Raw genomic sequence first — 60,948 nt, forward strand, 5'->3', positions numbered from 1 at the left:
TGTGGTGTACTGTGTGGTGAGGTAATGATGATGATGATAAACCGTATATTTTGAACTGAATATTTTTTTTCTTTCTTCAATTAATTTAACTGAACAAATCTACGGAACGGAATAAATCTTATTACCTACCAGTTCAACGCCAAACACGTTATTACAAACACATCTACTCGCACGGAACTACACGTTTATACGAAACTCCCTGCAAACAGCGTTTAGGGCTGTTATTTCCACTGTAAAATTACCCCAGTGTTTGTTCTGGAAACGTCTTTGCTTGAGATCTAGATTGTATTTACTGCTTGTCTGTGAATATAAACTGACTAGATTTCTCTGACGTTCATTTGCGACATTGATTGTCACTTGAAACAAATGAATCTTATATTGTAGTAGTCCTAGGCTGTCTCCCGTTGTTTATTAATTTGTCAACAGTGACAAACAAAAATATGGCGATGCTTATAGAGTATTCAAATACTTGGAGAAAGCTACAAACACTAACGGAATGTTTTAAAGATGAACTAAGGCTGAGTTGCACCACCTAACTTTAACCGTAACTATAACGATAACCGGTGCCTATTGTATGTAATAAAAGAGAAAAGCGCTAAATAATAAATACGGGCCTTTACATCAACTTATTATAATATAAAGAAGTTCTTTATTGAATTTCTAAGTTATTGTCTGCACGAAAAAGTTCAAACGGCTATTTTTCATTTTAGGTGTTGCTTTTTTGTAACTTATACCTGCTTATTCTATACAAACTCCTCCCCAGCTTCGCGTAAACAATTTGTATCAGCATAATTTGATTCGATTATCATGGACATTGCCTTGTTACTCGCACTTATTCCCAATCTTATCTCGCAAACGAAAGTCAGTTGACGCGATTTCTTTGTGCCACTAATTGCGGTGAGTCGCCGAGTGTTCTGCAAACGTTTGCCGGCGCGCGAACATTGTTCTCGAGTCGAGAGCGCTCGCTGCGAATGTTTTAAGAGACAAATTGCTTGCGTTGACTCGAGTGGTTGGTTTTGTCGAAAAAACAAATAGTGTGATTATCTATTAAGAGTAAGAATCTCGGTGCATACTTGAAGATAAATCTGTGTTATTTTGTAATTAATAATTGTTACTAAATACCTATAAATAGGAAACCTCGCCTGTCCTCAGTTTTTGTGGGTATAGGGTGAAAAAATTATCCACGTTCATTACTTTTTACCCGACTGCGCCAGAAGGTTTATGTTTATGTTTTTCGAGTGTATGTAGGTTTGTCATACAATAGTAGGGCGCGTGTAGAGTTAGAACTACATGAGAACTGATAAATTTGATAATGCGAGTTTACATACTCGTAAAATGTTTATTGGATCTATTTATTTTATAGTTCATATTGCATAGTGAAGTGCTTAGATAATGAAATTAATCCTAATTCTCCTTCTCACCGCTGAGATTTGTGTTTAAAAAACCAAATCTAATAACTCAAAGGTGACTGACTGACTGACTGACATAGTGATCTATCAACGGACAGCCCAAACCACTGGACGGATCGGGCTGAAATTTGGCATGCAGGTAGATGTTATGACGTAAGCATCAGCTAGGAAAGGATTTTACGAAACTCCACCCCTAAGGGGGTAAAACGGGATCCACGCGTACGAAGTCGGCGGAAGCTAGTCAAAACAATAAATCATGCCGAATCATGCTACGAAAAAATAAATCCAAAATTATTTCTCTCAAGAAGATACTTAGATAATTATCTTGTAGAAAATGTATAAGCGCGTCCTCAATTTGAGGACAATGCGTGCGAACGTTTGCGATCCACTCTGCGACACTTGCACAATTAATCTGTTGACGGGCCCCGCTCGCCGCCGGCGCTACAGAGCTCTGATATAGGTCGCTTTGCATTTGGAAAATTATTACTTACTTTTACACTAAATTATCATAATTGCAATTTCTTAAATTTTCATTTTTATGCTTAAATATTGCTATGCTTAAATGTGCGTGGCAGCTCCAACAGTCTCCTGCAGAGTATAGCGGCAAGGTTTGACGTGGACAGTGCTATTATGCAGCACTGGACACGCGTCCATCTTACTAAAGACACCAAATTGTCGTTATTTAATTATGTGTAGGTTATTGTGTGATTTACTAGCATACTTTCTAAGAACTTTGTTACTAACACCTTTATGAGCTATGCCTGAATTAAATACCTTTTATTTTATTTTATTTATCTAAACATTATTGACGATATTTATCTACATCATCGTTCGTTTCAGCCAAATGACGCCCATTGCTAGATAAAGTCCTCCTTCAAAAAGTTACCTACACCATCGTTAGATACATTAGTAGGTACTAAATCTAATCAGTATTCAATGAAGTACTACTTTACTTGACCGCTCTAATTAGTTTATACTTGTAGGTGGTTCTAATACTTTGAGAAATAATTCAAATAGTTTATTCAGTACATAAGCCCTTTCCAGGGCACTTATATACGTCCCAAATATAGCTTGCCCTACCACCACTTTGATACAACATATGGACTGGTGCTGAGAAGAAGTGGCGGAAAAAACTCAGTCACCTTTGTCAGCATCTTTTTCAATCCAAAACAGTTGTTTATAGCTTACATCACGGGCCGAGGGGGCCTCATTATTCGGGGACCTTGAGGTAAACACACTGATGGAGTGGAGTGGAACTCTATTTGAGGAGGTTGCAATTAAAAGAACGGCTTAATAACTGGAGGGGGTGGTTTTGACTAGCATTATCCTAAATTAAAACATTGTTAGTCGAACTAGTTACAACTTAATTGTGTTGCTTTGTGTTTATTATTTTGTACTCAAAATTGTTCTGGAATACGGCTAGATAAACGACTTACCTACATTATATCTAAGCAAGTAGGCAAAAATAAAGCGAGACATGATTTTATCGAGTTCAGTAGGCCTAGGATGCGCGCCGCGATAAGCAGTTATCTTGCCATTTTATTGGTTTTGCCCATTAATTTTGACGTCGATAAATTATATCACGGCGTGCATCCTAGCCCGGCAGGACAGGTTTCCGTACAAAAAACGAATTGCTGAAAACCGCAATCAAAAAGCAGACGCTAACAGCGCTTCAGAACTTAAGTATACCTATTATAATGCTATGCATGTATTTTAAATACACGTCATTTGCACGCATTTTCTGTAAATAAATTGAACTCGCATGTATTAGCAAGCTGAAGTGGCAATGGGCAGGGCACATAGAACGCAGAACTGACGGCCGTTGGGGCAGTAAGGTTTTGGAGTGGAGGCCACGTAAAGCGCAGCGTAGGGCGTCCACACACAAGGTGGATCGACGACCTCATAAAGGTAGCAGGAAGACGCTGGATGCAGGTCGCCACCAACCGGCCATTGTGGAAACCATCGGGGGAGACCTATGTTCAGCAGTGGACGTCCTATGGCTGAAATGATGATGATGATGATGAAATGAAATTCATGAAATGTTTCATTCAACCACAACACAATACCATAGAAATCAGAGACAGTTTAATATATTCGCCGTCATAGATTCGGTGCGTTAAACACACCTAACTATTAACTGCTGGCCCGAACTTTAAGTTAATATTGGACTTGGCAGTTGTATTAAACAATATTACTAAGGAATGCCATTCGCCAGGGGCCCGGCCTTAATTTGATATTATGACATCCCACTAAGGGTATTTACTTTGGATGTATAATCCACTCCGAACGTATCGGGGTGACGCCCGGAATTTATGGGGGAGTTTTAGTATGTCGTTGGGGTGAAACATTTTCCAATTTGAGTGCTGTAGACTCTACAGTGTTTCAATTGAGAGGAAAAAAAAGAAGTTTTCAATGAGTTCGATTCAATTTCACTAACGGCAATGAGCCGGGAGATCTATAAACTGCAGAATGACAAAAAAGGGTCATGAATGAAGTAGTTTTCTATAGGCTAATAGCGTCATTTCTTTTAGTGACTGTTGATTTATTTGATACCATTTTTATTTTTATTCGTAGTAATGTTACATTGTGGCTGTTAAGCTCTTCTAAAAATTGCTAAGTACCTACTTACAAAGTATAAGCTCGAGCATTTGATAACACATTTTCACGCTTTGATCGTTAAAAAGAGGATAACAGAAACATTCGCTTTTTGAAGCATTCGTTGCCTGAATATTTTTACGAGTTGCAGAATACATAAATATAACACTAAGTAGAGGTCATCAAATTTTCACAAAACCATGCAGTGAATACCCCCTTAAAAGAAAACATCGTGACTTTAAAATTAAGTGTTAAGAAAATCAGAAAACTTAGTATAAAGCGTTGAATTTTCACGTCATTATTAATAATGTAATAACCTGGCGTTTGTGAAAATCAACATAATCATAACTTTTATTGCTCATGAAAAATCTAAATCAAATCCACCCAATTTGGATCTCTCAAATCTGAATTAATGCAATAAAAATCTCGAGACAGCACTCAGGGAATAAAGCAGTTACTTCATAATAGAATGGCTATGCTAGTAGCCTCACTCTTTAGCTATAATAGTACTTATAAAGTGTAGCGCCTTCGTTGACCTTGGAGAAAAGGATTTATGCCGACTTAGGCTGAGTTGCACCACCTAACTTTGACAGTAACTATAACGATAAACGGTGTTTTTTGTATGGAGTTTGACAGATTTTGGACGTTTGTTAAAGTAAGTAAAGTAAGGAGGACGTTTGTGAAGCAAGATGGTGAAACACAGCCTTACACTTGCCGGGGAGTATTTTGGGAGTCAGAATTTTTTAGGAACAACAATGTGTCAATATAGAATTCGTAAATCAATCCAGCGTACATTTTTGTCAGCATTTCAGATAGCTCTACATTTTTTACACAATAAAGCACCTGGCCACTAATTTAATTGTGACAAAAATGTTAAAATCTTTATATTATGTTTTAACATAAATGAGTATAGTTGACTACAACTGGAGTACCGTCATTAAAGAGAAGAACGCTCTGAAAATTACTTAGTAAAAAGTAAGGTAGATAACACCTTTACCCCCAAATAGTTATTAATTGCTTACTAAATGAGATTTATAGTAAAATTAATTATTTCTTTGATCTTGTATGTCCGTGTGAAACTACTGCACCAATTTCTATAACCGAGGTACACTTCCCCAATATCAGGGCCGCCCTCCGGCCCTCCCAAATTAACTTAATTACGGCAACTTCTGGAGCCGTCAGTAGTGAGGATTGTCGCCGATTGATTGAGTGTTGGCATTGTGTTGGCAAACAGTTTGACTCCACGTTTAGTTACACGTGGAGTGACAGGCTGACTTGAGTTAACACCACAAGTCCACAACTTTTAATTATCATTTACTAGCGACTCGCCCCTGCTTCGCACAGGTACAATGTATTCTACTTATTCATAAGGTAGGTTACCTTATGAATCACTTCATCGCTTAAAAAAAATCAAAATCCGTTGCGTAGTTTTAACCCGCCGANGTGCCCCCAGATTTACAGGCAATTTAAATTTAGCGGTCCGTGAATAGTGTGTTAAAATAGACAGCTTCTTGTACGTTTTACTGTGGTTTTACCTGCAGTTAGTAAAGTTTTCTCTTTTTTCTTAACCTTTATCTTGGCACTTCAATCTCTTATAAATAGCATAACTTTATTTGCCCTAAGTAAAATTTCAAGCAAGCCCAGCAAACAACGATACGAACTAATTGTGTTTAACTCTCTAAGGTTACATAATTAATGTTCATTAACGAATACTTTCGATGGAGTTCGATTTAATGTTGACTTAGCGAAGTGGCTGAAATTTTCCACGAACGGGCTTAGGGCGGCCGCAAGTCTGCGACTTGATTGATTACCTTTGTTCGGCTAATGATGCTTTGCAAATATTGCCCGTGCTCGAATCCCATCAAAAAATGTATATCCCATCAAAAACAATACTTGTCAAAAAAACCAAGTCTCGCAACTCAGTTGTTCTACGGTAAAAAGTTGTGAGATCCATGTAATACCAAGTCCAGGCCAGGAAATCTTTAACGTTTTACATAAAATATTGACTTGGCATCGCACATTTCTTTTTGTATTTTGTAGACAGCAGTTATGTATCTAGAAAACTGGACCGAAATTGAAAAATTTTACTCGACTTGGCGGTTGCACTACCGTGCCCCCAAATATTTTAGTTTTTCCTTGATTCATACACCAAACACTACTTATATTCCAAATTTGAAGCTTCTAGGTCTGCTAGAAGTGCCTTAGAGTTTTGATGATCGGTGAGTCAGTCAGTGAGTCAGTCAGTGAGTCAGTGAGTGACAAAATTAAGTAACTTTGACCCGTTATAATTCTTAAACTACTGGTTCAAATTGAATGAAATTTTAAATATACCGTGTCTTTACAATTCCTGCATAGCTAATGAAAATTCAGCCTTCTAGTTTTATCCACAACGAAGTTACAGGCGGTCGAAAATGGCCTGAATTGCTTCGAGAAAAGGATGGTACGGCCGTGCCGCTTTTTTGCTCGACTTGGTGGGGGCACTGCCGTGCCCCCAGACCTATCCAAAGTTATTTCGTAATTTATGGACTTAACGGCCTTCATACTTCGAAGGAGCTTTTGTTTTGGTAGTATAAAGCGTATTTCAAGGTGTCAAAAAATTGATGCGTACGAGTTGTTTCACTTTATAAGTTACAATTTATTTTCTTTCTTCTCTATTAAGAAATAAATGTTGACACGTTTTCTTGTACAACATAAGTTTAGGATTCAGTAAAATGTATGACGACTGGAGTTTAGCTGCTACATACCATACAATTTAAGAACAAGAAGGTATGAAAAGACAATTTCATAAGTGCATTGCCATAGCAATGTTACTTACCTATTATTGTTCAGCACGTAAACCTAGCAGTCACAAGAGCTGATTGAGTTAATAAGTTGGAACAACAAAGTATCTAGATAATTAAAGATAATAAGGAAATTAAAACGCCAATAATAATTGCGACTTACTTTATCAAGTGCAGCGACAAATCGCAAATGTGCGTGCGCCCTCGCTCCAGTAAATCGAGTAAACTGGAATTTGGACAATTTATTAGCGTAACTGGATTGTTATCGGGAAGCATTTTTTAACTAAACTATGCAATAACTTAGTGAAAACGTTATTCGATAGCCAAGATAAAGAATATCTACACCCTCCTATGGCGGACATAAATCTACTCTTACTACTCTTCGCACTCTGTAATAAGCGAACGGTTTTATTTTACTTGGAGATAACTTGGCTTGAATAACTTAATGTAAATCTAGTTTAAGTACCCGTTTCATTTTTATTCTAGAAACCTGTTTAATATTCTCTCTCAAATCACTCTATCTTGAATTATTATCATTTAAGGTAAGTCAAACTTCAAACGATTTTCTTTAAGATAAAATAAGTGTATACATCAGTCACTATCGTTTAATTACCATACCTATTAGTTTAGGTACCAGTATTTCATAGAATTTACTTCGATGTGTTTTTTGGTTATTATACACAAGCAGTGCATTTTTCAAATCTATTTTCCACTTTTCAGACACCATTCATATTATTCCATTGTAAATGCATGAACTCTTAACGTTTAAAAGTGTAAAAAAAATATGAAAAATGTTGCAATAACTTTTGATAGCTGAAGTTCTTTATCAAAAATAACATTTCATTTTATTTGAAACGGGAACATGCGGATTTTGCCAAAAAAGAACGACGTATGAGTTGAACGGAATTTCGAGTAGTGTCTTCTCTTTTTTATAGTGCTGTTTTTTATTGTTTTGTTTCGTGCCAATGCGAAACATCACTACTAAAGATCGCTATATTTTTTTTAATTCTTCTGTTTTGGCCTAACATGGTTTAATTTCATAATGTAAACTGATTACAGTTCTTGCAACTCACGAAGGCGAGTGAGCTTTACTTGTGTGTGTACGTGCACATGCACATGAAGAATAATGTCTATCAAAACTTTTGAAAAACGAACAGTAGCGAGCCACCACACATCATGTAAGGCTCACTCGCCTTCGTGAATTGCAACAACTATACATGTAGCTGGAGTATTTATTTATTTATTATTACATATATTTAGCCGTTACATCTTTGATTTAAATAGTGTCTTAAATCCTTATGTACATTATGTACATTTGAATGTAGGTACCTATAATGATTCCTAAGCTAAAGAGCAACTTACTGGAAGCAGTCCAGAATAAACAAGATCGAAACATTATCTCTTGTAGATCAATATTATTATTAATCAGAAAACTATGTTTTACTAGTTCGAAACTAAACCCATTTGTAAATTTAAATCCGAATAATATCAGGCCTCGATTTAAAGTTAATTTGAACTGCGGTCGCTTTGTGTTTTAGAGCCAAATTAATGTGTTTCCTTGGGTCGGGCCGCGATCAAATATTCAATTTGGAGCTAGACTCTGGATAACGAACAAAGCGTAGACAAAAAAAATGCTATTCCTGATAGATTTCGGGATTTACGTATGTAACGAGTTCGTTCGTTCGTTCCTTCGTTTCAACCGAAAGAAGTCCACTGCTGGACAAAGGCCTCCCCCAAGGATTTCCACATAAACCGGTCCTGTGCCGCTCGCATCCAGGTACCTCCTGCGATCTTCACCAGATCGTCGGTCCACTTAGTGGGAGGCCTACCCACGCTACGTTTTCCGGTTCGTGGTCGCCACTCAAGAACTTTCCTGCCCCATGTAACGAGTATTGAGCTACAAATAAAAAATATTTCTTTTGAAACAAAGCGCTATTTTTGAAAGACGATAGTGGCTTTTTCATGTTTCTTGTAGTATTCATAACATAGTGAAGCGATCACGATTTTTGATTGTATATTAGATTGTTCACTGCCTCTTTAGGCACTGGTGGAGTTATCTGCACTATGGGTATTTGATCAGGTAGTAGCTTCTATGATTTATTTGTATTTCAGCCCCTTTTATTTATTTCCTTATTTAATACGGATTTATTTTTTAATTCGTCAAAAAGCCGGTGACTTATTATACAACTATGTATTTATTTCATTCTCAATCCAAGTTAACAAAGAATCGAAGTGTGAAGTGAAGATAGGCAGTTCTTCTTCTACGCTCTTTTCGTTGACCGCTAGACTGAAACGGGCAGATAAGAGCCAACAACAAAATAGACACTTTACGATATCACGGCGGCCTTTATGCAAATCGCAATTTTCATTGTTTACACTAATTGTAGATAACATGAGCCGCGATTTGAAAATGTTACATAGGCGTTATTTGCAAACAGGTAGAGATAATGTTTTATGTTGTATTTTTTATCGTTATAAAACTATGCAATTTATTTTTTGTACAAAAGAAATAGTTTTAAATGTCATGAAATTATATTGTACTAGCGGCCGCCCGCGACTTCGTACGAGTGGATCCCGTTTTACCCCCATAGGGGTAGAGTTTCGTAAAATCCTTTCTTAGCGGATGCCTGCGTTATAACATCTACCTGCATGCCTTTCAGCCCGATCCGTCCAGTGGTTTGGGCTGTGCGTTGATAGATCACTATGTCAGTCAGTCAGTCACCTTTGAGTTATGTATATTTAGATTGTCAAATCCGTCACAGTTAAATTAACAACAAAACATAATAGGTGCAATTAAATGAATTTTTAAATCAAAGCATTATGATGCTATATCTAATAAAATTGAAAGTCCTATTTTAATTAGTTCTAATTATGTAAATAAAGGTTTCATCGATAGGCAGAACTAAGAATAGTGCCCGTTTTCACCATCAATCCCTAATTTTTAAGTGACCCCTATGGTAATTTTGTTGTCATAGGGGTCACTTAAAAATTAGGGATTATTGGTAAAAACGGGCATTAGCCTCTCGTATTTCCATCTTTTCTTCGGAGTAATATCTTTAGTGAAGGCACTTTTTAAACTCTAACCTTTTGTACACAATAGATACTTTTATCAACTAAATTTCTCTGTTCATACAGACATCTCAGCCACTGAACCCCTTGGTAATACCCTCCATTATTACTAACGATTGTCTAAGTAAGATAAGACAAAAGATAAGTCTTCAAAATGCCGCGAAGTTTCTAAGTTAGGCGCGGGGCACACTGGGCGCATAAGGAACGACGTACTATAGGCGACGCGACTCAAAACAGTACAATAAATAACTTTCCACGTTGACCGGTTGGTAGCGGCCTGCATCCAGCGCCTTCCTGCTAACTTTATGAACGCGTTGCAGGCTACGCGACATAGAGCAGTAGGTATTACAATAAATAACATCATCATCATCATCACCATTTGAGCCACAGGAGGGCTACTGATTATTCCTCCCCCAATAATTTCCACATTAACAGGCTCTGAATTCAGCGCCTTCCTGCTACCTCTATAATGAGCTTTATCACCTTTAAATAAGTAACAAGCATATGGAGGTACCCGTTGGCTCTATATTAAGCAGTATTTGTAATGTGCACGCCTGCTCTGGTGAGTTGTGGACGAGACTACAATGATAGCTTCGGTTAGACAAGTTCAAAATGTCCTTATGTGTTGACCAGACCATTGGTTTAAAAATTGGAAAATAAAAAAAGATAAAATACCTCCCTCCTAAATCTCATCTTTCCGCCCTTAAGTTTACAAGATCGTATCCCACAGGGGACATAATATTGTACCTATGCTATCATGTTGATTAGAAGTACTCGTAGCTATTCATTATTTTAATCGGAATAAAGTATGTTTATCACTGTCTAGACACAAGCTAATAATTCGAAAGGACATTGTAGCCGCAGCTTTACAGAAAATGAATTAAATCCACCTCAGTATCAATTTGTCAAGTTTGCATTGTCTTAGTTCAACAAGCCATTCCGACCTTTATTATCAGCCGAGTAAAGGTCAAGAGGAAGGGTGGAGAGCCACGCTACAGTTATCATTGTATTATGCTAATAAAGTTCTATTATGCCTGTACCTTTGGCACGAAAAACTTTTGTCTTCGAATCCTTGGCCTATTCAACCTTCTCACTACAAAATTGACGGTGAAACAATATTCGCGCACCTGCGAATTCAACGATAACGTGACGATTCGATTGTCAAAATTAGTTTCGTGCTACCATTTCTCATATTAAGTTCACTTTACGTCACGTTTACTATTCTATCTCGATAGGAAAACAAATGTCACAGTTGTTCGTGCTATTGTTTTTCAGTTCTCGTGACGCCCGTAGGAGCGCTGTTTAAAACTCTTATAAAATGAAAACAAACAAAACTCATTTTATTTTGCAAGTAAGCTTTTAAAGAGTACCTTTACACGTTATTATTCATACTAATCTTTCGAGGGCGATTCGAATACGCCAACCATTCGAAGACGAAAGTTATTCGTGCTAGAGGTACAAATATCATTATCGTACGTCTCTGAGACGTTAGGGTTCATAATTGAAGTGTCGGTTTCAATTGCAAAGGATTTGATAGAGGCAGGTTTATGGGGGAGATTTGATGGTGCAGTATTTATTCTAATGTAAGAAAGAGAGAAAAGATTAAACCTCATTTTCTCGTCCACTAGCTTTGTTTCATTCCAAAATTAGGGATGACTCTTAAGCAAGCATTGTTTAATTATTATAACAAAAAAATCGAAGATTTTTCATTTTCATTTAACATAAAAAATTACTGAATTTCCAGCAAATTATGAAATCGTCATTCAAAAATAAATACGTAAAAATATGTGGCTAAATACAATTATTGATTGAAATTGGTATAAAAATTGTAACTGTCCGCACATTTTAATTGCACCTTCATGGACTTATTTAATGTCCTTTTTATACATTGATGTACAGGATGAAAGGTCCTGTAGCCGGAGCCCAAACACATAAACGGGTCATCTGTACATCGGAGGACGGATGTCCGCCCTTCCCTCAGATATTAATTGACTTAATTACTTGGCAATTAAATTACAAGACAGATCATCCCCAACTGATGGACACGTCAGTATAAGACTGGAATAAGAATGACTGGGACTTACGATCTAGTGATCTAAAAATCTAATCAAAATATTTTGTTTCAGACAATAGTGACTGAGTTTCTTGCGCTGCTTCTTCTCAGCACTGGCCCATTTATTGTCCTGAAGCAGTGGTAGGGTTAACATTGGGACGTGTAAAAGGGCTTTTTAAAAGCTTTTTTGTAAAAATAAATGAGTTTTATGAGTTTTTATGAGACATACTCAAGACATACTCATTTAAAAAAAAAAAAAATTAAAAAAATTTTAATGTGTAAAACATTATAATATTTCGTTCAAAATACTGATTAAAAAGGCATCCTGTTTACAGAAAGTTTAATTAATTTTACTGATTAGGTAAATTTTCATTTTTAGGATATCGTTTTTGTTCATGTAATAGAAGCTCTGCTTAATTTGAGTTAAATAAATTAACGTGAACGCCCTGTGAAGCTCGCAGAGCTGATGGCCGCTTGGGTAGAAAATGTTTTCGAGTGGCGACCACGAGCCGGCAGTCTAGGCCTCCCACTAGGTGGACCGACGAACTGGTGAAGGTCGCGGGATGTGCCTGGATGTGAGCGGCGCAGGACCGATCTTTGTAGAAATCCTTGGGGGAGGCCTTTGTCCAGCAGTGGACGTCAGGTTCGGCTGAAACGAACGCCCTATTCAATTTGAAAAGAGACTTGATTTTTAAATGATACCTTACACAGTACATAGCAAAACGGGCGTCAATATTATCTGCCAAATGGCCTTATTCACACTAATAATGACGATAGATTTGTGATTTTGTATTTGTAGGCTGTATTTGTAGGCTTCCAAACTACTGGTTCTACTACTATTGGCTGAAAAAGTCTCACCGTTTTAGAATTCTATATTATTTCTGATGAAAATAGGCATATTTCAGACGGTACGAAGTTCGCCGGGTCAGCTAGTAGTACCTAATAAAACTTCACAAGCTCTTCTGAACCTCGTTTATTAACAAAATAAATCGTTTACGAATTAATTTAGCAGCACACCTCAAATAAGGGACAGTTAGCGAGTCCGTGACGACGGTCGACGGCCGGACGGTTACATTGTACGATGTTACATTAAGGCCGAGACGTTCGTCAACGTCAGATTGTCTATGCTAACTTATATGGGCGAAGCTTGGGTCGTCTACTGCTTTTTTGTTGTCAGTCTGGTCGACATACTATGGAATGGAGAGTATGTGTGATTGTATACAGGGTGTTGATTTCAATACTCGCCATATTTAGGGAGTTGATTATGTAGCTTATTATGATCACGAATCAGTAAAAAAATTGAGTTAGAAATTTAAAACGAACTTTAACTTTAGTTAGAAAGAAAAATACTTATTTACACTGCCTACTTTATGTGGCTGCCTTCTGTAGCTATCCGACATGATAAGCGAGCAATTCGCGTAGCTCGATGGTGCCGCAGTGTAAACTTATCGCAGTATGCGAAGCACAGTACAGTTGATGTCGCACGAAAAATATTCACTAAAAATTCCACGTTCATTTGAAATTTTTTTTTGGTGGATAATGCGTTTATTTATGTCATAATAGATCATCTAAATAAATATGGCGAGGATTGAAATCAACACCCTGTATACGCGTTATTTAAATGAAAAGTAGATGCGCCAAGCAAAGTGTCTTCTTCTTCCTCAGTCACTGATGAGGATCGCGACCACAGATAGTGTTCCTCCACAGACTGCGGTCATAAGCTTTGTGGACCGCACGATGCAAACTCCCGCCCACCGTCTTCCTCACCGCGTCCGACCATCTCGTCGGTGCCCTGCCCCGAGCACGTCTGCCTTCCATTTGTCCCAAGATAATTTGTTTTCCAGACAATGCTTGTTTTTGTGGCAAAGTCACGGTATCATTACCCTCGACTACATATTAATAATTCGATAGAAAGTAATGGATACAGAAGGATAAGAAAGGTGAAATGGCAATAAACAAATAACAAAGCGTCACATAATAATATAATCGAATGAAACGTAATCCACACCTGAATATAGTCCCTAATAGCCTTTCACGAGCACTTGGCCTCTACGTAACTTGACCCTAGCGTTGTGAAGATGAACTATGCCACAGTGTAATAAGACAGAAATCAATCTTTGTTTAACGTGAATCATGTTTTTTACAAGTGGCAATAGGCAGGGCACATAGTACGCAGAACTGACGGCCGATGGGGCGGCAAGGTTCTGGAGTGAAGGCCACGCATGGACGTCCACCCACAAGGTGGACCAACCTCATAAAGGTAGCAGGAAGGCGCTGGGTGCAGGCCACTACCAACCGGGCCATGGAAAATCATTGGGGGAGGCCTAAGTTCAGCAGTGGACGTTTTATGGCTGAAATGATGATGATGACATTTACAAGAACAATGACATTAATGACACATACCTTGTGTAATTTTCGGAACTTTTCCTCCTTGATTCTATCAACTTTTGTTCAGATTTATACAAATGAAGGTTTTTTTTTTCATTCATAAGGTCTTTGATTTAAGCAATCAAAATTTTATATCTTGGCTTGGTATCCAAATAATATTACTGAAAAAGTTATAAGTATGAAAATTTAACAACAAAATTACACAGAAATTCTTGGTACACATAATGATAAAATTATCATATACTTTGCAGTATTAAATTCTTGACGTTTTATCTTCGGCATTTAAGTTTTACAAGCGCATAATTTCGCTACGAAATATCTTATTATTCCGCAAATTCAGTTATACATGCACTTCAAATTATGCTAATGTCTTGTCTTTGAAATCTGCATTACCATAACTGGACTGCACTTTGGCAACTTCGCAAATACTTGTGGACTAAAAACGTTAAAAGTTCTACTTAATATCCTGTATAATTTAATCTTAGACTAACGCCCGTATTCACAAACGACGCTTGCTTAAGTGAAGCAAATCGAACGCACAGCGTTGAATAGAGCTCTGTGAATGGTTCGTGTGTCACCCTGTGCGTCTACGCGTACTGTGAGACTTCATAGTGATGTTTGTGAATACGGGGGTTTACATAGAAGATAACGGGGAGTGAATTTGCCTTTCCATAAATGTTTTTTTTTGTCTTATTAGAATACAGTATGTAGTTATAGTAGTGCCAGGACGTGAAGCACTTTTTAAAAGCCTAAATGCAGAAAGTAAATAACTTTTATGACTTTTACAGCCAGATAAATCTCTTTTTATACTTTTATAAGTTCCCCCAAAGTGACATTTTGCTTTTCCTAACCGTGACCCAGGCCCACCCTTAGTTCCCCAAGAGATTGCGGTTCGTTTGATGTGTGGGGCAAACGACAGTATCCTTACATACTGTGGAAGCCAAAGTAGTTTTTAAAAAGCTAAATTTGATAAATACTTGAATAACTTTAGAAACTATACTTATCTATAAAATTAAAAGAATTATCCTCCAACTCCTAAGCATTAAGGAGTTTTACCTTCTATCATCAGCTCATCAATATGAGATGATGATTTCCAGGAGCAAATATATGAATAACTTAAGAAAAAGTTTGAAAACGATATACGTGCCTATAAAATTTGAGGGTTGCCCTCGATTTCCCTAGGATCCCATCATCAGATCCTGACTTGGTGACAATGGGACCACCTCGGAAGTGTACCCTATCGAACAAAAAAAGAATTTTGAAAATCGGTTCATAATTGGCGGAGTTATCGCGTAACAAACATAGAAAAAAAACATACGGGTCGAATTGAGAACCTCCTCCTTTTTTTGAAGTCGGTTGAAAAATAGTTTCCATTTTGTATCCATTTCACTACATTAGGAACTTATTTAGATACAGTCAGCGTAAAATAGTTCGTGACAACCAAAGTAGTCACTAAGTTCGCAACACGTCTACGTTACTTAGAACAAGATTGTCTTGTCAGCTTTTTGGCCACTTTGGGTGTCACGAATTTGACGCTGACTGTTGGGAACCGATAGGTGGACCAACCTCTTTTTTATATTGTCCATGTTTTTTATACTTTTTTTATTACTTTTGATACCTTTTTTGTTTAGTTTTGAAGTTGATGTTTTTTGATAGCCGTGGTGGGCATTTATTTGCAGAAATACATCTTCATTTTAACCGAAGGTTTTTCTTATTTCCGCACGCCCGAGCGGCTGTCCGCAACATAGTTCGAGCCGGATCCATTTTGGTAAATATGAAACGGATTCAAGGTAAGTCCACTGTCCATTCAATTGAGGCGACTTCCACTGACCCTCATTCTGCCCATCATGTCATTGGGGAGGCGTCAGATCGCCATTCGCAATCATCCCATCGATCATCTCAAACCCGACATTCGTCAAGAAGCACACGCTCANTCACCCTGTATTGTTGTGATGTTTGTAATAATTTTGCGAATGGAACTTAATCTGCTAGGCGCAACTTGTAATCGCAAACCAGTCGTAAAATGGTATGAACGGCGGGGGGGCGCCACCGTCGTACAAGTAAATAGTTTAAACGTGGCGAATAGCGGAACATGCGATTCGGTATTGACGGTGGCGCCCCCCTGTTAGTGCCTCGGGTGGGGCGTTTCATGTTACATTAGTTTTTAGTTAGTTTAGTTTTTGGTTTTTGATTCTGTTTAGTTTTGTGTTAATATTGTTTTCTTTTTTTGTTTTATTTTCTCTCTCTCTTTTTTGTGATCACCGTCCATAACGCCCCCTGTTGCGCGCCTTCTTGACTGGTAGCCTCAATAAATGGTCCCGGTCAAGAGGGCGCGCAATCCGCAATCTTCGTGTTGGTTTCCGCTGAAAACCAGCTTCGCGCGAATATAGCTGAGCGGACGCCTCTTCAGCATAGCTTGTAGTTTAATGTTTAATGTTATATGTACTGTATTTTTATTTTATTTTTCTATGCTGAATAAAGTATTCTTATTCTTATTCTATTAAGTCTCCACTCAAGACCTTTCTTACCATTAGTCCGTTGCTAACAAAATTAACATAGTTTTCTTAATCAAGTCTCAAACTTCGATAGAATAGATTCAAGTAAGTAATTGATTAAATATCTGGGGGCACGGCAGTGCCCCCGCCAAGTCGAGCGCGAAGCAAACACTGCCGTACCATCCTTTACTGGAACCATTTCGCCGCATTTTCAGGCCCCTATTTGAGAACCTCTGGATAAGACCATAACGCAGAAATTTTCGTCATCTATTAAGCTATAATCACATAGTTAAAATCCAAAATTTCAAGTCTGTAGGTCATTTAGTTCCGAAGTTAAGCGAAAGCAAAGTTTCGCATTTATGACACTCACTCACTCACTGATGATCATCAAAATAGAACTAGTACTTCCCATAAACTCAGAGAGCTGAAATTTGGTACAGAGTTAGGGTTTAATGGCCACTTAAAGGGAAAACTATAAAAACTAGGAAAATCGAAGGTCTGGAGTAACACCACATTCATACATAATCAATACTACTAGCGCCACACCGGCACCGTGGTGTTCGCCTGTACCGCTCACCGCTAGATGGCGCTAGCACTTTGAGTGTTGATTTTCTGCACCGCGGTGTCCAGTTTTTTTTTCCTTTCTAGACCCCCCGTCGATTAGTTGTAGTTTTAATTTCGTTGATTTCGTTTATTATCGTGAGGTTCGCTATGATTAAGTTATTAAACCAATCATTCTGATTTTGTTCATTTTAAAGGTCGTTGAGTTAATTTGTTTAATATCGTAAAAAAAAATTGGATCACACTCTTCACCTGCTTGACTGCGAGAGCGATCCATTTGGAGCTGGTGGCCAGTTTATCGACAGACAGCGCGCTCATGGCGTTGGAGGCGTTTTATTGCACGACGCGGCGCTCCATTGAAGATTTTTCCCGACAATGGGATGGCTTTCGTCGGCGCTTCCAACATATTGAAGTCCATGGCAGAAGCTGGAGCCAACCCTGGCATTTCTTGGTCCTTTCAACCGCCAGTGGCTCCGAACATACCGCCCCGTAGAGACCCCGATTGCCCTGAAGGCCTTACACCGTTCATGCCATCTTAGGTACTTCATTCATTCCCATTCCATCCAGGCTGATCCACCTGTCGGTGCACCCCTAGAGTAGTGTGGCTTCGCCACAGGAGGGGAGGATGTTGGGAACCGATAGGTGGACCAACCTCTTTTTTATATTGTCCATGTTTTTTATACTTTTTTTATTACTTTTGATACCTTTTTTGTTTAGTTTTGAAGTTGATGTTTTTTGATAGCCGTTGTGGGCATTTATTTGCAGAAATACATCTTCATTTTAACCGAAGGTTTTTCTTATTTCCGCACGCCCGAGCGGCTGTCCGCAACACTGACTATACAAAATAGGGAATGTAAGCGTCTTCATTTTAAAATCGAAAACGATTTTGGACTGTCTAGAGCATTGGTTCCCAAACTTATTTGAGACGCGCCCCCTTTCGACCATATCAAAAATTCCGCGCCCCCCCTTCTCCAGTCAAGATTATTTATTGGTCGTATCGAGCAGTCTGCAATGCATTCTGGAGTCTGGAGTTTCTCTCAGCGGTCGCAGGGTTTTTATCTTAAGTACATAGATGGCCCGCGCCCCCCTTGAAAGGTCTTTGCGCCTCCCCTGGGGGGCACACCCCCCACTTTGGGACCCAATGGTCTAGAGTCTAGAGGAACCTTATAAAGGGTGTTCAATGAACCGTCTAATTTAACCTTTAACCGACGAGGTGCGGTCTCACAGACCGCTCCGGTTTTTGAAATTTCTGGATTGCAATGTTCTACTTACTCCCGTGTCCCGAGCGTCTCAGTACCTTCGAGTTTAGTTGCCCAAACGCCATTACAGGTAGTGGTTACATCGACGAGGGCAGTTTTAATAAGATAATTCGATTTAAAGTTCAACAGCGGTCTGTGGGACCGCACGTCGCAGACTACGTGACATTTTTGTACCATACTGAAACTGGCGTTTTTGTTTTAGACGACTAATTTTTCGTAAAAATGATGGATCCTGGGCCACCACAACCTAGGAAAAGACATTTCCTAATGATATATTGATATTTGAACATAATATTATGTAAAAGATGGTAGTCTGTAAAAAAATACCGCGAAACGGGTGGTAAAGCAAACAGTGACATGTATTCTAGGCTCTGACATGCCAAATCAGCCTGATGTCATTGCACCAGCTGCAAAAAAGATGTACATTTTAGTCCACCTAAATTGAAAACGAAATTATCTTACAGGTGTTAGCTATGCATTCCGAAAATACTTGGCATGCGGTAAAAAAAATGACCTGATTTTGCCTGATGTTTACCCTACGTCAATTTTTTTTTGTGCATGTAATTTACGTGTCGTTTATTTTTATTTTATTCATTATGTTCACTAAATTTAGGAAGGAGTATAGTTTTTCTTGCTTTGATTAAAATTTACAAGTTATATAGGTATTATTGAGCTCTAGTGTAATTTCAATGAAATTAAGGGTCAAAAAAGTTTTAGCCATATTTAAATAAAAAAATATACATTGATTCCTCGCAAATTATCATCATCGTCATCATCATGTCAGCCATAGGACGTCCACTGCTGAACATAGGCCTCCCCTAATGCTTTCCACATTGATCAATTGGTAGCGGCCTGCATCCAGCGCCTCCCTGCCACCTTTACGATGTCGTCGGTCCACCTTGTAGGTGGACGTCCCACGCTGCGCCTTCCGGTACGCGGCCTCCATTCCAGAACCTTGCTGCCCCATCGGCCGTCAGTTCTGCGCACTATGTCTCGCAAATTATACGTATGTTTATTTGTAATACTATGATGTTCTTAAAAAAATATAAAACCAATATACTATTATACAAAAAAATATTACTTTTTGAGTAAACAGTATAGCGGTCCCACAGACCGCACGTCGCAGACGGCGTGACAAAAAAATCACGTCGTCGGTTAAAGGTTAAAACAACAAAACAAGCCAATGCTTGCAAAATGCACCCTCCCTTTTTAATCAGTTGAAAATGCACCCATTTCTGCGCTGTTTTAGCTCCTGCGATGTTTTAGCTCCTGTATAAATAGATTCAAATAATAAAACGAAGAATCCTGCTGAGCCATTAGAGCGATTGGCGAATGCGAGAACAGCAGACAAACATACTAATAATATCGAAACTGTCGGTCAGTCTAGACAATGCGGGTATTGACGTCTACAGCTTCAAGATACTCATTGTGTTAGACCGACACAGACAAAAGAAAACAGCCTTTCCATTCCAAACAAGTGTTGAAAGAAAAAAGCATGTTTACAAAATATTTAAATATTGCACAAAGTCAGTTTTTAGTGGGATAAAATTATTCAGTTCAGCGCTTTTACACAGGAAGTGTCATTGAATTAAAAAATAACAACGATACATTTAGTGCAGATAATCTTTGTCTTTTTTACCAGTTCGAAGTGTAAAGAAAATATTGAAATTCAGGTGGGAAAATAGTTTAATGAAAAGCTTTGACCAAAAAAACTCCTTTTTCTTGATAATGTTTGATTTTTTTCTTGTGTCTCAACTACTGAATTTGACGAGCCATACATCCTACGCGCATTTGTATTTAGTTCAAATAAAAATGTACGTATTGCGTATTATACTTGGTCTACTCGTACATTTATTTATTTTATTTTCATTGGATCTCAAGAAGAAAAACTCCAAGGATTCTTTTTTTTATGAATAAGCTTTTCTCCTTGAGCTGTACACTGTACACACATTCTCAAGCACAATACACTTAGTACCCGTAACTGATTGGCAATCTTGATAGTAATACAGGCCATTTGTTAAGCAACGGCTTCATTATGGTAATGTGTATGATAAACACATCTTTTGTGTTGCAAATACACATGTCCCTCTCCAAAGGAAAATGGAAAAATAGAACTGATATGAGAATGTAAGCTGAATTCATAAAATATTACTCATATCTCCATTTTCAGTTTTGTAAATCGACACAAAAAATCTTAAAAATATTGTGTTCATGTGAATTTTAAAAGTGCTACTCTCTACGGCTTACGTCAAAATTGTTATGAAACGTATGGAGATTCTTTTGAACCTTTTTGGTGTATTCTGAATAGAATCACAGAATAATAATAAGTACTACGTACAGAAGTTTTACTTCGCGAAGGTATTTAAAAAAATGTATGCTCAATGTCATTAACAATATGGTGTAATTTAGCTTGTCTCAAGAGTCAAGCACCATTTTGTTGACAAACGTCAGTGATCGGTACTGCGCCGAAGCTATAGGGCTGACTTCGGTAAAATGATGTGACGTGAGGTGCCAAACTGCAGAAAATGGCGAAGGAAATACATGATTTAGCATGAATTATCATGAATAATATTAACTACTTATTTACCTCTCAGTGTCTTCAGGCAACTTAAAAAGTACATTCTGTGTTTTTATTATTATTTAGGCAGTTAAATACTGCACAGTATTTAGTACACCATTTTCTTTATTTTTTTCCATCATACACAAGAATACGCGTGCGTGAGTCAATGTTCGCTCGTATGTGAGGCCTTGTCGAATAGTAATCCTGTAGGGGGCCACCGTGCGTGTTTTGTTTTCGATGTAAACTCGCGGAGATGAACAGGCCTGACAGAAGCCAAAATATAATGGTGTGTATAGACTAGAGCATTTCTGTGTAATGTAACGTTCTTGCGAATGATGACGTGTGATACACTAGACATTTTCATAGAGCGGCTCGTTGTTCTGTTACATGTAAATCTTATGCCCGTTTTCACCATCAATCCCTAATTTGTAACTGACCCCTATGGAAACAAAATGCTAGTTACGTGTCACCATAGGGGTCACTTAAAAATAAGACGAGCATTAGTCTATTGATATTAAACTTTCGCGTTTCATTTTTAACTAAAATAGATACCAAGACTTTGCAAATGCTAGTCTAGTACTTTGCAAAATCATATAAAATAATGTCGCGTTGAGACCCGTGTTTTCTCTATTTTAGAATCTAAAACAATTTTAGTAAAAGCTAAGCGGCATTCAAGACACTTCTCGTTGAAACCAAGTTATCTCGTACCATCAAACACAACCATTGCATTCATCATACAAATAACATTCACCCCGCTCTTTGTCTCTGCTATCTTAGAGCCGGTCGTCCGGCCGTCCGGCTGTCCGGGCCGTCCGGGCCTCTCCGGACGAGATAAAACACATTTGTTATAGTCTAAGCTGGGATAATAGAGTACGTTGTGAGGTTTCTTTCAGTGCTTTCAGTATGTGGCTGATAATATTTTTTTCAATAAAAAATAATGTGCCTACATTTCGAAGGCATCTTGTAGTTGTGTTCTATTTTAATATTGAAGATAATGAACTAAGATTGAACGATTATTTTTTGGGATAAAATTCCCGCTCGTTTATGAAATCTCTTAAATTACTGATCTAAATATTAAGTGATGTAATAACAATGCCAGCTTAGGTCACTCAAAAGCTTTTTAGACTTTTGTAAACAGTGCTTAACCTTCATAATACACATAGATTTACTAGCGTAGATTTACTACGTAATTTTTTACTCATGATAGACAGAACAAGCCATTGAAAAAGTTTCGTAGTTGCATTAACTGTCAAGTCGATATACGAGTAACTAAACTACTGCTGTCGTGTCAAAATAAACCAACTTCAACCTTCCAGATGTCTACACTCTACAGCGATATCGATATGTTGAGGATTTGTTTGTCATAACACCGTAAGAGTTAAATAGTACAACATTTACGCAATTTTTCCAAAGCCCACGCCATTTGAAAGCCTTACCTGCTTTCATTCTTACAAGATTTAATCAGGAACTAAGAGAGTGGAGCGAAGAGCTCTAAATCCTTTAAGTCGGTGCTCCGACAATAACAAATGTGTGCTATCTCGGCGAGTGTCAGAGGGCGTCCGATAGTGTCCGCCACCGGACGCCGGACACCGGACAGCTGGCTGCAGAGATGGGAGAATTCTATTTAGTCTCGGAATGGGATTGCTTTCTTATTTCAGTATTAATTTTCGCTCACACGTTTTACTGATATTTTTTGTATGCTGCTTCATAAAGTTACGCTTTGAATTCGTGCACGAAACAAATTATTTCCAAATTGATTTCTACTTCCCACTGACAGTTTTATTTATTTTTGCCTGAGCCACTCAATAGCGGTATTACCTCAGATAAAACAAATATTTAAAATGGTTTCGTTACATTCCGTAAAAAACGGAATACGATGAACGATAGTTCAAAGAAAATCCTCTTTGAAAAGGATCTTGAATTATGCTAATATGCTTTAGTTTACCCTGAGTAATTTGTAATAAATAATAATAAATAAATATACTTGGACATTTTACACTGCGCCTCTAGTCCCAAACTAAGCAAAGTTTGTACTATGGGTACTAGACAATAAAAAAAAATAAAGGATAAAGGTTATATTTTACTTAATTACGGGAATTTTGTAAATCACGCGCGCTGGCTCACATTATTATCTCTACCTCAGCATTTAACGGTTAGGTTGAGCTAAATAATAATTTGTGAGAGTTAAAAATTACAGCGGCACGCGTAAAAAAAGTTTTTTCGCAAAAATAAATGACGTTTATGAGCTATAATAAAGAAGTTCTCGTTGTGAACAGATTCAGGTCACGGGCTAGGGTTTCCATATCTCATGATTTATCCTGAGATTTCAGGACTCTTCTCAGGATTAGACATAGACAAACTAAAAAAGTCTCCCAGCTATAAGTAATTTTGTACAATTAAAATCAACACTTATTTATCCCCTATCATCCGTAGTGTATTTTTTTATGCATAACAAGTCAGGTATTTGACCACAATCGCACCTGATGTTAAGTGGGATGCAGTCTAGGATGGTAAATATCTGCCCTGTAAGTGCCTATTCACTCTCGACTTGAAAAGGCCCGGATTATAGTCTTCGGGAAAGACAGCAGCAGACAGCGAATTCCAGTCCCTAGCTGTTCGCATTATGACGTATGAGTACGTTTTAGAGAAAATTCTCAAACTGCAACAAAACTCTCAGGATTTTTCAATGAAAATCAGGCTTCTGTTTTTCAGACTTGATTTTTTCATCTGGTAACCCTAGTCACGGCAGTGTTTTCACTATTTTATCTGGCCGGAGCAGCGAAAGGGTTACGTTGATGTACCGATCCGATTTGTCTCTGATGAAAAGCCACAATATTCCGCGCGATACGGCCACATATCATACGGGAATACGAATCCGGAACCGTAGTTCCCGAGGGATGAGTCTATGTGAAACTTTCTTTGCCGTTTCTAAGTCTTACGAATATGTTATTGCAGAATTAAAGAAATGACTGGTATTTTATCGTGGGTATTGAATCCTAGATCGTTATAATTTACCTATGGTAAATTCCATGCGTTTTAAAACCTCGCTTACAATTTTTTAGTCTTCAGCATTTCACACGGTTGGCTTTGGAAAAGTCAAAATGTTGCAAATCTTAAATACTACTAATAACGTTGTGAACGGGGAAACAGTCTTCTTTTATAATGTTTACTTGTAATATTATAAGTACACAATGCTCACCAACGTCAAGATCACAAAATGTACTGTATTGTGTACAACAATACGAAGCTTAAGCTCAAGCTTAAGCGCACAACCCATTTCGCAAAACGAATTAGAACAATTCGCGAGCAATTTCCTTAGAGCGCAAACAAGGAAATCACACGACGTAGTGTACCACTAATATTCGAGTATTAACCAAAGTGACCCCCAACTGGGCTATCCAAAACATTTTAAAACTACCTCAACTAAGTCACTTTGTGTCCCGATGTAATCTCCACCTTACTACTTTGTGAATAAAATCGCAAATCGGCGGCCATCAACTCTTATTTTCCAACCACTTGATTATCAACCGAATTTGTAAGCAGCTAAGGTCGAAATTCAAAAGCTGAGAGTTAACCCGTTAAAAGCGTGAGGTCATTTCACCGTCCATAAATCAACGGGGCACAAGCGACACCTATTACGTCACGGAGCTCCCATTTTGTTCCCATAATGTCGCGTATGACTGGGACTCAGAAAACATTGTCAGGGTTAGTTATGAAGCATTGTTGTATTTATGTTGACTCTACTGGTTTATGATGTGTTTTTACCGCAAGTACCACTTTGTTTGTCTTAGATTGAATGGTTTGGTGAGGGATATTATGTGTTTACGTGTTTTAGCCATGTATAATAATAATAAAGTACTTGTACTACTAGTAAATAATGTATAGTAATACGAGTACCTAGTATAATTCCTCTGTTAGTGACTATTATTTTAAACTGGGTTATCAAAATAATAGCACATTTATTTCAAATTCCTAAAATTGGAACAATACTAGATTTATATTTTATAGCATCGAACTATCCCGTTACAATGTGAATGTTTTATGATATTCAAACGCTATTTGAGGTGACTATAAAGTGTTTATGGCAAAATGTAATACTTGGTTTGATTGCAGTTTGCATGAATCACTTACACAATTGATTACAGTTTTTATCGCTATGCTAAATATTATCATTAATAAGATGATTATAAAATACATATTATTATGCCAGACAGCAAATTGTAGTAAAGTGAAATTGCTTAAATTTAATTCTTTATTTTAAAAATAACTCTACTTTAAACTCAAAAAAGTAACCTCCTAAAATTTTTCACTAATTGCGCAATAAAAATAAAACAAAATGACTGTTCCTTTTAAAGGGAAGGATTTTTTAAAAGAAAAATTAAGAAACGCAAACAAAACAAAGGCGAATATCAAATGATGCTCAATTAATAAGGGAACCGCGAGCGAACGCCCCGAGTTTTAATTTAGCGGCAGACGCATCACGGCAAATATTTCAGTGGCCATCGAACGGTCCAGAATCGCAATTTTTATCGAAAATCCAATTTCACACTCGCCTCGTATCGAGTGGAATCCGCCGGAGGCAAACCCTTTGCTTCTATTTAAAAAAAGCACATATACATAACGTTTTTATCTGCAAGTTGTCATCGGGTCGCTGCGACCCTCGTCGCGTTTCACGGTTAAACCTTTTTATTGTTCTCCGACTAAATTGTCCTATTGATGTTTTCTCGATTTCAATATTGCTTGCGTAATTAAATTATTCCATTGTTGAACAAATTGGAAACGCTTATTAATTATTTGTTTTAAAGCCCGATAATTTCGCCCTGAGAGCTTTCGCAAAATAGTTTATTAGTTAAGAATTCAGGGGTGCCCGACCACATTTGTTTGGGGGCTTATGTTTGAGCGAGTTAATTAACTGATTGTTTAAGGTGAGATGCTGTCGTTATAAATAAATTAATACGCCCTTAGCAAGGGTGGTGATTATTATGATTAATTATTTGGGAGCGGGAGGCACTCAGTCAACTAAAGCCCTCTGTCGCTGTTTGTTCGCAACATCCCTTCGCCCTCAGCTTCACTCGCGTGGATTGCGATTCATCAAAGGCAAAATTTTGCGTATCTCTTTTGGAAAATGTTTATAAATACGAATGTTCTCTGAAATACTTTAGCTTTTTTGGCAACAAAATATCTGAATCTATTCAATTTCTTTCGAACAAAATACACAAATATATTTCAAAGCATTTCCTCTTAGTCCAAACTGCCAGCGTTTCATGACGAATATTTGCGCGTCTATAAAGCGACGCTATGTGGACTAGCACTTAGTATACATAGACTATCTAATTGCGTAAGTACGAGTATATAATTTAATTTTAGTTAGAAAATATGCATCTTATTTCAAAATAAAGATAATCGATTATCTTTTTATTTAAACATTTCAGCAAAACGTTGCCCAAAAAGAAACAAAGTCTCAATCAAATCATTTGAATCGCTCAATACACTTTCCCCTAATATCCATTGAAAATGCCATGACAATCTACTTGAGGGAAACGAACGAAGGAACAGCAACATATTTAGAAATATTAGGAGCTTTCTTTGAGGGCAGACAAATTACTACCCTCCTTCACTCCCTACTCCCTGTTAAATGGTCAGCACTTGTTTATATTAATTTTTTGATAGCGTTCAGTAGCACTGAAAGATATTAAATTTAAAACTGATGGTAGGTTCGTTTCAGCCATAATTATGACGTCCACTGCTGGACAAAGGCCTCTCCCAAGGATTTATTTAATCACCGGTCCTGCGCTGCCCGCATCCAGGTGCTTCCCGCGACCTTTGCCAGATCGTCGGTCCACCTAGTGGGGGGCCTACCCACACTATGTTGTCTTCCGGCCCGTGGTCGCCACTCGAGAACTTTTCTGCCCCAGCGGCCATTTGCCCCGCCTATGGTGTATTATGTTGAAAATGACATGTCGTTGAAAAATTAATTATTAAGTTTAACATAATCATTAACGCGATTTAAAATTTATTAAGCTACATTCCCATTTTAAAATAATAAATCTGTTCGATTCTCGGTGGAACAAATTGACTGGGAATTTCCTGAAATTCATAATTATTTCAGTCAACGGTGAATATGAAATTTTAACTCATATATGATTTATTTTTAATTAAATAGTAAATTGACTTGACTGTAAACAATTTTATTGAAATTAAAATGGTTTTTGAAGACGTAATTTCGCTTGGATGATCAAGAAATGAACGCAAAAATATTTTGAGTGTAATACCACAGAATAATAATAAGTACTACGTACAGAAGTTTTACTTCGCGAAGGTATTTAAAAAAATGTATACTCAATGTCATTAACAATATGGTGTAATTTAGCCTGTCTCAAGAGTCAAGCACCAATTTGTTGACAAACGTCAGTGATCGGCACTGCGCCGAAGCTATAGGGCTGACTTTGGTAAAATGATGTGACGTGAGGTGCCAAACTGCGGAAAATGGCGGAGGAAATACATGATTTAGCATGAATTATCATGAATAATATTAACTACTTATTTACCTCTCAGTGTCTTGAGGCAACTTAAAAAAGTACATTCTGTGTTTTTATTATTATTTAGGCAGTTAAATACTGCACAGTATTTAGTACACCATTTTCTTTATTTTCTTCCATCATACACAAGAATACACGTGCGTGAGTCAATGTTCGCTCGTATGTGAGGCCTTGTCGAATAGTATCCTGTAGGTGGGCCATCGTGCGTGTTTTGTTTTCGATGTAAACTCGCGGAGATGAACAGGCCTGGTAATACTTTTAATTCATTAGTGCCAAATAGTAAGTAAAGTCTAATTTTCATTATTATAGTACGAGTAAAGTACTATATCCTCTCAAATTTTATCTCTATGCAAATGGCATCTACATAAAATCTCTTTTCACGAATCGCTTTAGGACCATCGGATATTTTTAATCAACAGCAATTCTCCAAATGGCGTTCGAGCGGGACATTGCATTTGTCCCGCTCTGTCCCGTTCTGTCCCAGCGGACAGCCGATGCTGAATATTGGATTGCAGCAATTATTTTTTGTTGACTGTTAACCTTTTAGCGAGTGGAAGGGATTAAGATTCAATTTTGTGTAAAAAATTACAGTGGGTCATTAAGACCCTTCGCTTGGTTACGTGGAATATTTGATCGGAATATTTTAGGGTTAATATTAATTGATAATTTAAATTACCGTACCGGAAAGCGTAGCGTAGGATGTCCTTCCACAAGGTGGACTGACGACCTCACAAAGGTAGCAGGAAGGCGCTGGATGCAGGCCGCTACCAACTGGTCATTATGAAAATCATTGGGGCCTCCCCCATGTTCAGCAGTCCTATGACTGAAATGGTGATGATGATGATGAATTTAAATTACTTTTATTTAACCGGCAGAAACTGTCGAAAGTGTGTAAATATTACTAGTCTAGCTAGAGCCTTATTTACCCGCGTACATTTGATTACAAACTTGAGACAAATTTTTGTATTATACGAGAATTGAACCTCTGGGGTAGTAACCAAATCTATACTTCTGTACTAATATTATAAATGCGAAAGTAACTCTGTCTGTCTGTCTCTCTTTCACGCCTAAACCACTGAACCGATTTTGATGAAACTAGGCATAGAGATAGTTTGAGTCCCGGGAAAGGACATAGGATAGTTTTTATCCCGTTTTTTTTAAACAGGAACGCGCGTGATAAAGTTTTTCGTGACAGACAAAATTCCACGTGGGTGAAGTCGCGGGTGGAAAGCTAGTTGATCATAATTTTGGAATCTCCGTCTGTGTATCAAAGGCTTTATCTTTCCATAGACTCAGCACTCTAGAAAAGAAAATAATGCTCTGCTAGTGCCCAAAAATCTTCCCAAACAAAGTAGTAAAAAAACTTTTTCCATTTAAGTTATCGTATCAAATGCGCTCGTCTAATCGATCAAATAAAAACTTTACACAAACAACTCCAAAGTGTCTGTTCAATAAAATTAGTCAATAGCAATAAACTAGTGCTGCCGAAAAAACTAATATCATTATTAGAACATCGATCTCAGAGTTGTATTTAGTACGATTTTGTAACAAATTACAGTCAATAGTCAGGATACATTACTTGGTAACTCTTGCCTTTGCTTTCTTCATTATCAAGTCCCTGTAGCAGAATTATCTCTTACTATTGATGTGATTATGCGTACCTACTTCGCAACATGGCGAGTCACTGAAAAAAATGTTTGGTTACTGCTATCAAAAAAGTGATTAGCGAATACTTTGATTATGTGGAACAAAATTTTGTGTAAATTCAACAAACAATTTTGTAGTGAGCTAAACTTGGTTTGTTTATAGTTAACATTTAGTTCGCCAGTCACTTTTTGTGAAATCAGTAACCAAACATTTTGGTAAGCCATTGAAAAGTATCAACGTGACAAACGAATAGATCTTCATACAAAATGATAGCCTGTCGTCTTATTATTATGCAAGAAGACAAGCAAAGATATTAGAATATCTTAGAGTACTTTGACCGACTAAAACAGACTAGGTATCGATCGGAAGCTATCGAATACCACACATCACTAAAACAATCGCGCAACTCTCGAAGCCGCGGAACTTGGCTTAACTTCCGTACCGTTATCTTAACGTTATTGCAACGTAACGGCAACGTTACTGATACGTTATGAACTTCGTTGTTTTGATCGCGGGTGGGCGGAGTTCTGTTATTGTGGAATTAGATAATATGCTGTAATGATGGAACGTTACTGAAGTTTGATACTAGAGGTAAAAACTTTGGCAGTTGTAGGTTTCGATTTCAATCGATACTTGTCGCAAATCCGTGAGGGGTTATCGTCGAATTGCCACAAAGTCGATTCGTCACGAAACAGGCATGACAGTGTAAATTCGTCAGTTGTATTATTTTGTAGCTTTAGTTAGGTAGAATCTTCTTAAACTTATGACGAATTTACTTTCAATGTGTGACGAATTGCCTTTGTAGAGGCTGGACTCAGCCGTCTATGGTCGCTTTGTTGACTTACACATTAGGCATGTGAAGCTATACAGCGTCCATAGATAAAGAGTCATTATACATAGTTTATCGAACCCATTATGTACGACTAACATATTTCTAAGAACATTGTTACTAACTCTACTAATATGGTCTCTAAGTTCAAATTGTTACTAACCAAACTATGGACTGCTTTTGTCTGAAAATAAATGATTTTTATTTTATTTATTTATTTATTTTGTGGCAAATCGACTACAGTCAAATTCAAATTCTTAGTTGCTCCATGTTAGTAACCCAATGTGAGAATCGATAAGCAGTAAGTAATAATGAAGGAAACTACATTTTTATCTGATAATCCTTAAGATTCTTTTAAAAGTGTAGCGTGTTTGGATTTTCCCATCTTATATGAAAAATGCTTATTACCTACTGTTTCTAGTTAACTTGCCATTAAGTAGACAATTGTTTCGTAATAACAGATAAATTAACCACCACTTAAAAATAAACATTGACTCTGTCCGAAATAACGTTATTAATTTACTCATGCATATTTAATTGTAGTAGCTGGTTACAGTGCCGAAAACATACTGAAACAACATAGCAACATACAACATAGGATAGAATAATAACGGATAGAGTTATAATTCATTCACCATCTATAAAAACTTTCGTTCTGTACAACGAGTACCTATACGGTTAGCAGATAGTGACTGAGTTTCTTGCGCTGCTTCTTCACAGCACTGGCCCACTTATTGTCCCGAAGCAGTGGTAGGGTTAATACTGGGAAATGTAAAAGTGTTTTTAAAAGAAATGTAAAAGTGTTTTTAATTGCTTCTTTGCGAGTTTTTGTTATTTTTAATTATTATTATTTTTTAACATCCCTTATTCATATTTTTTTCCAACAACAATGTACTTTTATAAAAAGGGAAACCTTTCATTGGCTATACTATCAGTCTAAATCTTATAACTAACATTTTCAATGTATCGCTGTTGGTTTCTATAAAATAAATAAATAAACAAAAGCCTACTTGCAAAAATAGAATTATTTTTTATGATAATTATTTATTTTACTTGGAACGAAATGGAGCTCCATTTGTTCCCAAAGATACAAACGGGAAGCAAAAAGAAACTAATTTTGATGTTTTCCCGTTTTATCCGCATCCACGCGTTGATTCGGATTTGTCGCGGGAAGACGTGATCGCGTTTCCCTCAGGAGTTATTCCGGGAAGAGGTGTACAGCATGTGACAGTAAGGAGGTAAGTGACGTCTACTTAGATGGGTGTAATGACACATCCTGTGACAGGATCTATCGGGATAATTATAGTCTGTCTATAAATGGGGAAATGGAACTTTTGAAATTACATTATCATACTCGTACGATTTGACATAGCGTGGGCAGGCCTCCTACTAGGTGGACCGACGATCTGGTAAAGGTCGCGGGAAGAGCCTAGATGCGGGCAGCGCAGGACCGTTCATTGTGGAGAACCTTGGGGGAGGTCTTTGTCCAGCAGTGGTCGTCATTTGGCTGAAACGAACGAACGATTTGACAACCGTCAAAATAAACTGCATAAATCTCAACACGGATTATTGAGGGGTGAATGAAAATGTACTCAGTTTCTTTGTGTCTACTTTTAGTGCCTAGTTTATGTATCTATTAACCTGATATTATCATCTTTTAACAAGCCTTTAATTCCACCTCGAGATAGAAATTTTCTTTGTGTCTACTTTTAGTGCCTAGTTTATGTATCTATTTACCTGATACCATCTTTTAACAAGCCTTTAATTCCACCTCGAGATAAAAATTTAAGTCCTTAATGTGTTGGCTTAAGTGGTATGGTAAGGTCATCCATCCGCTTGCGACCGCAGCGTGTATCGTTTAGCTTAGGTAATAGAAAAGAAGCCGATGCTGACCTTCACGGATTTATCATGTAACTTTATAAATCTTCAGACAAAAATTCACGCACAATATGATTGGTAGGTACTCTCAATAAAGTTCTTCAATAAACGGTTCACCAAGTTGAAGGTATCTGATTACAATACAGCTGCCCGACACGTTCCCACCGGAAAGTTCTTTATCGGAGTCCTTTACAGGAATTCCAGGATGAACATAAATCGGCAGCGCCCGAGTTGTTTTTGCGTACAAATCCCGAAAAGGCTCGAATAGGCTCGAATATCAGACAATCGGGTAAAGTAAAAGGGCCGTAATACACTCGCGAACTTTAGCAACAAACAACGTTATGTTGCGTAACTTACGTTTAAGACCTATCTATAGTGTATACTAAAATGGATGTAGGGCTGGCAAAATCTGGGAATATAATAATAAGCCGAATGGCCGACTCGTGATCCGGGGAACGCGGGTTTGATCCCCGCCGCCGTTCGACTATTGTGGTGAGCCCACTACAAATTACGAAAAATCTCTAAAAAACATATCAAAAATAAAAATCGGTCGCAAAAGACGGTCGTCTTTCAATATTTACTTACAGTGAAGCTAACTGAAATATAATAATTTCGTCAATTGAAATCAAAAAATATTTTTCTCCTGGTTTTTATACGTCCACTGCTGGACAAGGATTTCAGCCCAGATTAAATAATGCCAGATTATGGTAACTGACTATAAAATTTGAATGAATTTTAGATCAGCGAGTGGCAACCCTAGTTAATCCTAACCCGACCTTATCTAGATCCGTTTAGTTTTTACGAGCCTGTCCGTCTATGTACTGATATTAGGCGTCTTATGCGGGTACTTAATAATAAATTCAATATAATGGTGGTACAAGGGATAAAAAGAAATAAAAGTGTCATGGGAGAGACTATATTTTGAACAGTTAATTTTTGTATCGGTCTATTTTAGTGCCAAATAAATATTTTTTCTTTCTTTCTTTCTTTCAAAAAGGGTTGCTTAGGGTTCTCCTGAAAAATCTGTTGAAAAAATATTGGGTGTGTAAATCTTTTAATGAATTTAAACGTATAAGATACGTTGTACGTACATACGTAAGTTATTTACATTGTTACTGTTTTCATCTCTATTATGATGAACAATAAGCAATTAATAACTAGTTCTATTATTATTTTATTATTTTATTTTGTTGTTTGTTTATACCTCTCTTCATTACTTTGTTTTGTCTTTTGGAACAGCTGTGAACCTTCCCGGTCTATTGTTGTAATTATAGTAAAAATATTATACAGGGTGACTTTTGTATCAGTATCCAAATTTTAATATAATAATCTATGAAGCGAAAGACAAAACACGTATTTTTTATTTTTGTATCGTCCAGTACAAAAATTTCAAAATAAAGCACCCAGAAACAGTCTGAAAAAACACTTACACCATGGTCACGGCTCACTCGCTTACGCACGCACACACGTACGCGTCTGCCCGCGNGGATGGTACGGCAGTGTTTGCTTCGCGCTCGACTTGGCGGGGGCACTGCCGTGCCCCCAGATTTATAAAATCAGTCTTTTTCATCCGAGATTCCTTCAGATACATTTTCAGATTTTAAATTTTCATAAAAATTGTGATATTTTTTGGGAATTATCTCACTTTTACATAGATCCATTAAATCTTTATGTTTCTTGCGACTTATAGGAAGTTCTCTCTCATACGCCTGCTTGATTAGAAATTCGCGAGATAATCTAGCGGTGTTCCTGGTACCAGATCGCAATACAATAATAGTTTTATGTTCCTCTTCAAAATCGTATTTATACAGGGTGACTTTTGTATCAGTATCCAAATTTTAATATAATAATCTATGAAGCGAAAGACAAAACACGTATCTTTTATTTTTGTATCGTCCAGTACAAAAATTTCAAAATAAAGCACCCAGAAACAGTCTGAAAAAACACTTACACCATGGTCACGGCTCACTCGCTTACGCACGCACACACGTACGCGCCTGCCCGCGCCGCATTTCATTCATTGCGATACGATTCATACTTTCACGGGATTAGGAGACCGTCAAAATGCAAAAGATTTCAAAGTGGTAATTAGTTTTAACCCTTGGCATGCCTGGTAGGGTCTGTCAGACCCACACCAACGCGCGAACCGTTGTAGTTCGTTTAAATTTGAATTTTGTGCCTCACCGTTTTTAGTAGCTGGCCGTTACTAACCGCCGAATGCCCTCCGCCCACTTTCCCAGTCCGCGGCGAGCTACGAGCGTAAAAAGACGTGCGTAAAGTGCGTGCGGGTCCCACAGACCCCACCAGGCATACGGCGTGACTTTATTTTGTAAGTTTTCTTTCTTTCTTCTTATGAATATTGGCATTTGTCCGTTAAATAATATTAGTTTGTACATTACATTATCATATTTTAATTTTTTTTCAGTTTAATCATGAATAAACAACTAATAGACGAGGATATAACTAGTTTATTATTCCTAGAGTTGAATGAGGAAGACTTAGTTGCATTTGATTCAAGTGGAGAAGAAAGAAAGAAAGAAAGAAAATAACTTTATTTTGGCAACAACAAATTCAGGCAACATAGACATGCACAAAAAAAAAATAACTAAGTTGCCAAAAAAGGTCACCCACTCAGTAATATCTTGACAGTGTGACTGCCAAGACACTGATTTTCAGTGGGTGCCTTTTGCAGCGCTATACAAAACAAAGAAAGAAATTAGAAGAAAAAATAATCAAAATCAAAAAAATCAAAATCAAAAATATTTATTCAGTTTAGACCACAAGTGGCACTTATGAACGTCAATAGAAAATAATAAAAAAAGAAAAAGGTAGCCCTTATGGGGCACTTTACATGTCTCCTTATCTTTTGGGCCCTACCAGCGCTTCGAGACAAACATATGGCAAGTGCTGAGAAGAAACGCCGGAACAAACTCAGTCACCACTTATTGCCAGGAATTATCTAACGGTAAGAATAGTCAAATTTAAGTACATCAANGCGGACAGCGGTTCTGGCGACAGATTGGTGCAATGATGTCATGATGGCACCTGATTTTGTACCCTTCAACGGCCAAGTCACACAACATTAACTATAATAATAAAGAAATCGCAGTAAGTAACCATCATAGACTTGGCACGACTTTGTCTAGATTTCATTACTTTTTAGAGATAAATAAGCAGCTCTAACGAGACTTGGCTAGTTTTTTACAGAATGTTTTTGGTGGGATCAATATTATGACCAATTCATTTTGATCTATATTCAAGTTTTAATCTAGTTTGCGAGAGCTTTGTTTTAGAGAACTTACAACTGAACTTGAATTCAATTTAAATTTATTACCATTATTATGTAAACATTTACAACAATAAAGTAATTCTAAACTATTCTGAGTTCTTGTATGAGACTTTTGAAAGATAAAGAAGACAGCGTGGGACGTCCATCCACAAGGTGGACAGATGACATCATAAAGGTAGCAGGGAAGCGCTGAACGCAGGCCGCTACCAATCTATTATCAACATGGAAAGCATTGGGGGAGGCCTATGTTCAGCAGTGGACGTCCTATGGCTGAAATGATGAAGGTTCGGCTAAACCAACGCGTGCAAACTGCGTGCGCGATGACGATCATATGCCATGTATAAAGGACAATGTTCATTTCTGGCCTGGCGTGGACAAGCTGCTAATGAAAATATGAATTTGCCAAAAATTTTTAATTAATTTTTAAAGTATTCACTTAGTGTAACTTTGTATCAATTTGCCTTTATAAAAATCCAATTTAAATAGTACTTTATGTGATAATTACAACTTCCTGTCTTTATCACTCATTTCAGTGTTGCCAAAATGAATCCAATCGGTAAGAATCGATTCATATCGATTGTTGTTCGACTATGACAATTATTATTTTTTTAAATACGTATTCATTACAATGACATTTATAAAACCTTTTTAATATTCTAATAACACTACCAAAAATATTTAAATAACTAAATGAAATCTTATTTCACACACACCTCATTATACACCTTATTTCGAGTCATCAAAAATACAATCGATTTTTATATCGATTATTTTTATTCATCACCACATTATTAGCATGGCAACACTGAAAATATTGTCACAGCTGTTATCTGTCATTCGCTTTGTTTTGTATTTTTCATCGTGAGTGTTGTTTAGTTCTCAAAACCAAGTTTTTGCCAAAATAAAAGCAGAAGAGTGTTGTATAAGTTTCCCTTTTGACATCTTTATTTTTTTGACCATGGTCCTCGATGCTTCCCTTCCCGATGACCCTGGCATACTCTCGAACTACGAATCTCACTCAACCAATGACCAATGGCTCACTTTCGGACATCGAACCTTGCCTAAACGCCGACCACGGCTTACGTATGGACTCCGACCCGAGCCCCAATGTTAACCCCAGCCCGATTTTGGATAATGCAACTAGCAATTCCTCAACCTCATGAGGAACCTATGATATNATTAAAATAATAATAATAAAAAAATGGTGTTTTATTTTGCTTCTAACCTTTCTAGTCTTAATCAAAAAAAATTTTTTTTAAGGACTTGGATACAAAATGATATTTATATTCTGTTTCTTACTGGTATAGACTATTTAATAAATAACAAATTACATGCTGTAATGTCTGTCCACCTCAGGCCAAAGGCCCCATACTAAGTGGGCATAACCCTTTGTAGCGATGAGTTCACATCATCGCGTCCTGTCATTGGTCGCGGCGATCTATGCACGACGCACGTGCAGTGATCGCCGACGCGAGCTGCACGCGTTGGTTTGGCTGAAGCGTTATAGTTAGGCTGGTTTTAGTGTCACGCGGACCGTCCGGTGCGGACCCGCTCCGCACGCCAATCTGTATGAACTTCTAGGGAGCGTTTTAGAGTAATGCGGTCCGGAGGAACCGCTCCGCTCCCTAGCAGTTCATACTGATCGGCTGTGCGGAGCGATCCGCACTGACAGTCCGCGTGACACTAAAACCAGCCTTAATATTCAGCCTGCAGTCAGTAAGTAACACAAATGCATTTAGTTACATTTGATTATGTTTATTAGACCAGCTTTGGCGGTGAACCAAATTTAATGGTACTCGCAATTAAGTTTATTACTTCACTAACTTTTACAGTGTTCTTTCTATTTTAGTAGAATAAGTCTTAGTTGCTAAAACCAATAACTTTGAAACGGTAATGAATCAAGTTGCAACCGTTCTTGATGTGTTTATGTGACACTTTCAGACTTTTAGTTTGACTTTGACCGAAGTAGCAAAGTGACATCAGAAGTAAATAAGAAAATTGGTAATCCTAAGAGACCTCTCATATAAAACGAGATAGGTATTGATTAAAACGACAGAGACAAAAATATCTGAAAATACGACTAGTGTTATGGTACGGACGTTTAACCCGAATGAAAATTATATTATTAACTAGCTTTCCGCCCGCGGCTTCGCGCGCGTGGACTACATTATCTACATATTTTGGGGAACCCTGTTTTTTTCCTAAATAAAATTTAGCCTATATGTTACTCGTGGATAATGTAGCTTTCGAATGGTGAAAGAATTTTTAAAAACGGTCCAGTTGTTTTTGAGCCTATTCATTACAACCAAACAAAGTTTTTCTCTTTATAATATTAGTGTAGATGTATTTATTCATAGATTGAACTAATAGCACAACACAAAATTTTAGTTTAATATTAAATTCATATTATAAACGCAGCACACAAAGTAATCGATATGATATGAGCTTGCAATATTTTCATAAATCAGAGTTAGGTAATCTACATTCTGAAATTAATTTATCTAAACCTGAATTATTTGTCCACAAACCAGCTTTTCAGCAGTAGTAAACTGGTCAAATGGAATCTAGCTTCTTTTTTCAAGCCAGCGAACAGTTAAGTTGATTTGCCCCCGACACAGTAGTCGCTAGAATCTTATCGCTTACGTCATCGTTGGTTTGGCGCCAGAACAACACAACTCCACCATTTTAAACGTAAATCTAATAACTGAAAATGGGCAAGATCCTCTTTACATTGTTGGGTGGGAAATACTACTTAATTTAGTATCATGTGAGGAATGTGTTCGAAACTCTACACACTTTGGTTTTTTTACTAGTTTTATGAAAAGTGTGTGAATAATTCTAGGTTACAATGATAAAACATTTATACAACGACTCATTGAAATGAATTAGACTGGTCCGGGCTAGCTAATAATATTTTGAAGCCTAAAGAAAATATTTTATAGAATAACCGGTAATTTCATTCAATTTAAATTACAACAAAGTCAAATACCCATCCATAAATATCCTATATTGCGTTTTAACATATTATACGAATTTTAATATGCAAATACAAATCTTTCGCGCATACTTACAACTAAAAAAGTATCTACCCACTTAAATCTTAACCTGCTGAAATTCAGTAATACAGGCAAGTCATTATAAAGTTATACAGCGATTGTTTCTACGATGACGTCATACAACCAAACTTTAACCGTCCATAACCGCTGTCAGCGTGTGACTTAAAAATGTCGGCCCACTCTTGGTCGACTGCCAGACCCGAAGTTTGTCTTTATCTCGCGAAAAACTCGATTTGCTTCGGCATAATGATCGAAACGGAATGTTATGGTTTTTCTGCTGGAACGCTACCAGAGTTGTCACCAAATCTTGTTGATACGGTCATGTGTTTTGTTGTGAGAATACGAAATAAGCAAAGTGTTATGTGCTTGGCACTGACACTCACTACAATTGACACATTTTAAAATACGAAACGATTCTATTTTGGCAACAAGTAGATATGTCACCGGAAAATAACTAAGTAGATTCCCTGCGTGATCGAATCAGAAATGAGGAGATCCGTAGGAGAACCAGAGTGACTGACATAGCCCGCAGAATCGCAAAAATCAAGTGGCAGTGGGCGGGGCACATAGCTCGAAGAGCTGATGGCCGCTGGGGCAGGAAAGTTCTTGAGTGGCGACCACGAGCTGGAAGACGTAGCGTGGGCAGGCCTCCCACTAGGTGGACCGACGATCTGGTGAAGGTCGCGGGAAGTACCTGGATGCAAGCGGCGCAGGACCGGTCTTTGTGGAAATCCTTGGGGGAGGCCTTTGTCCAGCAGTGGACGTCTTTCGGCTGAAACGAACGAACGAACGAACGAGATCCGCAAATTTATAAATTTCCTAGGAAAATCAACTTTTGTAGTATTCTAAACGAGAGATAATATTTTAAATAAATGTTTTACGCCCACAAAGGACAGTGCCAATCCATGTATGGAAGTTGGACCAAGTGCTGCCCAGAATGAAACTATAGTGAGTTTTGTTCCTCAGGCCAATACTAATTTGTAAACCGGAGCGCACTGAAATCTGTCCCTGGAGTTAAGAGAAAAAAAGAGTTTTGTTTGGAATTATTTACATACAAAATATCATCGATGTATACCTACTACGCATAAGATTTCGCGATTTTGGCATTAAATAACACTCGCTATTTTGAACTTAACCATACTGCATCCGTACACCTTACTTTAGTACGGCTTCGACATTATTTATAAGCGATCAAGCGTTGTTGCAGTAGTTTGATTACTTGACCGAAATTAATTATTTCCAAAATGGAGCAAGAAGTTTTAGCTTAAAATAACTTCAATAATCGATTGTAATACACCAATAAATTGATTTTTCGGAAGGATAGAGAACTAAAACTTCTTGCTTCATTTTGGAAATAATGATTTCTGTCAACTAACCAAACTATTGCAACAGCGCTAGATCGCTTATAAATAATGTCTAAGTCGCACTAAAGTAAGGTGTACGGATGCAGTATGGTTAAGTTCAACATAACGAGTGTTATTTAATGCCAAAATCACGAAATCTTATGCGTAGTACGTATATATCGATGATATTTTGTATGTAAATATTTCAAAACAAAACTCTTTTTTTCTCTTAACTCCAGGGATAGATTGCAGTGCGCTTCGGTTTACACATTAGTATTGGCCTGAGGAACAAAATGCACTATGGGTTGATTCTGGGCAGCACTTGGTCCAGACCCTGGCACTATCCTTTATCAATTTCGACGTCTCGTGGTAATAACATTGCTGGCAGGCATTCAATACATATTAATTTAATCATAATAATCAGCCCAAAGTACCAATCAGTTGCAATAGACACGCATTATACAAAATTTTATTTCAGTTTATTGAACAGTTTGGATGAAACCATCAACTGTTTAATATTAATGCAAGCAAAATACAGTTAATTGAAATTTAAATCCACGCGAGTTTGATATGATAGCTTAATTATAAAACCGAGGCAGTACACGAATTTTCGAGTGGTTACTGCGATGTTAAAACATGTATAATATGAGTAAGCCTTTGTTTTGTGTGTGACGGGGTAAACGTATTTGTATACAGAGTGGAATTTTGTAATGCCACCTGAAGGGAAAGTACTCGTAATATTATTGTAAATAGTTTTTTTTTTGTAAAAGAAAACATTCCTTTATTTTTGAAAAGAAATAGAACTGCATTCAAAGATTTCCAAAAATTTGCTTGCCACACCCGGGAATCGAACCAATTAAAAATTACAGCCTGTATTTTTATTTCATCGATTGTTAGGGATATAAGGATGAAATCTCTCTAACAAACTTGATAAATCAAATGAAAGGAAAACCATGAAATCTTAAATAATTTCAATTATGTTACAGAAAATTGTATGGTATGGTAGTGAAGTTTCGAAAATTTTTCAAAAATCTTTGATAGCAGTTCTTTTTCTTTTCAAAAAATAAAGGAATGTTTTCTTTCAGTAAAATTTTCTATCTACAGTATTAAGAGTACTTTCCCTCCTGGCGGCATTACGAAATTCCGCCCTGTATTTTAAACGTAACATTGGTGGCAATGTAAAGGTGGTGGAATTCAACATTATAATAATGTAATAGAAGTAGTTTTGAGCTAATTAGATTGATTTCTGATTAGATTCTACTACAAGTAAAATGAGACACATTGGGGGTAGTTTTACTCAAAGAAATGGATTCAATTGATACTTTAGTTTCCAATCTGAGCAGGTCTCCTAATAATCTAGTATGCCATCACTAATCTCATGTAGTCCATTCGTTTCAACCATAAACCGTCCACTGTTGAAAAAATCTTTTATTGTGGGATGGTAGATCATTCACTGAAGGAAAGAATATCCACAATTAGAAGCTGTCAATTAAGAACGTGTGTAGCTAAACACGGAAGGAATTAACTAAAATGTGATGTACACAACGCTAAGCCGTGTGTCTCTAAAGGCCCAAATTATCTCCTATATTACACTCTTTGTGGGGCATTCGGTAAACAGCGGCAATTTGCCGTAGGGTCCTGCCCAATTGAAACGTACGGCCCCCGGGATTTGTTTTGGTGGGAATGGTATTGTCCGAGCGCGGGCAATGGTGCGAATAAGTTCTTAGTGTTTTTGTTAATGACCAACTTAATATGCTATTTCAGGAGGTATTTATCGTGTGTCTTGGATAATTGAGGCCGCGTCTTTAGTAATGGTCTAAGTAACCAGTCACAGGGTTGTTTTAATCAGTCTTGACGTGCCATCTTCATCATCATTTTAGCCACAGGACGTCCACTGCTGAACATAGGCCTCCCCCAATGTCATCCATATTGCCCGGTAGCGGCCTGCATACAGCGCCTTCCTACTAGGGCTGCTGAGGTCATCGGTCCACTTTGACGTGGCAGATAGATAAGTAAAGATAAAATTGAACATTTTCGACAGTCAGGCTAATTAATTGCCTTTAGTATCAATACTACATAGAAAATAGTGCGTTGTCAGTTTGTCCGGCGTGGGAATTCAACATAAGGTTGACGAATCTATACTAGTAGCTCCATTAGTTCAAATCAAATAATAACACTTTTACAACACAGGTATGATAATGACAGTCCAAACCGTATTACTTATTCAATTCATGTCGATGTCGTCGGTCCACCTTGTAGGTGGACGTCCCACGCTGCGTTTTCCGGTACGCGGCCTCCATTCCAGAACCTTTCTGCCCCATCGGCCGTCAGTTCTGCGTACTATGTGCCCTGCCCATTGCCACTTCAGCTTGCTAATCCGTCGGGCTATGTCAGCGACTTTTGTTCGTTTACGGATCTCCTCATTTCTGATTCGATCTCGCAAAGAAACACCAATTCAATTGTAACATCAAAAACACACAAGCTATAAATAAATAATAATAAATATCCTTGGACATTTTACACTACGCTTCTAATAGTCCCAACCTTAAGCAAAGCTTGCATTATGGGTACTAGACAACGGATATAAACATACTTAAATACTTGTTTTTGTAAATGCATAGGTAGGTACTTTTTATACCTAATAACACCCAGACTCGTCACATAAATTAAAATTCATCATTTCAATTTCTGCCCGGCCGGGTATCGAACCCGGGACCTCTCGGCATAGTAGTCCGTTCCGAACCACTACACCAAACGGCCATAAATTGTTTTGGTTAAAATATCCTTCAATTTATTGGTCTGTAGCTAAACTCATTATATCGGAGTGAAGCATTGAAACTGAAAACATCTGGAGTTCCCTGGAGGGAGATGCACTTTACTCAAGTGATCCCGGTGAAAACTTTCCATTTAGTTCTGGAGGGTTTTAATAAATTAAGCAGCTCTGTTTCAAGATGGCGCCTTGGGAGTCTTAAGATAGTACTCCACTTTGATCCAGAATAATTGCGGTTAACGAAATGAACGATTGAGGGTTACTGCTACCTTTTGATCTTTAAATAGGTATACTTAAACCTACTGTCGTGGATTTTTACTTGAAATTATTTTTTAGTTAATTAGGTATTATAGAAACCAAAGATTTTGGTCTGCTTGAATCATTATTAGAGGTCTTACTCTAGAATTCTTTCAGCTCATATTAAAGAAAACCTATTTTACTAAAACTGAAAGCAATTGACTTAAACACTACTTTGATTACTTAATATAAACAGATATTATTTATTTCTTATCAATGCACTTTAGCATGGTAAATCATTAGGTAAATGTGTACAAGAGTTCAGTAAACCTCCAAATAAAGTTACCCCCATTTGTAATTCGTTAGAGCAATCCAGCTTAATCACTGCAGAGTTGCAAACAGCGTTTAAACCAACTCAATAACTCTAAATGCTTATAACCGAATGAAAATCGCGTTAAAAGCTGGCATTAAGGCCACACGTCATTACTGCAGTAATTAGCTAAACGGCCGATAATTAGCGTTGACAACTGCCTGTCTGCTCTCGTTAGGCTGTAGCGGGGGGAGAACGAACAGTACACATACGAAAAAAATTTTAACTTAGTTCGATTCAGTCAAATGACGTGCTGAGAAGAAGCAGCGCAAGAAACTCAGTCACTATTCTATTCATCATTCATACTCAATCGAGTTAGCTGTCACAACTAGGTGGACCGACGATATAGCACGTGCCTGGAAGTCGTTGTGGAAATCCTTGGGGGAGGCCTATGTTCAGCAGCAAAACTTAACTTTTTAATTTGACAAGCAAGCTGTTCTCTACCTGACTACATTCCATCATTCTCTTTAACTGTGTAATTTAACTGTTCATAAATGAGTGCTTTTAATGAATCAATCATCAATCAACGGTGAATTATTTTCATACTACCTACATGGCTAATAGAAACGAATGCGTTTCATAAACTAGTTGTGACAAATCGACAAATAATGAAGGATCCATTATTACTGTCTGGAATTAGTCTAAAACATGGTAAATTCTTTATTGTAAACTATAGCCCTCTAAGGCTTTTAAGAACTCTATACACCAAACCCGCCGACAGGAGGCTTGGTGTCGGGGGCTTTATTTCAAAAGAATTAGGTATGTGGAACACTTGAACTTTCTATGAATTTTGACATGTCAAAAAGTCGACTCATGTCGGTGGGTGTAAATGTTTTTCTATGTGATAAGTGTTTTTACAAAATTGATGAATATTATACTAGGCTGCAATAAATTTAAAATTGAATAAATATATTATTAAATGAAATATAATTAAATAACATAATTAATAATTGTTACTACTGATCTAAAATTGTAACTTCTTCTTTTATTTTGTAAAATGTATACTTAATGCTTGCTATGCCCTTGCAGGGTGCATGTGATGCGCTGCCCTACCATTCACCAACTATCAAACCACATGTAATGCAATGCAATAAATGATATTTTGATTTGATTTGATTTGGGTGGTTTGGTTTGGGTTTGGTGTGTAGACTAGATTAGACACTTAATTTTGGCTTATCATAGGAAGTCACCCACTAAGTTTCTTGTACTTCTCTTTGGATGAACTCTCAGTATTTTCCCAAAGCAGAAGTTGAATCAAATATACGGGGCGTACAAATACGCTTTTTTAAATGCTGATCCCGAACCGAATAATTTTTATGATCTTCTGACTCGTCGCTTCATATTTAAATACTACACCCCAAAACATGCTGACATAACCCCATTAAAACTGCACAATGCCGTAAACGCTCGGAACAAACCATTTTACATTGATATTTTTGCATTAAACAAAATAATCTGTCCATTGAAACGTCCCGATGATTAAAACTGGCACATTTTCGAATGCGACGTGTCGGTAACTCGTGTAATCGTTTTACCGTTAATCGAGCAGTTTCAGTTAAATCCACACTACAAATATACACTTTCACGTGTCAATTCCAGAAGGCTGAGAATCAAACAAATAACATTTTTAAAGTCATTCTTGTAAACTTGTCAACATAGCGGCTTCATTTTGAATTAGGTTTAGAAGTTAAAGTTTAAAATTATAATTTTGCCACTAAAATACAGATAGTAACGACTATTTTCCATCAGTTCAATCCCCTTTTATATCCTCATGCATTGTTTCATACAAGGTAATCCTATATAGACATTCGTTATAAAATATCTAAATATGCCTATAAGTACTTGCAGTCATTACACATTTGCCTCCAGCAGAATTCGAACCTGAAAACGAATTTGCCCTTGTAAATCCTTTAACTGAACCACCAGTTCAAGTGGCATTTTCAAGTAAAATAATCACTGTAGTGTAGTGTCGTAGTAGCGACTTAGGGACTACATATCAAACAGAGAGAAAAACATCAATCTTTCAAACTGCGATCTCCAACCCGCCTGCCAAGCATGGGGATTATGGCAAAACCCTCCACTATAGTGGAGAAGGCTCATAGTCCAGCAGTGGACTGTAAAGGGCTGTTGATGATGATGATGATGAATCACTGTTAGTAGTTCACATCATGTAGTGTAGCGCACCTTTAGCAGTAATGAAAGGCGCATGCATCACGCGCTGTCAGGTGTCCGCTGATTAAGTACCATTAAATTACGGCTGTCAGCTGTTTAGTGACGTCACGGGTGCACTGCGTAATCATTATGATTGATGGTGCGCTCGTTTTGTTCATTTGTTATGTAATCGACATAATTAATGTTATCGACAGACGTCATACAGTAAGGCTGAGTTGCACCACCAAACTTTGACCGTTAATTTAACGATAACCGGTGATTTTTATATGGAGTTTGACAGATTTCTGACGTTTGTTACATTCAAAGTAAGATGGTGCAACCCAGCCTTAGTGTCAAATAGTTTTTCACACCCAAAGTGGCTAAAAGCTGTTGACAACACAACCTTATTCCAATGAGGGCTATCGTTTTAGCGCTCACCAGTTAGCGCCACTGTAGAGTAAGGTCCTGTCACTTGCTAGTCGCGAAGACAGTGGCGCCAACTGGTGAGCGCTAAAGTGGTAGGAGGACTAGCGCATTTGCACTCATCAAGATGGCGCCACTGTAGAGTAAGGTCCTGTCAATCGCCAGGGGTGCCAACTGTTAAGTATAAAAACGATAGCCCTCATTGTAACAAACGTGTTGCGAACTTATTGACTACTTTGGATGTCACGAACTATTTGACGCTGACTGTATTTGATCATGACGTAGTATTTGCATGCTTATTTCGAATGACATTAAATTTAAAATCTTCATAAGTCTCAAGAATAACAAAAGGTATATTTTGGCCAAAACGTATGAAACTCGAAACCCGCCCTGACGGGAGCGAACGTATCTAGCTTTCTTGCTAAAGAATTATTCCGGGATGCATTCTGAGACTCTGTATGTCTTAATAATAAAATAGTTGATGTATGGTATGGTTCTAAAATTCCAACGGAGAAAATCGTAGGGTTTATGAAATTCACACATTAATTATGTGTTGCAACTAGACGCAGGTATGAATCAAAACTTGAAACAGCTACTGTGCTTGGGCATCGTTTTGAAATTCAATCATACTATACCTATATTCTATAGCTTAATGATACTAGGTACACCTTTGAAGTAAGATGGTCAGTTATACATTATAGCTATGCATCATAATTCTGACGCCATAACTGCAATGTTAACAGCATTGTTGGGTTCGGACAGTTCCATTGAAGATGAAGCTCGCTTCCACCTTCGACCTGATCATCACTTACCGCTATGTGAAATGCAGGCAAAGAGTTTCTTCGGTGTAGATTAATTTCTTTAGATTTTTTGAAGTACCTTTTATTTATTTTTTCAATAAATTATTTTTACCCTTTTCCAAATATTCTATTTTATTCTAAGTCATATAGAAAAGCGGTGAATTCTCATCCAATGAATAATCTAGCACGTGCGATATAGAAGTGCAGTGTCTGCCGAGCCAGCCCGGAACACCTGTGACTCCAGGGTATTCTCCCAAAGTAGGAACCGACGTGGATTTTGCTTAAAATTTTAGAGGCAGTTTTTGTTCAGCAAGTCTTATATTTACACCAAGAGAGAGTTTGTGAAAATGTTATTTTATGACGATTTTCATGTTCAAATGACACCAGTTTAATTGCAAATAAATGATTGACATACGAAACAATATTAATCCTAAGAAGGAACCGACGTAGATTTTGCTTAAAATTGTTTGTGGAGCAAGTTTTTGTTCAGCAAGTCTAAATTTACACCAAGAAAGAATTTCGGTGTAGCGACCCTTTGCATTTCAGATATTCATCTGAGCTGCTGAGTATGATGTTTTCATGCAAAACTACTGGCCGGATTTTTACTAATTTTACAATGTTATACCTAACAGTATGCTTCCACACGCGGATTTGCGGGCAGAAGCTGGCACACATAGTAGCTATAGTATTAGCGCTTAACACAGTGAAATATATCAGAAATTTTGCTGGTGTTTGACGTTACAGAACATCCCATGCCGCTCCCATACCCCGCAATGACTGAGTTAAAAGCTAGATCTATAAATCTTTGGACAATTAATCTTTGGACAATTTCACACAGGCAGCGCCAGCTAGCCCCAAAGTAAGCAACTTAATGCTTGTGTTATGGGTGCTAGCTTAACGGATATACTACTTATATACGAGTACTTTTTTTTTAAACACATAAATATTATACATAGTCACACCCAGACCCGTCACAGAAATTAAAATTCATCATTTCAATTTCTGCCCGGCCGGGAATCGAACCCGGGACCTCTCGGCATAGTAGTCCGTTCTGAACCACTACACCAAACGGCCGACTGATATATCTATAGTAACATACTCGTATATAATGTGCCGTCTCCTTAATTTAACATGAACTAACCGCATTGTTTAATCGTTCCAGGTAAGTGCCGGAGTTCTTTGCGGTCACTGGAGCGGGTCTGGGCACCGAGCATGCACTGCGGTGGCGGTGAGCTTACGTTTTAAGTTCGTTTTTTCTTGTGTGGGATTTACGAACGTTATCTAGACTTGATTTTTTGTCACAAAAATGGTTTGACTGTTGACAGCTATTGCTATTGCTGATTCAAAATTTTATTAAAATAGTAAGACACGGGTCTTAACGGCTGACAATAGTGACTGAGTTTCTTGCGCTGCTTCTTCTCAGCACTGGCCCATTTATTGTCCCGAAGCAGTGGTAGGGTTAATATTGGGACGTGTAAAAGCGCTTTTTTAAAGCCTATTTGCAAAAATAAATGAATTTTATTTTAATTTTTTATAACGCGACTTTTATTAATGAGTTACATTATATACTCACGGCATCTGCATCATCACTGCAGCATCACAGCCAAAACGTCAAGCCGTGAGTACAAAATGTAACTCATTAATAAACGTCACGTTAAGACCCGTGTCTTACTATTTGAATTGAAATGGAACGCGAAAGTTAAAAATCAAAATATTATTCTGAAGTCTCAATAAAAATCTTTTAAACTTTTATGCAAAATTGCAGCGTAAATAATCTCCTACCCACATCAGACTAGCGCATGGTTTAGTTACTTTTTATCAAAAAGATACAGACGAAGTTATTTTACTTAGTTCTATAAATATCTTCAGTAAAATAACTTACAATATGATTGCTTTGATGAAGTCGAGCGGTTACCTCGATAGTGGGTCTCACAGAGCAATATAAGTGAGTGAATAAATAATAAATGATATTCATCGACGACTGCCAGTGGCAGTGCCAGCGGCAGTGGCAGTGCCAGCGGCAGTGTCGGTGGCGATTTGCAAAACATGCGCTTTACTCGATTGCAATCTCGCTGAGTGGCTCGTGGCTCGATGCGCCATTTATTATATTATCAATCAGCACTTTCTGTTTTATATTTTTGATCTTTATCAATACAGCTAACTTTTGCTCGCGGCTTTGAATGCGTGAATGCGTCTGTCACAGAAATTCTATCGCAGTCGACCATTAAAAATCCAAATAAAACAATCATAATATAGTTTTTCCCTCGGTTTTAGGCCGAGTTGCACCACTTAACTATAACAATAACCGGTGCTTTTTGTATGGAGTTTGACAGACTCTTGACATTTGTCAAAGTTAAAGTAAGATGGTGCAACCCAGCCCTGCTACTTTTCAATAAAATCTGTTCTGTTTTGCGCAAAAGCAACAGAGAGAAAAAGAGAGTCGATGGATGATTGTTACTAAAAAAAATACATTTAGCATCAGTAGGATTTCTTTGCATTTTGGAAATAGAAATAGAAATCATTTATTTTCGTAAGAGACACGCTACATACCTACATATTTGTTCAAATTATACATAAAGCAGTTTGTAAGTGCATGCGTGCTCTACCGAATGTCGGCATGCAAAAACTTAACAAAATTGTCACATTAAACAAAAATGTCACATTAAAATTGGGACAAAGCAGAAGTGGTTTTACTTTAGCACCTAAGATCTTATGGCTGGAATATGCTCTTTAAATAATTTGTGATTTCTGGCTCAAGTAACTCAAGCTATGTATCCTGGCAATGCATCATCATTTCAGCCATAGGACGGCCACTGCTGAAAATAGGCCTCCCCCAATTATTTCCATGTTAATTTGCAATGCACAGCAATAGGTCAATGAAAATCAACTTTTCAATATTATTTTCCATACAATGAAATTATCTACTAATCATTACAATTTGTAAACTATAAATAATCATACACAATTTTAAACTCTTCACCTTTCAGTTGCATGTCCGGAAAGTTTCGAACATCGTGAAAATTCCGACAGTTCAAATAGCGATGAATTTAGTCGGTAACCGATGAACATGTCAAAGCAAGTTTGGGACGATAAAAACTAACTTTTGGTGGCCCTGTTATGAATGGTTTGGTCTGGTCTGGTTTAATATTTTGTTTGGAGTTTTCCACAGGACCCTGCAAGGCTATTAGTAATTTTTTAACAGTTATCAGTTTTTTAATGTATCCAGTGTTTATAAAGGTTCAAACAGTTGGTACTGTTTGAGTTTTTAGATTTTAATAACTTTAAAATTATTGATTTGTTTTCAAAGAATTTAATCAATTTAATTGAGGTGTTTGTACTTTAAGGATGTGCCTATTAAGACGATTGTAAAACTTAACTGTTTTAGATCCTGAGTATAACGCTAGTTTCTGTAACTGTCCGTACTTAAAATTACAATGAAATTAAATACTAAGATTCACATTGATAGAAAAAGAAGACAATAACTGCCTAAATTGTGATACGTTAGGCATTTCCATCTTACTCGTTTGTTTCAGCCGAATGACGTCCACTGCTGGACAAAGGCCTCCCCCAAGGATTTCCACAAAGACCTCCATCTCACTCAGTCATATTGAAATTCCAGAGAATGTAATAAAAGTCTATAAAATGGTACGGAACTACGGAAGTTACTTATAGCAATAGCGCCCCAGTTATTTAAATATCACTTGTTCAAATCAATTCGATACAAAATCTCGATTCAAAACCGTTTTATCTGGCCCCGGTTATCTCCAAAATTGAATCCTCCGATTCCGAATGCAAAGTAAGTTTCGATCTGCGACATTTTGTATAATAATAGATTAGTATACTATAGTATAGTGTGTAAATGTGGGAACTATTTTCACCCTTTTGCTTTTGTTTGATATTACTTTTATTCGAATGGAAATATTTTTGTGTGAAGACACTCCGTTCAGTTACTTTCCCGCACAATCCCGGGATGTTATTATTTTGTCACTCAGTTCCAAACTGAGAGCTAGATTTTTACATCTAAAACGGTATTTTTGTTTGATCAAATCTCACAATCGATCATCCACAATAATGGAGTTCAATTTCGGTATTTTTTCTTTTACCCTCTATCATGACTTTGTGGTATTCAAATGACAAGGAAAGATAAAAAGAAATTAGTAAGACAAAAACAATTAGGCAGAGTTGCACCACCTAAATTTAACCGTAATAACTATAACAATAATCGGTGTTTTTTTTATGTAGTTAGACAAATTTTTGACGTTTGTTAAAGTTAAAGTAATATGGTGAAACTCAGCCTTAGTTAATTAAATTATAATATTAATAATCGAACTTAACAAATAAATTGATAATAATATCTATTTAGTAGGCTTAGCTCGACAGAACTACGCGAAATCATATCATAAATCAATGTGGATTTCAGTAACAATTTATTATAATCTTCATAATACCGCGTCCAAATTATTGTGAGCTGCAAATAACACATTCCCAAATAAATTAGCGATATCGCAGTAAATTTGCTACGCAAAGTCCTTTTACCGTTCGTAATGCAATATTTCAGGCACAATGCCTCAGCAATAACACCGTTACTACTAATATTGTTACTGCATAATTGAATACGCGCGGTGTATTGGCTCGGTACAGCGCCATCTGTGGGCCGAACAAAGGACCATTTGCGAGATTCATATGATTTGAATATCATGTTATTTCGTACGAGTCCTTCGTAAAGCTATATTTTATGGAAATTTGTACACGTGGGTTTAATTCATTTAATTGCTTGTTTGGAATATAGGTAAGCACCTTATTATTAATTCAAATTACAGTTGTTTATTTACATCGCATGTAGTGAAGAAATTGTTTTGATAAAGTGCGTTATTGCACCCTACAACTGTATTAAACTATTTCAAAATAAATTAGTATTTATCATTTTGGAGGCTCGGACCGTTAAAACAGGGTATTGGTAGAAAACCACCTTGTTTTGACGCATTATTTAACGTGCAGCTACAAATACGTATGTACTGTTTACTAACCTTTGTCGTAAATGCTGTCGCTCCATCGTATTGATTTACTTTTGTCCTTAAAGGAGTACCAACAGTAGTATTTACCATCGAGAATAACAATATTATGTTTGTATGCCAAGGTTTAAGTAACGAATACAACTAACAACTAACTACACCTTTAACGGCCATTAAAACAAAGCATTTTACTCCGTTACAAGAGTTAACTGAACTTAAAGTTTTAAGAGTAGTTTATTCGGGTGAGGTCCACCTCGAGGAGTTATTGTGCAAACTTTACTCAGTATAATAAGGCGCATATTCATAAGACAAGACTCAACTTGAGCATTAAAAGCATCGCTTAGTGACAACCACAAATCGTGAAATGTGGACTCTACAATGTTCTTATTTACTTAATCCCAACTAATATTATAAATGCGAAAGTAACTCTGTCTGTCTGTCTGTCTGTCTGTCTGTCTGTCTGTCTGTTACGCTTTCCCGCTTAAACCTCGCAACCGATTTTGATGAAATTTGGCATAGAGATAGTTTGAGTCCCGGGAAAGAACATAGGATAGTTTTTATACCGGTTTTTGAAACAGGGACGCGCGCGATAAAGTTTTTCTGTGACAGACAAAATTCCACGCGGGCGAAGCCGCGGGCGGAAAGCTAGTATAATATAACAACACTTTAACAATATAGAAATATAACAACACTTTCTTCGCACTGTCAGGCCCAGAACAGACGGTGAAACGCAACTGCTACGAAACTGCAACTTTCGGATGATTCTGATGAATGAAACTGAAACTGAAAGTTTCAAACTGGTCGCGTCATGTGTGGTCTTTCAACGGACGCTATGGCAGAAACTTAGATGCAACTTAAAAGTAACTAGCAGTTGCAGTTTTGTTGCAGTTGCGTTTCACCGTCTGTTCTGGGCCTCAGTTAAAATGTACCTGTGCCTACACTAAACTTAACATCAATAACACTATCAATTCTTACGGAAAATTGACAAATGGACATGAAGTAAATAATGACGATTTGCGTGTTTTATAGAGTAGGTACTAAAAATACGGTTCACGGTACGGTTGTAATTTTTATCAAACTCTGTCACTAAGACCTAAAATTTTAAAGGTGTCCAGTATGCTTACCATGAGTTTACTGTGCTCGCTAGCGACTGCGTAAATAAATGACAGATTGTGTACAGAGCGCCCCTAGCGGCTACTTTCAAGAACTAAAATCTTCATAGCTTTTTTTGACGCACTCGCTTGCAAGCACACTAACGTTAAACTCATGGTAAGCACTCCATTGTTGAAAATAGTCAATCGCCAAAACAATGGTTTTCCAAGAAATCCATTTATAACCAAATCTTTCCAACAGAAGGGTTGGCTTACTACTCCGGGCCTGGTTTGACAGCCCTGTTAACCCCTAAGCCGCCGTGACGCGCTTCGAGCGCTCGCGCAGTAAATTCGTTACGAACTTACCGAACGCTCGGCTTACGCTGACACAGCCGGATCATAAAGCTCTAACTTGCAAAATTGTTATTATGCTAGGATGATAGACTGGTTTTAAGGTAGACAAGTGCAAGTAGCATTGATATTTTTGTCACTAAATCGTAACTCAATGAAACTACATTATGTTAGCTAAGATGATAATAAACTGCGTTTTCACGTGCATATTGATAAAATAGTCACAAGAGGCTTTAAGTTGCTGGGTTTCATACTTAGAAATTGTCGGGATTTCAGGAAAGCATCTAGCAAAATTGCTTTTTTCAACTCACTGGTTCGGTCGGGCTTAGAGTATGGTAGTGTTGTTTGGACTCCTTTTTATGAAATACATAAACTCAGAGTTGAATCAATTCTAAAGAGATTTCTTTGGCATTTGTCATATCAACATAAGTTAGCGAAACAGCTCCCAAGTTACAATACACGCCTAAATTATTTTAAACTGAATAGCTTGGAAGACCGCAGGAAAATATTGGATATTATATTCCTGTATAAAATAATAAATTGGTACATAGATTGTCCTGATCTCGCTAAACAGATAAAATTCAATGTTCCCTTCAAACTAGCTTGGTTGTCCAGGTATATGCCGTTTAAGGCAAATGGTTTTAGGACGAATATGGGTCATTTCTCCTCTATCAACAGGATTAAGTCACAATAAAATTTAGCAACCTGTCACGTTCATCCGGGGCCAGCCATGATATGTCATCTTCGCTACGTAAATTCAAAAAACAAAGGACAATGTTCATTTCTGGCCTGGCGTGGACAAGCTGCTAATGAAAATATGAATTTGCCAAAAATTTTTAATTAATTTTTAAATTATTCACTTAGTGTAACTTTGTATCAATTTGCCTTTATAAAAATCCAATATAAATAGTACTTTATGTGATAATTACAACTTCCTGTCTTTAACACTCAATTCAGTGTTGCCAAAATGAATCTTATCGGTAAGAATCGATTCATATCGATTGTTTTTCGACTATGACAAGTAGTATTTTTTTTAAATACGTATTCATTAAAATGACATTTATAAAACCTTTTTAATATTCCAATAACACTACCAAAATATTTAAATAACTAAATGAAACCTTATTTCACACACACCTTATTATACACCTTATTTCGAGTCATCAAAAATACAATCGATTTTTATATCGATTATTTTTATTCATCACCACATTATTAGCATGGCAACACTGAAAATATTGTCACAGCTGTTATCTGTCATTCGCTTTGTTTTGTATTTTTCATCGTGAGTGTTGTTTATTTCTCAAAACCAAGTCTTTGCCAAAATAAAAGCAGAAGAGTGTTGTATAAGTTTCCCTTTTGACGACTTTATTTTTTTGACCATGGTCCTCGATGCTTCCCTTCCCGATGACCCTGGCATACTCTCGAACTACGAATCTCACTCAACCAATGACCAATGACTCACTTTCGGACATCGAACCTTGCCTAAACGCCGACCACGGCTTACGTATGGACTCCGACCCGAGCCCCAATGTTAACCCCAGCCCGATTTTGGATAATGCAACCAGCAATTCCTCAATCTCATGAGGAACCTATGATATGTATCAATTGTATAGCTGACATGATGCAGAGGAGGCGACATAGCCTAGAGCTTATTAAGTTCGGTTGGTTATAACGTCAGTGGATGACTCCTCAGCTGGTAAGTTATTGAATGAGCGTGTGGACTTGTTGAATACCTTTTACAATGTATTTGATCAACTACCTTTACCGTAGATTACCATAATCCTAATAAAACCTTTTTTTTAAGAAGCACCACTAGCACTGGTCACAGTTAACGTGGATTATCTTTGTTACAAATACGTTCCATAGACTGCATATTAACACGGAAAGAGAATCACATATTCGAAAATAATGTAATAATGGAACAGATTTCACCTCATCAAGTAAGTTTTTTCATAATTATTTTCATTATATTTTATTAAAGACATTGGCACACATTATGGAGATTATGGCAAAACCCTCCACTATAGTGGAGGAGGCTCATAGTCCAGCAGTGGACTGTAAAGGGCTGATGATGATGATTGGCACACAACAGTGTATATTTTTTTCTATACAAATACGTCTTACTGATAGATAAAAATTATTGACATCATATCTCAACATCTTAAAGAATGAATTTGAATGATACCATAATTAATTTCTTTGTTTCAGCTGCGGGGATCTGACCAAATATGTCATCCCTGATGGCAGTGAGCTGATCGAGCTGCTACACATGCTGTGGAGCCCCAACAAACACATGATGGGACGAGGATTCATTTGCCCTTATATTGGCCGAATAACAGTAGGTTGCTGTGCTCATGTTATGACAATTTTGTGGTTTTTGAGCTGGGCAAGGTATCAGGAACATGTATTTCCACCTGCCTAGTTCCTATACAATATTTTGTTGACCCATGAGTCAGATTAAAATAATAATAATAATAAAAAATGGTGTTTTGTTTTGCTTCTAACCTTTCTAGTCTTAAGCAAAAAAAAATTTTTTTAAGGACTTGGATACAAAATGATATTTATATTCTGTTTCTTACTGGTATAGACTACTTAATAAATAACAAATTACATGCTGTAATGTCTGTCCACCTCAGGCCAAAGGTCCCATACTAAGTGGGCATAACCCTTTCTGAATTGTATACTCCGACAGTTAGTTAATAATTCATTGTTTTGCATTCTGCCACTTTGGCGGCGTTATTGTTATCCAACATTCTGTGCATGTCGTGGCACCTTTAATTAAGGCAACACCTTAGCTTAATTTATTTATAAGGAAACTGTGAATGTATGGTGTATGTTTTGTTGGTTGTCCTTAAATAAATAAATAAATGATTAAACAAGCTATAGATCCTGGCAACACAGGTGTTGCAGCGGTGGGAACGAGATGTGGGAAAAGTCACAAGATGATTAGTTTTATTTCCAGCCATTTGTACATTACCTCCCCAACCAGGCTAGTGTGGGGAGAGACGACCAAATCTTCCATTTGACTCTGGTAAATTAGAGAGGGTCATGTTCCTGCAGGGGAGACTAAAGGATCTGTTGATGATGAATGAAGAAAGAAAGATTCTTAGAATAGAAAGAAATAATATAGAAAGAAAGATTCAGATTTCATATTTATTGGAAAAATTGGAAAGATAGCAATTTTATTGGAAATATTTTATTACTACGTTTTATTTCTTTGATAGGTCGTCTGTGGGTGGACTATATTTAGATCGTGCCCAAATATGTAGAACCATATTTGACGCTCAATGATAACATAAATGTTATTCATCCCAACTAATATTATAAATGCGAAAGTAACTCTGTCTGTCTGTCTGTCTGTTACGCTTTCCCGCTTAAACCTCGCAACCGATTTTGATGAAATTTGGCATAGAGATAGTTTGAGTCCCGGGAAAGAACATAGGATAGTTTTTATCCCGGTTTTTGAAACAGGGACGCGCGCGATAAAGTTTTTCTGTGACAGAAAAAATTCCACGCGGGCGAAGCCGCGGGCGGAAAGCTAGTATTATAATAATAGAGTAAAACCTACTAAGTTACACAAAAGGTGTGTATGTGTGTGTAATATTTAATGTACTGTTTCTAAAAATAGCAAAACGATGAGGTTTATGATGGATGAGGCAACAAGTGGATACTCGTAATACTCCAATTAACGCAAAGGGCAAAAGGCAAAGGGATATTGAGTTTCGGAAACAAAATTGAAGGGAACATCCATGATCTTCTTGCTTATCACATAATATTTTTTGGTATGATAATTTTAAATGCGGCTCTATTTATTTATGCGTTAGACATAAACAAATTCACCTTATTATCTTATTACATTGAAGTGAAACATTCAAAGTCAAAGTCAAAGTCAAAATTTCTTTATTTGTTTAGACTAATAAATAGTTCTTACAAATCGTCATTTTGCTCTTAAGGAGCCTCTACATGTCTCATAATCTTTTTACCCTACCAGCGCTTCGAGACCAACATTTGGCAAGTGCTGAGAAGAAGCGCCGCAACAAACTCAGTCACCACTGTCTGCCGGTTAATATAAATAAATAGAAATAGCAGTAGTAGGTACATTCTATTCAGGAGCATTGAGAATTGAGGCGTGGAATTTACAATTTTTGTAGGCATTTACACCTTCGATTATGGAATAGCAGTCCATCATGACACGTTTGTAAAGCAAAAATTTATTTTGCTATTTTGAAAATACCACGCCTCAATGTTTCTAGTCGAATCAGTAGTTTCGGAGCCTATTCAATACAAACAATCAAATCTTTACTAATTAATTAATTAATGGTGTAGATATCGTGTCCTGGATAATGGTAGAGTTTTTAAAGACTCGTCACATTCATAGAAATAATAGTGAATTTAAGACACTGACAAAAGGTAGTACGAATTAAATCCATCCAAAAACATGTAGCAAAAAAACACTAAGTAAAAAAGACATTAAAGCCAAATCCACAGATCTGCTCATTTAAACGCGAGGGCATTACATTTGAAATGAAATGTTTTTCATCCGCGCGTCATTTTTCACGCGGAACAAGGAAATCGAACGTCGGCGCGCCGACGTCTGACACTTGACACCCGGGATGAATGCAAATCTGGCGGGGAACATTCGTAAACAGCATTGTGTATCCGAACCCGCGCGTACAGTCGTCAGCCTACAAATATTTGCTGTAAAATAACACTTATTACGAGGTCACAGAGATCACCTTGATACGCTGTTTGTACTGCCTTTGTTGACATTTTTATGCGAAGATTGAGATTTTCATGTGGAATAATAAAATCGGGAGTCTTTTTGTGGTTTTCATTTGCTCCGTGCAAAGATGAGAATGGAATTGGAATTGTGACGCAATATTAGGTGTTACTTGATTCTATTTCTGGTTTTCGTAGGCTCATTATACACTTTGCATATTGATGTTGTGTAATTTTAAAGAGGCCTTATTCAGGTCCCTGAATTGCCTATACAATAATTCCTTTTGAAATCGCTTACGAATTTTGCCCTGTTGTATGAAAGCAAATGTTAGCTTCACGCCCTGCTTCAAGCAAGCAACAACCGTGTGCCTGAGCGTGACCCGCCGGTTCTAGTCCGGCGCGCCGGTTTCAAGTCCGGCGGGCCGCCTCTCCGCCAGTTTGCGTAAATTTAATTTTATCTCCGCACAGCTCATAAAGCAGTGTTTATATACGCTTTTGTTCGTTTTAAAAGGGCTTGTTGAAACAACCGTGCTCGTTTTCTTCAACTGCGCTGTTAATGTGGTTTGTGTATTAAATTATATTAAAGTAGAGATTTCAGGCAAGCTTCTGAGTGAATTTCGAGTGTTTCATATTACAAATTTCGTCCTTGCTATATTGTTCAAATAAACAAATCGTTTTTCATGATGAAAGTAAGATCGACAGCACATAACACAAGAACGCAAATTATAATGTTTGTAGGTACAAAGTAGTGTGTGAGGATACAGCCTACGTTCTTGTTGTTAGTGGTTTTTGAATCGGCACCAGATAATAATTAAAATATAATGTTCGTTCGTCGAATTTTTCCAAAAGTATTTTTAAGACTAAAAATATTTACGCAAAAGTAAAACCAATGCATTGATTGAATCTGAAGTTAAAACAAAGCACTTTGACTGCACTTAGCCCTGCGTGCGCTTAAACCAAACTAGACAGGTGTCAGCCCTGATAAACACAAGCGTGAGGGTGTATTCTAAACTAGGAAGCATGCTCGTGAATTTGATGAACTCGGTTTTAAGCCCGGTTTCCACCACATCTCCACACAGCTCCACTTCGCTGGAAATAGATCGAGCGGAGAAGAGAGGAGAAAATTAAATGTCGGGCGAACTAATGCGCCGCCGACTTCTCAAAGGGGCGAACCTTTTTTTATAAAATTATACATCTTCCATGATGCTCACTGATGAGGATCGCGATCACATACATATAGTGTTCCTCCACAGACTGCGGTCATAAGCTGTAGGGATCGCATAAAATTATACAGGAGAGCAAAAATTTTTTAAAGACAGCAATAGACTGACAACTACGGCTCAGCTCACACATCTCTCGTCTCGTCTCCTCTCCGCTCTTCTCCGCTCCGCTTTGGTGGAAAATCCTGCCAGCTTCGCCGCATACCTCCACTTGTCTCCGCTCCGCTACGCCTTGGTAAAAACCGAGCCTTAAGCACGCTTTTTATAGCACACGCTTCGTACGTGTTGCGGGCGAGCATTACCGTATTTTATTTGAATTCCGCGTTTTTCCAACATTCCAGTAACCAGTACTGCGTAGTTTGCGGCGCTATACTGTTTTAAATGCTGGTGTTATTTGAAGAGCGTGCTTCAAATGGATTTAAACGGGAAGCAGTTTTTTTATTTTACATTTTCTGGATAGTTTTTGGTGTAAAACGAAAGTTAGTTTACTTTTCAATATTTTTTGCGTGAGTTGTAATGACCAGTGGTTTCCAATTAAAAAATCTTATTTGTATCAGTTATTTTTTTATAAATATACAATTTAAGTTATTTGTCGGTCTGTTACTAAAAACTCATAAAATAATGGTTTTGGAAAGCTCGATTTGAATCTACTTGCTCTATGAAAGACAGACATGTATGTGGGCGACGTCGCGACCTGTACCTCTAGTAGGAAAAACTTTCAAGTTCGTTTCGTTGCGTATTCAAAGTGTCATCGAAAAATTTTGTATGAAAAATTAAACAGCGCCCCCTATATTATAGCCGCCCTAGGGGGCGCTGTTTAATTTTTCATACAAAATTTTTCGATGACACTTTGAATACGCAACGAAACGAACTCGAAAGTTTTTCCTACTAGAGGTACTGAGGACTGTAACTTCAAAACATTCTATAAAAACGCTCGTAAATCCATATTATAATCGTACCAGTTTTCTACAGCAAAATGAAATAAAGCTTGCTAAATTAGAAAAGCCATTATAAAAAGGTAAAAGGTAGCATAACAATATTTGTGCGCAAACACAAGAATAGCAAATAAAATCGGAGAACAAATCAACTTTACTGTATTACTGCATACCATACCTCAACAAAACTTCATGTACAACTTTGAACCTTATTTCTAAGGGCTTAAGACATGTGCGTGCACCCAACTACCCATAATTCTCTTTGATATTCAATTCTCAACTTTACTGCTTTGAAATAAGAGCACTAACATGTCCGTTGGATTTTGTTTATTTTTCTCCGTTAAAAGCCTCCGAGCGCCATTTACACGGATCGATTTTTGACCCAAATTTTTATACAGAAAGACTGAACAAAAAATATTTTGAGTTGATTTGCATTGGCCCTATAATACGAAGTTGAGGGTTTATTTAATTATGTCATTAAGGAAACTGTTTTTACCATTGTTTGTATAAAGTTCCCCAAAAATCTTTCTTTTTATTTGCTTAATTAATCCGAGAGAATCATCTTCGTCACAATAGGCCAAACTTTTATCTAACACTTTTGATCCACCAGTTAGAGTTTTTATAACCTCTTTCAACTCGCGAACTTTCTCTAACTGGTCCTTCGAGCCGGATAAACATCCTGCGCATTTAACGCCGAGAGAACTTTCGCTAAGTTTTTCCGGAAATGACCACAACGAAGGTGAGTAACAGTGAGCTTGCTAGTACGTGGTTATTAATAAGTTAGTGACTCAGCAAGTTTTTCAAAATGCCTGTGTGAATTTCCATCTATGCGAAAACTCCTAAATATAAGGAAACAGAAAATAGAATTACTTTCATTTCCTTGCTTTATTTCTAAGAAGATAATTTTATTTTTAGCAATACGTTTAATGTTGACTTACTGTACTGTCATAGGATTTTATTAACTTGCAGATGATTTATAGCCTTTTACTTATAAACCCTTTGAAGGCAACAATGTTCTTATTTTCTCAGTCTTACAACTTTGTTAATTAATCATTCATCCATTGGCATTAAATGGTGTACCGATTCGACCAAAAGGGGAGGAGTTTGCGAGACAGT

General features: G+C 37.2%; 2 long non-coding RNA genes across 2 annotated transcripts; one reads left to right on the plus strand and one right to left on the minus strand.

The window, feature by feature from the left end:
• Window positions 1-36,298: 36,298 nt before the first annotated feature.
• Window positions 36,299-54,752, minus strand: LOC114365713 (uncharacterized). Its single transcript, XR_003656976.1, has 2 exons — window positions 54,548-54,752; window positions 36,299-36,519 (listed from the first exon to the last, which is right to left on the minus strand). It is a non-coding gene; the product is annotated as an uncharacterized LOC114365713 (long non-coding RNA).
• A 20-nt stretch (window positions 54,753-54,772) lies between these two features.
• LOC114365714 (uncharacterized) lies at window positions 54,773-55,276 on the plus strand. Its single transcript, XR_003656977.1, has 2 exons — window positions 54,773-54,898; window positions 55,167-55,276. It is a non-coding gene; the product is annotated as an uncharacterized LOC114365714 (long non-coding RNA).
• The last annotated feature ends 5,672 nt before the right edge of the window (window positions 55,277-60,948 follow it).

This window comes from Ostrinia furnacalis, unplaced genomic scaffold (assembly GCF_004193835.3).
Source record: "Ostrinia furnacalis isolate ACB-3 unplaced genomic scaffold, ASM419383v2 OfSCF7614, whole genome shotgun sequence".
Lineage (NCBI taxonomy): Eukaryota > Metazoa > Arthropoda > Insecta > Lepidoptera > Crambidae > Ostrinia > Ostrinia furnacalis.